The 72,089-nt window shown below is 35.0% G+C and overlaps 2 protein-coding genes and 9 non-coding genes across 11 annotated transcripts; 2 read left to right on the top strand and 9 right to left on the bottom strand.

Annotated features, from left to right (window-relative positions):
• Positions 1 to 29,997: 29,997 nt before the first annotated feature.
• On the bottom strand, positions 29,998 to 30,079 carry Trnal-aag. The gene has a single exon. It is a non-coding gene; the product is annotated as a tRNA-Leu (tRNA).
• A 79-nt stretch (positions 30,080 to 30,158) lies between these two features.
• Positions 30,159 to 30,230, bottom strand: Trnae-uuc. The gene has a single exon. It is a non-coding gene; the product is annotated as a tRNA-Glu (tRNA).
• A 97-nt stretch (positions 30,231 to 30,327) lies between these two features.
• On the bottom strand, positions 30,328 to 30,409 carry Trnal-aag. The gene has a single exon. It is a non-coding gene; the product is annotated as a tRNA-Leu (tRNA).
• A 260-nt stretch (positions 30,410 to 30,669) lies between these two features.
• Trnal-aag lies at positions 30,670 to 30,751 on the bottom strand. The gene has a single exon. It is a non-coding gene; the product is annotated as a tRNA-Leu (tRNA).
• A 79-nt stretch (positions 30,752 to 30,830) lies between these two features.
• On the bottom strand, positions 30,831 to 30,902 carry Trnae-uuc. The gene has a single exon. It is a non-coding gene; the product is annotated as a tRNA-Glu (tRNA).
• A 97-nt stretch (positions 30,903 to 30,999) lies between these two features.
• Positions 31,000 to 31,081, bottom strand: Trnal-aag. Its single transcript has one exon. It is a non-coding gene; the product is annotated as a tRNA-Leu (tRNA).
• A 79-nt stretch (positions 31,082 to 31,160) lies between these two features.
• Positions 31,161 to 31,232, bottom strand: Trnae-uuc. The gene has a single exon. It is a non-coding gene; the product is annotated as a tRNA-Glu (tRNA).
• A 97-nt stretch (positions 31,233 to 31,329) lies between these two features.
• Trnal-aag lies at positions 31,330 to 31,411 on the bottom strand. The gene has a single exon. It is a non-coding gene; the product is annotated as a tRNA-Leu (tRNA).
• A 2,948-nt stretch (positions 31,412 to 34,359) lies between these two features.
• Trnal-aag lies at positions 34,360 to 34,441 on the top strand. Its single transcript has one exon. It is a non-coding gene; the product is annotated as a tRNA-Leu (tRNA).
• Positions 34,442 to 45,714: 11,273 nt separating this feature from the next.
• Positions 45,715 to 55,499, top strand: LOC116166527 (sialin-like). The gene is made up of 10 exons (XM_031481500.1): positions 45,715 to 45,808; positions 45,856 to 46,088; positions 46,136 to 46,360; positions 46,408 to 46,492; positions 46,543 to 46,709; positions 46,757 to 46,909; positions 46,959 to 47,091; positions 47,146 to 47,301; positions 55,029 to 55,114; positions 55,160 to 55,499. Exons 1-10 carry the CDS (start codon positions 45,739 to 45,741, stop codon positions 55,334 to 55,336), a joined length of 1,485 nt encoding a protein of 494 aa, XP_031337360.1. The 5' UTR covers positions 45,715 to 45,738; the 3' UTR covers positions 55,337 to 55,499.
• A 17-nt stretch (positions 55,500 to 55,516) lies between these two features.
• Positions 55,517 to 57,723, bottom strand: LOC116166526. Its single transcript, XM_031481499.1, has 2 exons — positions 57,679 to 57,723; positions 55,517 to 57,545 (listed from the first exon to the last, which is right to left on the bottom strand). Exons 1-2 carry the CDS (start codon positions 57,688 to 57,690, stop codon positions 55,581 to 55,583), a joined length of 1,977 nt encoding a protein of 658 aa, XP_031337359.1. The 5' UTR covers positions 57,691 to 57,723; the 3' UTR covers positions 55,517 to 55,580.
• Between the last annotated feature and the right edge of the window lie 14,366 nt (positions 57,724 to 72,089).

Genomic DNA, 72,089 nt, shown 5'->3' with positions numbered 1-72,089 from the left:
GTTACAATCATCGAGGGTACCAACGTAACCCTAGGATAAAGTCGATTTCGTACAGGAATTTCTGGATACCTGCGCCGTGATAAAAAAAATCTGGCCCAAAAGTATTATAAGTGAAAGCATCTTATAGGAGACAATAAACCAATACGGTTACTCATTAAGAATTTCAAGTATAAATTTAAGTTTCCCATGTTTTATGTGTACTTAATTCAAGCTCAAATATAGAAGTTAATTGGGAAAAGTTTTCATTTTTCGTCATTGTGTTAAAATGTCCAACCTAGAAACTTATTCCCAGTTAGGTTAAATCATGTTAGTGCATATTTTCATCATCACTCAGATCGAGTGGTTCTTTCCTAGAAAAAGAGAAACCATTTATAACTAAATTTAAGGGACCGAAGAATCCTCCTATACCTAATACCTTGCGTATCTAGCCTGTATACAAGGTGTTTGTTTATTAGTTTCGTTGGAAAAAAGATCAGTTCTTAGAATTATTAAGGATAGGAAAATTTGTATTTCCTTTTTTGTTATTAATTTGTTTTGTTAATTCATTTAGATTTTAGATGACAGTTCACATTTGATTTATTGGATAACTCGTTTATTTTTATAAAAGATTGATGTAATTATCTAGAGATGAGGTTACCTTTTAATCGGAAAACAACTGTTTGCTTTCGTAGAAAATGTATTTTAAATATGATAATTCCGCGTAAAGTTTGCGTACGTAACTGGAGAGAGTGTTCTGTAGCAAGGTGTGGATCGGTTGGTCGAGTTGCCAGGCGTCTGACTTACCTTTTGAGTTCACATTTCAACGTATATTCATATTTCTATTTAAAATTTTTGTTTCTTTAATAATTTTGACGCACAAAACGTGAAAGCACTAGCACACATTTGCACAAATTAATGCGCGTGTGGAATTGCTTGCATTGTACGCACCTGCCAAATGTATTTTCAATTTGAAAAAATCCACAATTTGATCTACTTGATTGAGATACTTGAGTAGAGAAACCTTGGAGTAAAATGGACGATGTAATTTTAATTTGGAGGATAGCATCTGGCAGTCCAGACAAGAAAACTAGTTAACGCGATTTACGGATGGCTTGCTGTTAGCCGTGATATTGAATTCCTAAGCATACTGACACGATTGTTTGTTATAACTTTTAATCCATTAGTAGACCCTTTTAATTACGACGAACTGAGGGTGGTGCCAAGTTCCTATCCTCGAGTTTCGACATCAATAGTTAAAAATTATCGACGTCCGTAGCCGAAAGAGTTCTTGTATCTTTTTTGAAACGTGTTCAAACAACCACAGTAGCGTAAAGGTATATCCAGTGCACTTGGATTAATTAAAAGCGAGCGGTACGTACATGTTTAACTGAGCGTGTGCATTTGATTTATTCCTAGTTTAATTAACTATTAAATATGCACGTAGTAAAACATGCCTTGTCACGTTGTAACTGCATTACTAGCTACGAAACAATTACAGAACTTGCATACTGGCAGGTATTATGCACGCAAATTAAATTAATTTCTCTCAATTATGTAAACTGTTTCGTTTTATGGCGATTTGTAATAAATTTTGCGTTTTGACGAGTTGAAGTCGTAAACGTCCCAATAGTACGGAAGTAATTTTAATTATGACTTTGAGATTAATGTCGATGTACAAACCGCAAATATTGGTTTGAAGCGAAAGGGGCTGCTGTAGCAACTTGGATTGTAATATCCGTTCTCGTCGGCGGATATTGCCAAATACCACTATTACAGGGACTTCATGAAGGTTTTTTTTGTCTTGGAGGTACATTTATTGCAACAGATTTAAGGTAAATTTTCACAGTAATTATTTTCAGGCTTTTGTGAGCAAGACTCGTGTATGTGCATTTTAGTGGAATAGACTCGGGAATGAAATAGTCGCACGGGTATATCTCTATTTTATCTATTTGCAATTCCATTACCGAAAATTTATTGAAAGCATTTCAGTTTATTATGGTGATCTGTCTGTTAGAAGAAACACTATAAATCTACGTCAGATCAAAATTCAATTTCAGAAAATGTTGCATATCTATTATTGTAGTTACTGTAATTTCTCACCTGACCTCCTCTACGAGGCGCAGCGCCCACACGGAACCTACAACAAAAATTAATATTAAAACAAATTACAAAAGAATTTCTCGTAAAAATGGTTGCGTTGCGTAGCAAATGTCGAGGGATTTGCGGAAACGAGAGTACCATTTTCTACAATATAAATCAGTAAAATTTTATCAACAGCTCCAGACAGAGTGCTCGATCCGAATCTTTGAAGTACTCGTAACGGCTGTAAAAGCTTTTAAAATTACTGCAACTCCACAAGTTCCCAACTTCCCAATGCAATTCGACTACAAAAGAAAGTTTGCTTGCAGATGGGTAGGTATCTATAACGTAACTAAATGTATGACATTCTCACCAATTACTCTACGGTGTTTTCGTAATGCATTATAAAATTAACATGCACTATTTGTCTCTACAAAATTAAATTTGTTTTTTTTTTCTTTAGGTTGGCACTTGGAGCGGATTAAAATGAACAACGGTTTGAATTAAAAGTAAACAATATTTTTGTTTTTCAGAATTGATTGGGATAATGCTTATTTATTGTTACAGTGTGCAGATTGATTGGAGTATTTTTCCCCTTAGGTACTAGAAAGATCTCATTTAGATAATAAACAATCGACACATTTATTTTTACCACACGCAGAGTTGGACTGGGTCAAGCATACAGTGACCAGTGACCCGGTGACCCAGTTAGTTTACTGACCCAGTGACCCGGTGACCCGTGACCCAGTTGACCGGTGACCCAGCTTGACCCGGTGACCAGTGACCCAGCTTGACCCGTGACCCAGCTTGACCCGGTGACCCAGTTTGACCCGGTGACCCAGTTTGACCGGTACCCAGCTTGACCCAGTGACCCATCTTGACCCAGCTTTACTCAGTGACCCGTCTTGACCCGGTGGCCCAGTAATTAAATTATTGTTAGGTATCGTCCAAAACAATTTCAAGTAACTTTTAATTTTAAAAAAAAACTTCCTCAATAATATTCGGCAACAAGCACGTAGCCCAATTTCATTCAAGAGAATAATACCTAAAAAAATCAAATGCATTTTTATTTAGTTTGCAGTCAAGTAGTCAATGAAAAGTATTTAGAGAAAAGATTTATTTGGATTAAGCTAACTAGTAGAAAAAATTAAATGTGAATGAACACCGTAAGCAAACTGGTAAGCCCTGTAAGCAAAGAATAACATTATTCTAAACAATTCGGGACATGGAAAGTTTTTTTTACGGCAGTATTAAAGCAAACATCACAGAAATAGCAGTTGTCAAGCAATCGAGTATTATTTTCAACAAACCAGCATTTCATTTATTGCATAATCTGTACACTTGAACCGAGGGCACTGACTTAACTGCGTTATTCGATCAAACTAGGTGACTGGGTCGAATTGGGTCACTGGGTCAAAACTGGGTCAAACTGGGTCACTGGTCAAACTGGGTCACTGCGGTCTAACTGAAAAAAGTATGACGTGACCCAGCGACCCAGTGACCCAGTTTAATTTAGTGACCCAGGTGACCCAGTTGACCCAGTGACCCAGTCCAACTCCGCAACACGCACGTAGTGAAGGAAGAATTGCATTGGGGTAAAAACTGACCCCCCACTTGTTTTGCGGAAATACACGTTTTGAAGCATCAGGAATTCGAATCAAACAAAATCTCTATGATGTCGGTCTGTTTGTCGGTCCGTCTGTACTCTTATTTCCGGTTAAACGACGGAACCGATTGGAACCTAATTTGGTACAACATATTCTTAGACATAAAAGGAAGAGAATTTGGGCACAATGATGCGAAAGATAAATTTCTAATGGCCAATCTTTCCATCTCTCGATAAAAGAATTTATGCGGAGAATAAAGTTAAGTTATGGAGAATGGAAAAACTGGGCGCAAAGAAACAAAGAGTCAAGGTTTCAAGAACATTCCACCAAACAGATTTTACTCGTAGTAGGTACAAGTTTTTAGCTTTCAGTAACATCTCACATGTCGTCAATGAATTATTTGTTCTAAATGGTGTCTGGCTTTGGTATTGAATTAAACGCTGGAAATCGGTCGTATTAAGTTACTTCTGCAACGTTGCAAATTCAGCGCAGCTTGGTAAAAATTAGCTCAGTAGGAAGCCCTGAAAACCGGTGAACCAATGAAAATTAATTAAATATCGCGGCCATTACCATTAAGTAGGCGTAAAAAGATGACTTAAGAGTTTAGAGATGGGATTGTTTTGCACAGAATTAAGGCATTCTTGTTTTGAGAGTAGACCTCGTCAGTTAAGGTCCAATTAGATTACCGTTCGGATTAACCGAGCCCGTATTATTTTGAAAGTTACGTGGTGAAAAAGTCAAAGTGTCCTCTTTGGAGCGTTTAGTAAAAGCGAATTGGAGTTCTGAAATATTCGACGTAACTTGGCTGTATAAGTTGTGACCGATAGTCAGCAAAAAAGTGTTAGTTCTCAAGAAATTGAAGTTTGTGATAAAAGGGCGTAGTAGTAAGTATGCCTCCATTTTGGGAGCGCAAAAAACTCATAATAGGGTAAATTCCATTCAGTAAATGATACCGCCTTACAAGTTCGTAAGCGAATTCCTTGGAAAACTTTGCCGCATATTGGTGGAGTGCTATAGCAAAAAAGGGAAGTGAATTTAGTAAATGCAACGCACGAAATTGTAACAAAGAAAACTGTTAGTAAAATCAAATTATATTAAAGTTCATTATTAGTATCACACAAGCACAAGTAAGAAATTTCCTCAAATTTCACTTAAACCATTATACAACTAAGTGAACGTGGATGTGTATGCAAAATGCACTTTCGGAACAGAATTATAGTGACCAGCAAAAGAATCAAGCTCGAACCTGTAATACACAATCGATCGTCAAACTCCAAACCAAAGCGTCATCGCTTAGAGTGCTTTGAGGTTGCTTCAACCCGACAGGTTTAAGCGTGCAGCCCTTTGAAACCATCTGATTTCTATTCCAGATTGACGAGTCAAAAAGTTAACCGTATAAATTCCAGATCTTCCACGTCTAGAAAAAAATTGTAAATAAAAAGGTTAGATGTATTTATGCATTTTTGTCAAATTTACTCGATAACTTTAAGATCCGTTGTCAAAGGTAAATATTGATCTGTTGCACTACTACTAGTAAATTTTGAATAAAAGATCTTAAAGGAGTCGAAAACGTGTAAAATGTGTGTTATAATCCTACCCACTGAATTTGGTGTTTGTTCTATTTAAAGTTTCCATAAATTTCACTATGAATGAAACCAAGTTTAAGCGTTATTTATAAACTAATTTGTCACCGCAAAATGTAAGTTTAAAGTGTAAAGGTACTCCTGTAAATGAACCGCAATTGAGGTAAGAAAAGAGATTTCAAAGTCAATTTTAATCATCCCAAATTGAGACAGGTAAATTTATTGGTAAATTAAAATTAATGTACTTAAATAATCAATAGGAGCAAGCCACCTTGTAGTGTAAAAATACATGTTGTTAACGTAATTTCAGATGGAATATCGGCAATGTTAGTCGGAACATTCTGTATGTAGCGTAATTCTAATTATTTCATAAGACCTGAGAAATTTTTATTTCAAATAGACAGAGAATTGCGAAAATTTGTGGAATTGTCATTTTTAATGTTAGTTTCTTATTGTAAGTTTCGCCGGTAATTGTTTAATTAATTTAATTCTATTTGTTGTATATAGTTTGTACAGATCCTGCAATTCAAAAACGTGGAATGGTTTAAAAGTTTCTATTGTCGTGTTAGGAGAGTCTCGTTCTCTAGGTTGAAATAATGCCGAGGATGAGAGCCAGCCACCCTGTAGTTAGACGGGACATCCTGTACATTCTGTGTAGCACCTAAGGGACACTTTGTCAAATGGAAACAGAATTTCAGGATTTTATTTGATGGTCATTGTAATGTTTATTTTTTCTTTGTATTGTAAATCGTGAATTTGTATAAGTAATTTAAGGGTTGTTGTGGTATCTAATGAGCATGAAATTCAAAGAAAGCAAAAATAAGAAAACTTTTAATTTAAAAACGACGTTAGAAAGAAGTCTTATCTGGACACATGTGCGAATGAAAGCTGTTATCGGGCAAATTAATTGGACGGTTTTGATAAAACGACACATTAACGAGGCGGAAAAATAGAGTGGAGGTGTCAATCGCTTAAATAAGGAGCAATTTTACGACGAAACTGTCCGAGTGATTTTTGAATGCGTGCGTAACTCTCATGAAGAAATCTTTACGCATTTTGTCGTCTTTTTACGTCAGATTTATATGGAACGCCGTTTTACTTTTTATTACGAAAGTTTACAATGTAACATTATAAACAACAGTTAATTTTATTTCCCGATTTATTATGTTTGTTGTTTTTATGTGAAACATTAAATATGTTTGTTTAAAAAACTTCACTTAATTGAAATGATGTATGAATTATATAGCAATGTGTACAACGAAAGTTTAACAATACAAATCAACAAACGAATACATAAACGAACAGTAATATAACTAACTAGAACTAATTCAACAAACATAAACATTTATTCATATTAAATGTGGGATTAAAATTATGAACAAACATTTTAATTCAACAATCATATTAATTCAATTATTGAAGTGTTGTACAAATATTCCCAACAATCATTTTAATTCAACAATCATATTAATTCGTGCTGTTAAAATGGGAAAGCATTATTTAAAATGATTGTTGAATTAAAATGTTACATGAATTAAAATGTTTGTTGATAATTTTAATTCGTATCTGTGATTGTGCGGAAGTTTCAGGAACTATCCTTTAGTGTATTTGGGTACGTGTATACTAGCGCCTAATTAAAATTATCAACAAACATTTTAATTCATGTAACATTTTAATTCAACAATCATATTAATTCAACAATCATTTTAAAAGATTCTTTTACTACGTCTAACAATAAAAATTTATTTGTTTGTTGAATTAAAGTGATTGTTGAAAATATTCGGCTTCAATTTTCAAATCGTCGAATTTATATGACTGATGAATTAAAATGTTTGTTGATAATTTTAATTCCACATTTAAAATGAATGAATTTTTATGTTTGTTGGACAAAATCGTTTTATTAATCGAAGTATTTCTTGCAATTCAATTTAATTGTTTGTTGAAATACAGTTTCATATACACTCATTCAATATAACAATATAATTCATTTCACATTTTTATTAAGTAACATTTTTTAAACAATCATATTTAATACGTAAGACAATAACAACAAACGTAAAAAGTAGAGGCATACGATTGACTGTTATTTAAAATGGCACATTGTAAAATTTTGGAATAAAATTGTACAAATATTTTCAGAGAACATTTTAATTCAACAATCATATGAATTCATGCTGTTAAAATCGGCAAGAATTATTTAAAGTGATTGTTGAATTAAAATGTTACATTAATTATGAAAATGATTGTTGATAATTTTAATTCGTATCTCTGATCGTGCGGAATTTTCAGGAACTACAGTTTAGTCTATTTGACTACGTGTATACTAGCGCCTAATTAAAATTATCAACAAACATTTTAATTCATGTATCATCTTTATTAATCAACATTTTTTTAATCAATCTCTTAATACGTAAGATAAAAACAACAAACGAAAAATTTAGAGACATAAGATTGACTGTTATTTAAAATGATACATGATAAAATGTTGGTATAAATACTAAAACGGCGTTCCATAGATTTAAGTTCCAGGAAGTATTTCTTGAACAGAGTTGTGAGTACTCACTTGGTTTTATTAATTAAGATCTCTTGAACTCTTTTTTTGTTTTTTTATGTCCGCTCTGTGTGCGGGTTGTGTACAGAAAGGCTTTATGTTAGCGTTACAATTTTCATTACAGGGTTTTGTAATTGTAGTTGTCTGTTAAAAATAATTTTTTGATTTTTCAACCTCCTGTTACCTTTTATTTTTTATGAAAATTACAAAGCCTATAGCACTCATATTTTATGCAATATTAACGTTTTCTAGTTGTTTACTTGATTTTGTGGAGTAATACTCTGCATAAAGCGAAATCTTGAAAAGAAAATAACTTCCTTTTCTTGGTGAACCGTTACAAATATCAGATCAAAATTATAAATGACGGATGAAATTTCAGCTTTCCAGAATTGAAGCAAACGGAATTAGAAAACACCAGTTTGCTAGGTTTTTCCTTAGTTTGGGTATTAAATTGGAATTCTTTTAATACTTTATCAGCGGCCGCAACTACAAAACTGGGTTGAATATTTCCAAGACAGACAAAACTTAACAGGAGGTTGAAAAATTAGCATGTAAAATCCTATAGCCAGTCTCGGCCAGTCTTTAAAGAAAACTCACTGTATACTACAGAACAACTGGTGCAATTAATTGCTGTTTACAAGGCTATAGAAACTGTAGCAATATCTTAAAGTAATATTAGAAACCATTTCATATAATTTTCAATATTTATGTACTCGTGTGTGACAATCATCATTTAGAACTACATATCTAATGCGAAAGAGTTTCAACATGTAATTTACTAAATGTACACCTACCTAATCATATGTCATTGTTATACTCATAAATCAACTTTAAAATCTGAACACATTCCAACTGCAACATTCGACGTTATTTGGAATCCCATGTACACCGTAATTTCGAAAAGTACTCCATCAAATCTGATAGGGTCGACTGACAGGCTGACACCTTCATCCAATTACAAAAATCCATCATTTAGGACGTATGCCTCGTCATCACAATTCCAAACTTCTAAACTTCGTAAACAACCGTTTGTTTACGGAATGCAACAGTATAATAAAGGCGCATAATCCCCTTTTAATTATCTCCTTTGTACCGCACAAACCGAACTAGATGATAAAATACATTTTTCAAGCAGATTATTCTCGTTACTTTGGCTCGAAGGAATTTCGCAAAACGTTACGCAAGAGAAATAGTATTTTGCATTAATCCCAATATTCAGTGACGCAAATAAGTAAATGGCCCAATTTGAAAGCCTTAAATTGCTTACTTATTACAAAGTGCCTCCGTATTTTTTGTGCCAAAAAGACCATCTGCAGTTGAGAATAATAGGAAATTAATTACAGCGCGATTCTGTTCCGTTTTCTGTTCTAACGAGAAGGTATAATCTTAGTTTTTCTCTTTCTGAACACACACAGATCTTGATATATAAGAAAAACAAACGAGATATTGATTGAAAGAGAAAATATTGCTTATTTAGAGTTTTTGTTGGTATTGTGAAAAGAAAAATCCGAGGAGAAAGCCGAAATTACTAACAATATTTATTTTTCAGATACGACGGAATGTAATACGATTTAAAATATTGAAGAATAATATACTAATCATTTACTTTCCTTATTTGTTATTTTTTCGCCTGTCGAATACTTATGCTAAACCACCAGATTTGTTCGGACATTTTTATTCATCTACTCTCGTGTTTTTCCGAAACTAGCGTCCTAAACCGTAATTAACCAGAAAATTGCACACGGAGGGGGGGGGGGTTCTTTCTGGTAAGTAAGTATATGTAAGTAATATTTAGTTATACTAATTCATTGATTCGCCTCTAGCCTTTCAAATCAAATGAAACTATAAAGTAACATTTTCCTCTATTCGTAATAAACCTTAAACAAGTTAAAAAGTAATAATAAACGATTTACATAAAGCGCATTTCCTCTTGTATTAATTTCCCATTTGTAAGATGCAACTTCCGTTAAAATCGTAAAAATCCGGCCACAAATATGAAGATAGCGTTGCACATGTGCAATCCATTTTTGACGTGCTACTTCAATTACAATTTATGAGAAGAATTTCATTTCAATGCTTTTCTAAATAAGAAAGTTGGAACTGCGCATGCGCAAACCTAAATTTGGAAACTAATGTTAGATTTTCCTTTGTTCCAAGCGCCTAAGTATCAAATTTCACTTAAATGCTTCCATAGATAAAAAAGTTGGCACTGCGCATGCGCAAAACCAAATTTTGAAATTGGCGTTTGATTTTCCTTTATTCCAAGTGCCTATGTATCAAATTTTATTCAAATACTTTTATAAGTAAAAAAGTTTGCAATTCGGTTTATAAATGGTCGAGATGCGAAAAGGGCACTGTGAATTTTGAATCGATTCGATTCAACTTTTGGCATTACGTATTATATGGCTAAAGCTATGCGCATATTGAATTTCATGCAATTCAGTTCATAACTAACGGAGATGTAAAAGCGATCGAACATTTCTAAACAAAGTTATCGTTCACACGGACAGATAGATGGACAGACAGACAAAGGAACAGATGGAGAGACCAACCGGCAGGCGACAGATAGCAATGCAAAATTATAAACGATCTCTAGGATCGTTAATAAACGACAAAAGAGTAAAATTATGGAACATGTAAAAAACGGTTTTTTGTTTTTTTTGCAATAACTTTTTTTGTAAGCGGTGCAGAAAAAATTCCTTCCTTGGTACAAGACTCGACACCATAACGAACCAAATAGCGAAAAAAGTAGAACAATAGCTCTTAAGATAAAGAACTAGTAGCGTCGCAAAACGAGCGGACGGACGGACGGACTCACGGACGGACGGACGGACAAAGTGGCCACAATAGCGCATTTTTTTTTATTTTTCTGGAAATGCGCTAAAAAAGCTTTCCAGCGATGTGTTGCAAGACCTATGTTGCCATTTAAAAAGGCAAAATGGCGGCCGTGTCAAAAAACCTTAGATCATATATGAATATTTCTATAGAATGTTGATGTACCTAATTGAATATGTCTCGGAAAATTCAATTATTGAAAATCAACAAGAAACAACTGAAGAGACAAATGATGCCACAAATGCAGAAGAAAATGAGTCTAATACCGAGGCGCTCCCTAGCGATAGGGAGCTTAAGATGCCGGAAGTGTACGAAGAGAGATTATAAAAATTCTTTGTTTCCTTTTTGATTGGATTGAACCAAATTGTACAATGCATTTGCTCTCACAAGAGCTACTCTGGAGCTGCATAGTACTTGCTTAGAACGGCAATGCCATTTTTAGCGCATTTCCACAAAAATAAAAAAAAATGCGCTATTGTGGCCACTTTGTCCGTCCGTCCGTCTGTCCGTCCGCTCGCTTTGCGACGCTACTAGTTCTTTATCTTAAGAGCTATTGTTCTACTTTTTTCGCTATTTGGTTCGTTATGGTGTCGAGTCTTGTACCAAGGAAGGAATTTTTTCTGTACCGCTTACAAAAAAAGTTATTGTAAAAAAAACAAAAAACCGTTTTTTACATGTTCCATAATTTTACACTTTTGCCGTTTATTAATGATCCTAGAGATCGTTTATAATTTTGCATTGCTATCTGTCGCCTGCCGGTTGGTCTGTCCGTCTGTTCCTTTGTCTGTCTGTCCATCTATCTGTCCGTGTGAACTTTGTTTAGAAATGTTCGATCGCTTTTACATCTCCGTTAATTATGAACTGAATTGCATGAAATTCAATATGGGCATAGCTTTAGCCATATAATACGCAATGCCAAAAGTTGAATCGAATCGATTCAAAATTCACAGTGCCCTTTTTGCATCTCGACCATTTATAAACCGAATTGCAAACTTTTTTACTTATAAAAGTATTTGAATGAAATTTGATACATAGGCACTTGGAATAAAGGAAAATCAAACGCCAATTCCAAAATTTGGTTTTGCGCATGCGCAGTGCCAACTTTTTTATTTATGGAAGAATTTAAATGAAATGTGATACATAGGCACTTGGAATAAAGGAAAATCTAGCGCCAATTTCAAAATTTTATTTTGCGCATGCGCAGTGCCAACTTTTTTATCTATGGAACCATTTAAGTGAAATTTGATACTTAGGCGCTTGGAACAAAGGAAAATCTAACATTAGTTGTAAAATTTAAGTTTGCGCATGCGCAGTTCCAACTTTCTTATTTAGAAAAGCATTGAAATGAAATTCTTCTCATAAACTGAAATTGAAGTTAAGTTTAAACAAAGGTTTGCTTACACCTCCCTCGCACGCCACAGCTATGTATGAAAGATCTTTTACCTACAACATCAGCAAATGGTATAATTCCCTAGCTATGGACATCAAAAGCATGCCTTACAAAACATTTAGATTAGCTACCATGTCGAGGTTATTGCACGAACAATCTTCTTCTCAATGATATTTGACAATTTAATTTGAGGTTTTTTTTGCTAGATATATTATTTTTATTTTTATTTTTTTTTTGTATTTTCTGTTAATGAACGGAATCACATGGGTTAGATGGAAGAGCAGAAATGGTATGTACATATGTTTCATTCCATTACTGAATCTCGCCCTTTGTACACATTTCTATGTAATGTAACCTATAGGTACTTATTAAAGACATTTATTATTATTATTAAGTAGCACGTCAAAAATGGATTGCCCATGTGCAACGCTATCTTTCATATTTGTGGCCGGATTTTTACGATTTTAACAGAAGTTGCATCTTACAAATGGGAAATGAATGCAAGTGGAAATGCGCTTTATGTAAATCGTTTACGATTACTTTTTAACTTGTTTAGTATTACAATAGCGATTGAAATGGCATAACTTGAAATCAAACTAATAACTGAATTACTAGCGATACATGGCAATAAGGAAACATGTTAAAACTGAAAACTGAAAGTAGCTTTATGAAATCAGCTCCCTGGTCTACTCGTTTTGCATTACAGCATAAACGCAGCGATAAAAACGACTCGGCACATCAGTCGTACGAGGGTACGCGCTGTGTTGTACACAATTCCAAACAATTCTAAAACGAACAACAAATACACAAATTAAAATTCAAATAAAATCACCTTTGTACTTATTCGTAGGTAAAATCCCCCGATTTACACTTAATAAATTGAAATTTTGTCATATACAGGATGTCCCGTCATAATTTTTGGCCTTCATACCGAAATAACGTCTACATGACGCTATTTTCTAAGGGGAACTGGGTTCTTTTTTTGTGCGAAAGTGTTTTATTAATTTCAACCTTAAAATATATATTCCGAACAAACTCTTTACAAAGAGTTTATGGTACTCACGGCTTATTAATCACACTACGTTTATTCCGTTTTTTTCGTACGGCACTAATCTCCGCATTTTTCAGTTGAAGACCCAGGTGTTTGAATGACACTACTTTTATCTGCAATAACGCGCATAATACACATTTAAAAAACATTACATTTAGCACCTTCCGGATTTTGTTCAAGTAGGTGCTCTTCTATTTTAATGGCGCTTGCATTGACATTTTTCCAGCAGTTATAAGAAAATAGGCGAAGTCATTTGGCCACTCGTCTCTCGCATTACTCAAGGGATTTCATATTGCAAGTGGCGAGGATGATCCGTACGTATATATTCTTTTAATAAACTTTCCGAGAGGAGCGCATTGTTCAAGTTGCCTCATTAGTACATTTTTACAATTACACTTTTTAATTACTTCGCCTGTTTCAGTTCTGCAAAATTACCAAACGTCAGTTACTCCAATGAATGTAAATGATGCAGCTTTAAGTGTGCCTTACAACGATAAATTGCAGAACTGGGGCAATGTGAACGCCATTCTTTTACTACTGAAGCGCGGCGTTTATTTATTATTTCAAAGCTCGGCATTGTCTTCTTGTGTGTTCAGGACTGAAATTTTTGTTGACAATCTCTTGATTACCTATGGCCAAACTGAATTTTATGTTGGTTCGTTGCAACGGTCATCTTTATTGCAATCTGCAATTCAGATGGGGAATTATGAAATTCATAAATGTCTGACAAGTTACGTAATGCATATGCATTTGCAATTGCCGGAGCTTGTCCGAGGTCCTCAAAGTGAATATTACAATTAATGTAAATAACGTTACTATCAGCAGGTGACAGATACTGAAATACTACTCGTTTTCAAAGACCTTCTCATCTCATTCTTCTCAAATATGTTCCCTGAGAGTCATTTATGAACGGTAGGATTGCCTCGGCCCCCACCTTAGGCTAGTCGATTAGAATCCAAAATCTCAACAAATTTAGTACCAAACAAAAGTAACACAATTAGAAAACCTTGTAATAAAAATTCTAAGGCAACATAAAGCCTTTTTGTACACAACCCGTTTACAGAACAGACATAACGAAACGAATAAATGAATTCAAGGGATCTCAAGAGAGATAAGAAATGCGTACTCACAAATAAATATTCAAAATTAGGTTGGCCTGTCCAAAGACACGCAATTACAGAAGAATTACACTTTCATGAAAAACTTAAACCTTTAACAAATTCACATTTTTGTTTGACACTTGGAATTAAATCTTCCAACGACTCGTCAGACGAAATTGTGATTAAACATAAACTGGACGACGACATTTTATCAATTCTTAACAGACTTTACAAACGGCGACGACTACTTTCCAGAACTTAACTTTGACATAATCAAGTAACACAACTTAAAAACAAACTGCGCATAACAGCGTTTCTGTAAATGTACTTATATTAATATTATTATGCGCAGTTCGAATCATTACTACGATCTGGAATTCAATATTGGTAAGTTTCAGTTTACTCTGGTAGAATCTTTAAACTTCAAAAGCGGGCTGTTCGCATAATCATGGGTCTTGACCAGAGTTTTTCAAAACTTGAGGGTACTAACATTGCCTAGCTTGTTCTTCTTTTGTTGGGGCACGTACATTTTTTAAACAAAAATAAATTTCAAAGAGACTATGATATTCACTCCCATAATACAAGAACTAACACTAAAGTCCATCTATCATAGCCAATTCTATCAGTCCATTATTATTTATAATAATTTATTAATTACCCCGACTTATTCAAGAGGAAAATGGCATTACTGGGTTTAAGCGTAGTTTAAGAAATTTGATCGTGTACCAATTTTCCCTAGAGGAGTTCCACAGTGTGCGTAAAGGAGTTTAGCAACTGTGATTTTATAGGTTGCTATTTAAACATGTCCCTTACTTATATTATAGATTGTTATTTTTGGTTGTTTGTTTTCTTTACTATTTTGTCATATTGTGTTATTTTATAGTATCGTGATTTTACCTTATCTTGTCGCCTACAGTTCCCTGTATTTTATTTGGTGACAATAAAATAACAATAATATTTATGCGTGATTTTGCTAAAAAAAAAAGCTTAACACAAGTCAAAACACTCATAAATGCAATAAGTTAAAATGTGTCTTAAATAAACTCGTCCGTACTATAGTACCCTTTTTTTAATATTAATATTATAATATACAGGCTGCTCATTATGTATATTATGTATATTATGAATACAGTATATATCTCGATAAATATTGACTGTATAAAAAACTTTTCTATATGAAAGTTGTTTAGCATTTTATTTCCCATAATAAGGCAGCATTCATATCATATTAGCATGTTATATTCCATTCCATAATTTTTATTTCAAAAAATAAATGAATAACGAAAAACAATTGATTTTTTTTAAATAGCAACGCACACTTTGATTACGCTCAGTTGATAGAGATTTTTTTTCTCTTTTCAATGACGTACCACGTTAGCACCCGTGTAGAAAAACATTTTACTGCTAATTTCGTTTTGTCTTCAAGGTTTAATAAGAAACGTACACCTTAATTTGTTTTATTTTGATGTGGCAATGTAGGATATCTGGATTAATGTTATTGATCAAATTAGGTATAACAATTTTTTTCGAAATTTTGTTTTTGATAAGGTTACTAACATGTTATATCCTCGAAAAGAGAAAACAAATCTCTATCAAATGAGCCTAATGAAAAAATGCACTGTCATTTAAGAAAATTCAATTGTTTTTCGTTACTCATTTGTATTCTGAAATAACAACAACTGAATGCTGCCTTATTATGGGAAATAAAATGTTAAACAACTTTCATATAGAAACATTTATTTACCGAGATATATACGATATTCCATACATAATATATATAATAATATTATAAAATATATAATAATATTATTATTATACAACTTTCACGTGAGATGAGTTACGCACGCTTTCAAAAAAGCACCCCAGCAACCCCGTTCTTAACTTGCTCCACTTATTTAAGCAGTCCGCACCTCCACTCTATTAATCCGCCTCGTTCTTGACCGACGAAAAACGAGCCGAACCTAGAGCCGAACTACGTTGTGAAATTGATTTCCGTATGTGCAGCGTTTTTCATGCAGATGTCCTGTTATGAAACCTGACCAATTAATTTGTCCGATAACGGCTTTTACACACACATTTGTCCAGATAAAACTCCTTGCTTACGTGGATTTCAAATTAAATGTTTCCTTATTAATGCGTTCTTTGAATTTCATAACAACCCTTAATTTACTGATATAAATTCACAATTTACAATAACAAAAACTCTCGCAAAAACTAAACATTACACTGACAAGTCAATAAAATCTTGAAATTCTGTGTCCATTTGACAAAGTGTCCCTGGAAAAGCAAACATTCAAGTTCAATTGAACTTGCAATAGGCAACACTGAAATAAAATTAAAGTACTTACATTAAATTAAGTCATGATTTGTAAAGGAACGCATAATGACGAGTAAAAAGGTGCTTCAAGTGGTCGAATATTGTACCTAACTGTAATGGTTCAGTATGACCAAAAATTGAAGAATAATTATCAGTATTATACCGTAGCTTATATAGAATACATTAAATATACCAGTTTTAAGATTAACGCAATCGCAGATAATATTCAGAAAATCCGCGTTAAAAGGGTACATCCCATTTTTACGTTTGCACGACTTCCATCAGCAACCGGAAGTGGAAGGCATACATGTATGGTACCATTATAAAGGTCTTTTTCACGACCCACAAAATTGTAGTGAGGAAAAAATTGTCTTTGACTCCTTGAGAAAAATAGCAAAATGTCAATTTTCAGGGGTTCGAACCCTTATAAAAAGGACCCTCGCAGTGGTCACCCTTCGCAAATTATTTGTTAGTGTCTTGAGAAGCGTCATGGCTTGTATTAGACAGATCTAAAACCGCTAGAAAAAATAAATATAAAAATAAATCCCCGTAAAAAAATAACAATAACATAATAACGATTTCAAGCGTCAAATTTAAACTGTCCTCAGTTATTGTGGGTCACATGGTATTCTTGAAGGGGAGGGGAACGATATCGAATGGGTTGAACATAAATAATAGCGGTAGTCCAAGAATAACTGAAATCGATGGCAATTTAATTCAAAAAGTATAAAGGGTTTCCAAACGTTACAAACAGTAGCCGGAAATGGTATGATGGTATGATTCTTACCTAAAATCAAAATTTAAATTCATGAGTAATTTACAAAGAAAAAGGGATCAATCCGTAGTCAGAAAATAATTATCGAAATATGTTTCCGCATAAAGGAGTTAAAATTGTTTAATTGACTATCACAAAAAGACAAATTAATTACAATTCGGCGGTATCGAAAGCCTTTATGGACAAACGTTAATCTCACAGAGTACGACGAAATTAAAATATTACTTTTGAATATGGACCACGGCCGTCTGAATTCAGAAGGGCGTTCTCTACCAATAATCTGCAATCAGATAAAACACAGCAAGAAAACGTCGAGCGACTGAAATACTTTATATATTTATGGATAAATTAATACAGTACAGCTTCTTAGTGCCCTTATTAAAACTGTTGATATCATATTTGAGGGGTCGTTCACAAATTGTCTTTTATAAGAATCATATTTCTCGAGTTTTTCATACATATTCTGGGGTGCCTCATGGCTCAAACTTGGGACCATTATTATTTTTACTTTTTGTTAATGACATAACTCGAGAAATACGCTATTCTCAGGTTTTGCTGTTTATGAAACAGCTGATTTAGGTGTCACACTTGCGAGTGATTTGTCGTTTAAAAACCATATAAATAAAATAACAACGGTTGCATATAGAAACCTTGAATTTTTTATAAGGAACTCTTGTCAATTAAGTATTAGTAGGTGCGTTAAGTATTTTATACAAGGCCTTTGTTAGATCTAAATTAGAGTACGCATCTACGAGTATTATCTGGAAACCCTAAAACTCTAAAGAGTGTTCTCGTGAAAACACTTTTTCTTATTAATTTTGGGGCCTAGAATCCAAAACAATTCATACTTTTTCGATTAGACCTCTCAATCAAAAGTTATAGACTAGAAACCAGTTTCGAAAGAAAATTCAAAGGGCTGTAACTTTTGAACTAGTAGCCCAATCTTCGAACTGTTTGAAATTATGGATTCTACAGGGCACATTCTATAAGAAAACTTTTTTTCCCGGTCGATCTGAGACAATTTTTTCTTCGGGGCTCAAAAAAAGGCAGTGTAGAACCTTCCTTTTTTACCAAAAATCGACTACACCAAAATTTCTCGGGAAAACACTTTTTCTTATTAATTTTGGTGCGTAGAATCCAAAACAATTCGTACTTTTTGGATCAGACTTCTCAATCAAAAGTTATGGACTAGAAATCCTGATTACAAGCATTATGGCACGTATCCTTTCTTGATATCATATAAATCTATAAGAGAGTAATTCCAATTAAAAACGTTGGAGCATAGAAGGAATGTCCATTCTCTTATTTTTCTATTTAAAATTAAAATTTATAGGAGGCACAATCAACTTCTATGTTCCAAATGTTATACCGTCAAGAACTCGAAATTTTGTATTATTGTAAAAACATTGCTAGCAGCATTACATAATAGTGTGCATTTATGGAAAAACACTATAGATATTTTTTATATGTCCCTAAGGCAGTTTGCAAGATCGTGTGACAATATTCAAGAACTGTAAAAAAAAATTTTCACGGCATTTTTTTTTAATTTTTTCTTTTGTTTTCCTTTGTCTTTTTTTATTTTAAATACTCAACATATTTTTTTTATATTCCTTATAATTTCGAATAGTTTTTTTTAATTAATACATGAACATTGTTATTGGGGCAACCTGTTATGTTCATAGATAGATAAATAAATAAATAAATACTGAAATTGTAACTAACACTTAATGGAAAGTAATAATTCAATTTAAGCTATACAGGGTCATACTTGACGAGCGTCAGTTAGAAAGGTATGGAAAACCTTTGAAAATTAAGCTAAACTGATAAGTCCTTTAAGGGTTTTGGCACATGATGAATTGAACTAAAATATTTTCAAAATGGCGCCACTTCCGGAAATACCGGAAGTAGCCGTCAACTTTGTTATTTTAAATAGGGACCCCCTGTTTTTTCTACATTTTCGGATTCTACGGTGGTAGACTCTGAAGAACAGGAAATAACTGTACTGGTGTATTTTGCTGCAAATCCAACTGCATCGCTTAATGATATCCAAAGAGAAATTGACATATCAGACACGAGTGCACAAAGAATGGCGCCACTTCCGCAAATACCGGAAGTAGCCATCAACTTTGTTATTCTAAATAGGGACCTCCTATTTTTTTAATTTTTCGGATTCTACGTCGAATTTGGAGTACAACGGTACCGTTATTCCTGAAATGTTGTAGTAATTTGCGAATTGTAGCCTATGTGGGATGCGCCTTGTCAGGATATCTTTCGGAAAAAAGACGACAAGTCCTGGCAGCTATTCGATTACAATCACCATCTATTAATATTAAATTCACAAAATCTTCATTAGTGTATCCCAAACGAGCCATTATTGACCAGAAGTATAAGTTCAAACAGCGAAAAATTTGACGTTTAAACATTATCATAATAAAAACAAAAGAATAAGCGACAAGCGACTTAATTTTTTTATCAATTTTCCACAAGAAGCAACTAAAACATGGAATATCTCGGAAACCGTTTGAAGCAGCTTTTGACATTTTGCATCAAATTAAAGGTCTGGGAAAAAGGAAAACAAGGGTGAAGAACAAAATGGGGGTGCCATTTGAAAAAATGGAGGTACGGATATTTAAAAGTTTAAAAGTTGAGAGCTTTGAAAAAGTGACGTAGTCTCACTTTTTTAGACTGTTACGCATACCATAAGAAAATTCGATTTTTCCTTAATAAAGCATTGAAAACTGTTTTGCAATATCTCTCACCGTTTTCGAATAATAAATTTTTAAAATTACCCCTGCAAATTCAATTTTTGACACAAAAACTTGAATATCGGCGAAGCCCTTGGAGCAAAGGGTCAACTATGGGGTATCGTTGTACTCCAAATTCGACGTAGAATCCGAAAATGTAGAAAAAATAGGGGGTCTCTATTTAAAATAACAAAGCTGATGGCTACTTCCGGTATTTCCGGAAGTGGCGCCATTTTGAAAATATTTTAGTTCAATTCATCATGTGCCAAAACCCTTAAAGAACTTATCAGTTTATCTTCATTTTCAAAGGTTTTCCATATCGTTCTAACTGACGCTCGTCAAGAATGACCCTGTATAGCAAAAGCAAAATTTTGCTTTGTTGTTGTCGGTACACAAATCGGCAATATGCGAAAGCATAAACGTAGCGTTAACTTCAAAAACTAATTTACAAAGCAAAACTGACAAAGTAGGTGGATGAATAGCAAGGCACCTAATTAGGGAATTCTTAATGGTTAAGTACTTTCGTTGTATTTCTACGAACGTAACTTGAAAAGAATGTGAAACTGCCAGAAAAATGGGAAATGAGGAAAGCATCACAAACGATTTTTAATGATTGGGGGACGATCAATGTGACTGATGTGAGTCCACATAAATTACTACTGGTAGGATGTAGAGGCAATAACGGTTCTCTTCTTCATAGTATTATAATGAAAGGCCTGTTTTGATAGCAATTTAGTAGGTACTTAGGTATTACAAATTTATTGCAAAGTCGTAAAATCGAGGCGGCAATGTTCATAATTCGTAAATTGGATATGGACTGTATAGTTCGCATGGAGAATGAATATATGATGCTATTTAATAGAATTAAAATTACGTCACTAGCACTGGCATTAATTACACGTATACTACTCGATACTTTAAACGTTTGATGTTTTCAATCACTCAATAAGGGACATAAACAAAGGGTTAAAAGCAACACTACTTACTCACCTACTCGCTATATACATTACTAACTGGTATAATGTTGGATTAGGATCAGGAGGCCGGTCGTGGATGAATAAATAATACAATTTACTAATCAAACAAATAACCCCTCTGCTTGTTCCAAACTTTCATCCGAATCAACTTGTGCGTGGGGAATTTCAAAACAAAAATTAGAATTACTTTGATTTCCCGGGGCTATACGCGGAATTTTTCTTGTAATGATGCGAAATGAGAGGGAATGAACGAATTTATAGGGGTCTCAATTACAGTTACGAGCTAAAAGAGAAGAAGTGATCTCTTTAATAATGAAGATCATAAATAAGAATGCCAGCAATTGACGCAACGACAGTTGCTCCTTTTATAACACTCCTATTGACTTGCAAAATGGTACAGGCAGATTGCCATAATTGCGAATTATGAATGATTAGCCGACTTGCTTTGTTATTGATTATTAAATTAGGTGCCTTAGTATTACAGCCGTCGTAAACTTGTCTTTATTATTTTGCTAGCAGCAGAGGTTTGTTATAACGATGAAGCTGGAAGGCGATTAGAGAAAGGGACGAACATGAAGAGAATGAAATTAATTATTCAAACTCAGTTTCGTTCGGTAATGGCGAGGGAACTTGCCGAGTTAAAAGTTGACCCTTTTCTATATAAATAGAAAATATTTTAATATCTCATCGGATGGAGCACAAATGGGCTTAGGTCAGTATCAAGTGAATCCGGAATAAAATCGGAAGCGAAATCCACAGGCAAAATTTGGATTCAAGTGGAATTTATAAAAAAATATTTCGAATCAATAAGTAAAGTACCTTCGTACACCTGTGGAAAGATAGGCAGGTTTATTGCTTTATAGGGCATCTGAGCATTTTCTTTTATGGCATCTCACTTAGCTTTAATGGAATGCGAAACCGTAAAAGAATCTACGCAGTCACTTTGAAATATAAGAACAGACGCAATCGGCCCAAATAAATAAGGCATTTGCTCGCGGTAACTTTCGCCGTGTTGATATCTAAAAAGCCTATCTGATTGAATTTCCGTAATAAAAGTGCCGTCATCCCCAGTTAGTATTACACTTAAAATTTTAATTATGGATTGTTCCCTTGGAAGCAAGAAAAGGTTAAGTTCATCCGATTACGGGAGGCCTGCTACGAATAGCACTTCCATTAAATCAAATACGGATATTAATTGCGTTAAGGTCGCTTGTTACATCACTTACCCTAACTACGTTCTGTCCATTTTCATCAATTTACGTTGCATTCGGTCCGTGAAAATCTATCAAACATCACATCACTTTTAATAGCAGTTCGTATTTTTCTGCGTGAATATTTCATTGGGGATCATCAAATATTCTAAACATGTCGGCCAATGTTCTTGATATAGGTTACAAAATGCTCTTAAAGGAATGAATAGTCTCTTACAGTAATCGATAGCAAATTAGTTTCAAATGTCAATGAGTGCTTTCTATGTATTACCTCATTTAAAAGTTTGAGTGACGACCATAATTTATTACTAACTTCCAAAGGGCTATTTTACAGAAATGTTTAAAGATACCTATTAGCGAAAAGAACGGAAACGTAGTAGGTATAGCATGACCTTAAAAAATGGCGAAAAACGCATTCTGTTTTAATAATTATTTCTACTTTGTTGGAACAGTAGCTTGACTAAAATGCAAAACCAATTAAAAGCACTACCAATTTATTACCCATGTGAAGTTGGCCCCGCCCACATGAAATAATTTGACAAAAATGTGTCCACAACTACAAACTACAAACTAAAATATTTTGTGAACTTAGCCCCATTCATTGCCCGTTTTTATAAAAACGCACATACGATCGTTAGTGCTCTTTAGTGCTCGAAGCTTATCGTTAGTGCTGCTACAGAACATGAGAAAAATAAAAAAAAACGCAGACGGTGTTAATGCTATGTTAGTGCTGTTAAATGCCAGATACACAGTATCTCAAATTCTTTTGCTGCTCCTAAAAAAGTCAAGTGTGAAGTTGGCCCAGCCCATACATTTTTAATTAGATAAAACCAGATGCGATTATCAGTGGTACTACGTTAGTGCTCTCCAAAATGACGATTCCAGCATTTCATCTTTCCAAAAAAACGAAAATACCTAACATACTATGCGAAGTTGGCCCCATCCATTACTCGTTTTTAAAGAAACGCTCTTAGAATAATCTTTTAACGTGCTCGAAGGGTATGTGTATATTCCAAATATCCATAGAATGTTCCATGAATGTATACTTCGTCTGGCATACTCCAAGAATATTCAGCAATGAATATACTGAGAATACACTATTAATTTATTCCTTGATACTTTGGTATTGAATATTTTGTATATAATCACGTGTTAATTTCAAACCTTAATTACAATACACAAAATGTCTGTTTTAGGTAAGTGGTTAGCCGCAGCCATATATTGTTAACTAGGTGAAACAACATGTGATTATTAGTGCTACGTTAGTGCTGTTTTGTGCTCGAAAATTGAGATTCCAGCATTTCATGTTTTCGAGAAAAACGAAAAAAACTAAAATATTGTGTGAAGTTGACCCCATTTATAACTCGTTTTTAATAAGTAAGATTAAACACATTCACTTACCAGATAACAGTTTTCTAGTAAGTTTTGATATTACAAATCGTTTTCCAAGTATACCAGTCGCTGATAACTTTTATAAACTCTTTGATATTTGTTTAAATCAATACTTCTTCATATTTAATAATAAATTTTATAACCAAACATCTGGTCTTAATGTGGGTGGAGCATTATCACCATTATTAGCTGAAATTTTCCTAAATTATTTAGAAAAACATAAACTTATCAACAACGTAATACACATAAACCATTGCATATTTTGGTATAGATATGTAGATGATGTTCTTTGTCTTTTTAAAGGTTCAGACACTGAACTTCATACTTTCTTAACTTTTATAAACACTTTACAAAAAATGATCAACAAAAAGAAAAATAAGATACAGTGGATGAATTTAACAACTTTAACTCCTATTACATAAAATAATTACAAATATATCGGTACAATTCCTTATATAAATAACATTTCAGATTCAATTATTAACATTTTCAAAAAATCTAATTTCAAACTAGCTTGTAAACCCTATCAAAATTTAAATATGTCTCTCGGCCAGAGTTGGACTGGGTCATTGGGTCAACTGGGTCACCTGGGTCACTAAATTAAACTGGGTCACTGGGTCGCTGGGTCAGGTCATACTCTGTTCAGTTAGACCCAGTGACCCAGTTTGACCCAGTGATCCAGTTTGACCCAGTGACCCAGTTTGACCCAGCGACCCAATTTCACCCGGGGACCCAATTCGACCCAGTCACCTAGTTTGATCGAATAACGCAGTTAAGTCAGTGCCCTCGGTTCAAGTGTACAGATTATGCAATAAATGAAATGCTGGTTTGTTGAAAATAATACTCAATTGCTTGACAACTGCCATTTCTGTGATGTTTGCTTTAATACTGCCGTAAAAAACTTTCCATGTCCCGAATTGTATTAGAATAATGTTATTTCTTTGCTCAGGGCTTACCAGTTTGCTTACAGGTGTTCATTCACATTTAATTTTTTTCTACTAGTTAGCTTAATCCAAATAAATCTTTTCTCTAAATACTTTCATTGACTACTTGACTACAAACTATAAACAAATGCATTTGATTTTTTTAGGTATTAGTTCTCTTGAATGAAATTGGGCTACGTGCTTGTTGCCGAATATTATTGAGGAAGTTTTTTTTAAATTAAAAGTTACTTGAAATTGTTTTGGATGATACCTAACAATAATTTAATTACTGGGCCACCGGGTCAAGACGGGTCACTGAGTAAAGCTGGGTCAAGCTGGGTCACCGGGTCAAGCTTGGTCACCGGGTCAAACTGGGTCAAGCTGGGTCAAATTGGGTCAAACTGGGTCACCCGGTCAAGCTGGGTCACCGGGTCAAGCTGGGTCATCGGGTCAACTGGGTCACCGGGTCAGTAAACTAACTGGGTCACCGGGTCACTGGGTCACTCTATGCTTGACCCAGTCCAACTCTGCTCTCGGCAACCATAAAGACAAAATTCCTCCTTTTGAAAATTCCGGTGTATGCAAATTAACATGCAATACTTGTAAGGGTTTATATATAGGAATGACCAACAGAAATATAAATATTAGAGCTAACGAACACTTTAAAGAAATTAAAAACAATCAAATTTATAATACCAAATCCAACTTTGCTTCACACATATTAAATACTGGTCATGCATTTAAATTACCTCAAAATTTAGAGTTGTTACACAAACACAATAATTATCACAATTTAGTAAATTATGAAATTTTAGAAATCCACAAAAATATTAACAACCCAAAAATGTTCAATGAAATGATAAGTGAATGCCCGTATTTTCTAACAAAAATGTTAAATTTATATCGTTAATACCACTTTCAATCATATATTTAATCTAGTTAGTTTAATTCATTAATTTAAATAAAAACGTCGCTTTCATATAACTTCATATACCTATGTAATAAGTATCCTACCTTGTAACATAGTTTATAAAACTTTAATTTTAGTATATTTAAGTATATGTAAGCCAACCAAGAATAAAAATAAATTTGGGAAAGACAAAAATTTCTTAATTAACAGACATACAATAGTTAGTTCTGTTTGGTGGTCGAATATAATATGCCATTGATCCATTATATATTGGTAATATAACAAACATTTCGAGTTAAATTCAAATACATATTCTAAAACTTCGCAAACGTAAAGCAAAGCAAGATTTTGTTTACCTCGACGTCTATACTTGGATGCGTACCCAGATAACATTGAATATACCAGAAAGCTTCAAAAACCTGCAAAAAGGTATATTTGAACATGTATATACCTAGGAAACTACCTTGTAAGGTATATATATACCTAGAAAACTACCTTGTAAGATATATTAGGGACATACGAATGAGAATACCTCAGACATTCTAAGAGTAAACTTTCTGAATATGTTTTTGGGATATCCTGAGAATAAATTTACAGAATATTCTCAGTTTATTCTGAATATTCTTTTGTATATGTATAAATATTATTTCGGATATTCTGAAGATTAATTCAAATTTTCACATGTAAATAGAATAGGATCATAAATACTGCTCTACGTATGTGTATTCAGAATGAGGTAAATGATTATAGTAAGATAACCGCAAGGAGAATTCGTTTAAATGTGTCTGTTCATACCGCAGTCGAAATGGCAAAAGCTTGTATAAGAGGTGCGCAGAACTTTCAAACGCTTCGTCGTAGTAAGAGCATACTAGGAGAAGGGTTATAAATATAAGTGAGCACAAGTGTAGAAGTGAAGTGATTGCACGGGCATCACAGACGCGGAACCTGCGCTAGCTGTAGCCAAACCGTGCGTTGTCAAGCGAATCGTCTGCGCTGTGAGATGAGAACGACAATTACATCGAGCAAGCAAGCAAGTATCATCTCCATAGAGCCGTAGCAGTGTCCGAATGAGAGTCCCAGCAGTATTTTGACCACGAGAATTTCCATAACAAAAGACAGCTAGTTTGATTTGTGAGCGGTCTGCGCAAAGTCCACTTGGGAAGCCAATTCCATTCCCACAACGAATCAACAAAGAGCCACACCTAGATTTTGGTATTACTTCAACTGCATTAAACTCGGAGGGGGGGGGGGATACACAATTATCTGTCTCATAGCCCCGCTGTAGAATTGCCAACGGTCTTTGGGAATCGCGCGTATAATTGCTAACTTTTTATACCGTTCCATCAAATTTTCAAAATATCAAAGTACAAAGAGACAATAATCGTTGTTTGCTGTGGAAACTTCGTAATCGAACAAGAACCGTGTGAGTTAAAGGAAAATCAATATTTGCAAAACCCCCTACACATATTTTAACAAAAAATTAACTACATCCATTAGAAAGTGTCGCAGCCATTCAAGAACTAATATAATTACAAACTGTGTCGTAAAGCTCTAAAATATATTTGTACTTAATTAAAACAGAATAGCTATAACGATTATTGTTACTCCAAGTCGTTGTAGTTGTATCATAGTGTAAACATCCTATTCTTTACACTATGGTTCTATTTATGCAAAACCATTTTCATGTGTGTACATAACAAAATGGTAACGGTTAAATGCAATTACCCATAGAAGAAGATAATTTCCAGCGGCATGCTGCAATTCTCGTACTCTATTGTTGAGATAACTAGAATGTAGATTGTACCAATTCGTCCCTAAAACCCGATTACTGTAATCTGATAACAACTGGTGGTGGACGAAGCGGAGAAAATGAAATTGCAGTTTCCACAATTTTCTTTTCCCCGAAAGCAGTTTTGTCATTTTTTATTGAAACTTGTTTGCAAAGCCGGTTATTTTGGTCGTGGCATTACGCGTATTGAGGCTCAATTTATATCTTTGTAAGTAAAATAGACGACAGCCGACTGAAGAACTGACAATTTCTACGACTTCCTAAGCCTTGCACGTCAATATTAATAGGATTACCAATTGGAACTCCCACATTTTGCTCGTTTCCCTATTCCCGTGCTTCGCTTCGCGTATTTCGTATTCGAAACGGCTATGAGTTCGGCATAGAGAAAATCAAAGAGTAAGTGTTGCTTTCCTTAATTAATTGTGTAGGTTAATTCACACGTGAGTATTTTACCAATTAATAGAAGTAGATGTTATACAAAAGTAACCGCTTAGGGGAATGAAGGATGTAAAGTACTAATGGAATGTATACAAAAGCTTATTTGAAACCTGCGATCTGATTTTAAAAAACCGTATTACTTGTGCAGATTCAATTTTCAGATTTCGTAAATGTAAATCGAGGTAGATACCGAAATTCGGCGCGTGTATAGATATTTAATGAGGATAAAGTATTCAGGGTGGATTTTCAGTGGAGGTAGACACAAAGCGATGATCGGTATACAAATCTAAGTACTAGGAAAGATTGAAATTGTATTACGTCTATGATCAGTTTCAATTCAACGAATGCTGGTTTGGGATAGTATGTTCCCGTAATTGATGTGCCTCAATTGTAATTGCTAATTGGTATAAAGTAAAAACAAAACACTTGCATAAAATAAAACTGAACCTCTACGGCATTGGTAAAAATTTTTCTAATGAAATAACTAAGTCCGACAAAATCCATCGCTAGCTCAGTAATAAATTCCCACTCTCAAATAAATACTCATGTAAATTGGATTTTAATGAAAATAATATCGATCCAACACCACTTTTCTTTACATTTTTTTGTGATTTAAAATATTGAGGTAATTCATGCAACAAATATAAAATAAAATTTCAATTCCTGTCTCGTGGCCACGTTTAAAATCTAATTATTTATTTAGATTTTTTGATATCTGTAATTAATCCAAGGCCTGGTATATTTTACTATTCGAAAGGTTTACACACCTCTGGATGCTAAATATAATTTAATTTACACAAAAGAATGGTATCAATGAACTTAAAATTCCATTTCACAATGAGAAAAATGACTGATGAGAAAAAAACACCAAAATCTTTTGTTTGGGTCCGCTTGTCATTCATAAAACCTCTGTTCACAGAAAAAACTTCTGTGGGTCGACCCCTTCAGGAATGTCAAAATGACTTTGAGCATAAATTGCTATCTAACATCCCTGTTTTTATACAATGCAAAAAATTCAAATAACTTACATTTATCGATGAATCGAAGTTTTCTCCAAATTGGAATCGAAATCCCGCCCACTTCACAATAAATAAAAAGCCAAAAAAATAAATAAATTTCTAGTTAGCCATGAAATGATTTTCAAAAACAAAACCAAAAGCTCAATAAATGGATATATAGGTTTCTGTGCCTTTGTAAAGAAAAGCCTAGAACCATTTAAAAATGACAGGATCTACTAAGAGTACAAAACATTTTGGAAGAATCTAAGTAAGATCTTAACTTCTGGAAGACAATAACTAGTATGAAATCGTTTAAATAGGTGCGTCTAAAAACACTGAAAGTTCTGTGGAGGGTATTTTATAAACCTACCGATGGTCCCTAGGGAATTATGTTTAAGTAAATAAAATTAGTTATTTTAAAGACTATAGTATTTGCACGGACACTTATTTTACGAAATGTGATATGGAATTGTTTAATATAATCTCTTCTGAACTAGGTCACAGAACACCTGTTCACAAAGCTTCTGTGTTTCGCAAGATTACTGCAATCTTATCTCGTGGATTTGTTTTACAATACGTACCGACAAAGTGAATATGGTAGCTTTTGACAAGTTCTTATTGGTGGTAGAGTCAACACTGGCTAATAAAACACTGATCTGCCACACAAAATGCGCTGAAGTCCCTGCGATCTCACACGAGAACTTTTTTCTACAATGATGTACTCGAAGAAAAAAATTACCTAACGCGATTATTGAAAAACGGTCAACAAAACTGTATATTAAAACATATTGATATACCCTCGGATATACCTATCCCATAAGTGCTGGGATCAATACTTTCCAATACTGGTTCGAATATGGGTTCGTAACTTGACATTTGCACTTAATTCTGGATGGCCGACCTGCGTAGCTCAGAAGAGCTCACGTTAGAAGCTCTAACTTTGGCTACAAGGGTCCTGGGTTCGAATCCCAGGTAAGGCATGGCTGTTTGTGATTGTATAGTGGGTTGAGTGGGAAGAGTAGCAAATTGCTAACACTCCGCCCACTATAAAATAAAGGCAATAAAATAAAAATAAAATGATTGGAAGGTGCTTGAAAAGATGTGCAAACTGTACCAAGTACCTAACCATAAGTACTTTTGGGTGTGTGCTTATTGATAGTAAAAATTTCCGATACCGGGAATCGAACCCGAGCCTCCTGGGTGAAAGCCAGGTATCCTAGCCACTAGACCATACCGGAGTATGTCTTCCAATTGTTTGAACTTGTCGAACTCATCCTAACCCATTGATCTTGGTATTCTTATACAGTGCAGGGAGTATATACCGATTTAATACACCCAAAAGAAAAATTGGCAGCGGTGGGATTCGAACCCACGCCTCCGAGGAGACTGGTGCCTTAAACCAGCGCCTTAGACCGCTCGGCCACGCTACCGTGTGGCAGTTTGGCTATTTGCATAAAATGTCATGTTTCTAAGTATCCTACCCACGTGACATTTATTAACAGTAAAAATTTCCGATACCGGGAATCGAACCCGAGCCTCCTGGGTGAAAGCCAGGTATCCTAGCCACTAGACCATATCGGAGTATATCTTCCAATTATCTCTCCTTCCCAAGCTTATCCCAACTTATCAATCATGGATGTTTTTATTGGAATTTTGATAATAAACTCAGAACAAAAAGTGGCAGCGGTGGGATTCGAACCCACGCCTCCGAGGAGACTGGGGCCTTAAACCAGCGCCTTAGACCGCTCGACCACCCTACCGTGTGGAAGCTTGGCTATTTGCGACAAATGTCATGTTTATACCTATCCTATCACGTGACATTTATTAATAGTAAAAATTTCCGATACCGGGAATCGAACCCGAGCCTCCTGGGTGAAAGCCAGGTATCCTAGCCACTAGACCATACCGGAGTATGTCTTCCAATTGTTTCAACTTGTCGAACTCATCCTAACCCATTGATCTTGGTATTCTTATACAGTACAGGGAGTATATACCGATTTAATACACCCAAAAGAAAAATTGGCAGCGGTGGGATTCGAACCCACGCCTCCGAGGAGACTGGTGCCTTAAACCAGCGCCTTAGACCGCTCGGCCACGCTACCGTGTGGCAGTTTGGCTATTTGCATAAAATGTCATGTTTCTAAGTATCCTACCCACGTGACATTTATTAACAGTAAAAATTTCCGATACCGGGAATCGAACCCGAGCCTCCTGGGTGAAAGCCAGGTATCCTAGCCACTAGACCATATCGGAGTATATCTTCCAATTATCTCTCCTTCCCAAGCTTATCCCAACTTATCAATCATGGATGTTTTTATTGGAATTTTGATAATAAACTCAGAACAAAAAGTGGCAGCGGTGGGATTCGAACCCACGCCTCCGAGGAGACTGGTGCCTTAAACCAGCGCCTTAGACCGCTCGGCCACGCTACCGTGTGGTAGCTTGACTTTTTTCAACAAATGTCATGTGTCTAAGTATCCTACCCACGTGACATTTATTAACAGTAAAAATTTCCGATACCGGGAATCGAACCCGAGCCTCCTGGGTGAAAGCCAGGTATCCTAGCCACTAGACCATATCGGAGTATATCTTCCAATTATCTCTCCTTCCCAAGCTTATCCCAACTTATCAATCATGGATGTTTTTATTGGAATTTTGATAATAAACTCAGAACAAAAAGTGGCAGCGGTGGGATTCGAACCCACGCCTCCGAGGAGACTGGTGCCTTAAACCAGCGCCTTAGACCGCTCGGCCACGCTACCCTCTGTGAAATTAGATTATTGGAGCAAACCGCAGATGGGTAACCACAACTTCAAAAAAAAAGTATTTTCCTCTGTGGGAAAGAAGAATAAATTAGTACTTGCATGGATAATTGGTGTATGAAAGTAGTACCATATTTTCTCTTTAGAGATTTGTTTGTGTTGTTTACTAAAGTTATCTAGTGTGACGTGACGTCAATGTCGAATTCCTATACGAAATTAATTTAAAAAACATGTATACCCCGAGTGTTTCAATAAACAAAATTGGAAACGTAAATTCCCTCTGCTGTAAATCTTACGTCTCCTCGTCACGTATATAAAATACGCCTTCTGGTGTTTATTTATACCTATTGTTTTGTGCCACTTACACTTTCTTACCGTTTGAATTATTTGTGTAATTACTAAGCTACACAAACGTGGATTTGGTATTGATAAATGCATTAAGAAAAGAGTAGTTACTCCGTTTCGGATATGAATACTTTAATAGATTTATCAAGTGCTGTTTTGGAAGTATATTCAACATGAAATCTTGTTGAAGGGTTCAACCTCGGGTTCAACATTTTAATTAAATTTAATTATTTTAATATGATTTGATGAATAGAATCAAAACGCCTGTAATCAGAAGTCTATAAGATAAAATACACGGGGAAGGGATGCAAGGGATAAGACAAGATAGATATTATAATTGGATCAATACAATAATTGTTTTATGTTTGATCTTGTATTCACTAATTAAAGATTTAAAATAGCATTTCTCAATGAAATATATATAATGAAGTGTAACGAAATCTCCTTCATTATACAATGTGCATCAGCCCCAATAATTTTATGGATCGTTAAGTGGTTTCACTACACCACTAGTTTAACAAATGTAAGCCAATAATAGGGCATCTTCCCTAGCGTGTACTGTACAGCAAAATTATTTCTTTCTTTGAATATCACCGTTTAATAACTACAAACTATCTTAAGTTAAAAGTAGCGCAAATTAGTCCGCGCTTACAAAGCGATCCCACTGCTTTCGTGTCTAAAATTGATAAGTTATAAAAGCCCCTCGAATTCCTCAAATGGAAAAGACGAGGCTTGCGTGTATTTCTCCTGACTGAAAATCGGAAGCTTTCGAAAGAGATGACACTAAGATGGGTAGACAAACAGGTAAACTGACATTTAGACGAATTTATCTTTACATTTTGGTTAGCCACCGAATGTGTCGAACATTTTCTTCGTGATCTTAATTCATTGTAGCATTTTATCTCGGGCGGTAAAAGCTTCTTAAAAAGATTTATAAGCAATATACCCGTAGCTTTTTCGCTTTTGTGCCGATTAGCGTTTATAATGATCTTATATCCTTATTTCAGTCTGTATTCGTGCCGTATTTTCTTGCCGGATATCAAACTTAAATTCGCATCCCCTCTTAAAGTAGCTTCTGGATAGTATTTATCCTTGCTCTTGTTTCTCGCGTTCGATAACGGAATTTGTTGTGTTTTTTGTATTTATTTGAGTAATACAGTTTTACTACTAACCACAAACTCCCGTTGCATTAGCTAGTTAACTTTGTAGCAAGTTCCCATATTAATGTCTGATTTCAGGCGATATTTACAAAGTTATTCGTGCAGAATAATGTGAACAGTATCTTGTATATTTAGGGGAGCTTCACCCTTCAGCTTCTCAGTGGGGGCAAAAGTTGAGGGTATATTTTAAGCGTTCTGCTCTGCAAAATCAATGTTAAAAGCAATATGCATTTCATAATCCTATTGCTTAGAGTTCTGAGAAATTTATGGCATCTCAGAAATTAAATGAAAAACTTCTACTCCAATCGCTTCAAGACCACAACAGAATCATGTTCTAGAACAAAACACGTCATATTTTCCGGAAAGATAGCATCACAACCGCCTTCGTTCTTTATCGTTGATGGCGCCTCGATGTCCATCGACATTTCTTGAATATTCGCTACACTGCCCCCCCCCCTGCTCTAGAAAATAGCCTGAAAAGTAAGTATCTTGACTATTTATTAGCAATGGCAATTTTGGAATTTTTTTAAAAAAGGTCATGATAAATCCTCTTGGCTTTGGTGCCTGTCTGCATAGTAAGAGTAAATATTGATGTAGATTTTAGTCTTATGGGAAATGGGCAAAACATTCGAAAAGCATAAATTCAGAAAAATTTACAAAAATTCTTCATGTTATGGGAAATTCCAAAACGAAATAAAAATTCAAGCAAATTTCAAAAAATTCAAATAAATGTACACAAAAATTCAAAGCTGTTTCCTCCTCGATGGCAGTTCTTCACGGTTTTTATTTAATTAAATCCCAGGTAATTTAAGCTTAAGGGAAAGATGAAAAGAATTTGAGAAAAACATGTTCACCTGTCATCTTGCCTGTCATAATGAAAATTGTCCAAATGGAGGAAAACTTAAGAGTACAATCGAAATTTTCTGACAAAGTGTTGCCCATTTCTGGAGTCTAAGTTCCAGCACCCTATTGGTGGAGCTCAGGAGAAGCTGTGGACGCCGAGCTTTATACCCAAACATGCTCACCAAAGTTGCTTAATTTTATTAACACCAAACAATGATAATTATACGTCCAAATATACCACAGTCCACGAGTTTTGGTCGTGACTGTGTCGAAATGGATGGGAAGCCCCGAGGGAAGCCCAGAATGAACTACAATATTGTGGATGAGCATTTTTAGAATTCGGGAGTTGACTTGAATATCGTACAATAAAATCTCATACGTTATTTATAAACGTACTGTAGAGACTGTGCGAAATCATATTTTTAGATTGATTTATTTACAGGGCTATTTATAAATGCATGAAATGTACCTAATAATGATATTACCGCCAAACTTTGACCTTTATTTTTATGCATGAGATAAATAACTATAATAAAAAGGCGATAAGTACCAGGAAAAAAAATTGAGGAAAATTTTGGCGGGAAGGTACACTAAGCACACGGTAGCGTGGCCGAGCGGTCTAAGGCGCTGGTTTAAGGCACCAGTCTCCTCGGAGGCGTGGGTTCGAATCCCACCGCTGCCAATTTTTCTTTTGGGTGTATTAAATCGGTATATACTCCCTGTACTGTATAAGAATACCAAGATCAATGGGTTAGGATGAGTTCGACAAGTTGAAACAATTGGAAGACATACTCCGGTATGGTCTAGTGGCTAGGATACCTGGCTTTCACCCAGGAGGCTCGGGTTCGATTCCCGGTATCGGAAATTTTTACTATTAATAAATGTCACGTGATAGGATAGGTATAAACATGACATTTGTCGCAAATAGCCAAGCTTCCACACGGTAGGGTGGTCGAGCGGTCTAAGGCCTAAGGGTTCGAATCCCACCGCTGCCACTTTTTCTTTTAAGTGTTAAGGAGACCTTAGTTGTCAACTATTATTCTAGCATAATCCTTTTTCGCGATCGATTTACAAATATTGAAAAAAACTACTACTACTATACCGTTTCATAAATAAGAAAGTGGCGTAACACACCTAACTTTTCGCCTGCATATGGTTTTTGTGTCTAAGGCTGATACTGAAATTTCATAAGATTGCTCCGCAAATAAGATAATGTGACGTAAATTTAATTACGTGATTTATTTATTTACAATTAATTAATAATGGATTTGTAACAGTCCTTAAATAGATTGATTTGTAACAGTTAATTCCTAAGAAGGTAGGTTTATAACAAACGGGCGCAAGACCACTACTAATCGATGCGACGTAGATGTTGGAACTTCCATTGAACACATTTCAATTTGCTTGTATAGCAAGCAAATGGTTTCTAAAAAAATCATTTTCGTATTAAACACCTCACATTTCCCGGGAAGAATCTTCTGCTTTTGTCTAAACCAAGCTTAGTAATTTTGCCATTTATGATTTTCTCTTTTTTGCAGGATATGAAGAAAAGCAATAAGAATACAAAGGAAACAACAAAACCGAAGCCCATTGCAGACGATCAATATAATTCTGACGAAGAACAGAACTTTTCAAACTGGTTACGTAAAACGGACGGAAATGAATTCCTAAAACTTTTCGTTGTATTAAACTCACTTATAGTTTTTCTTACATTAAGTTGGCCTAGCATTGAAGAAGCCCTAAGTCAAATTTACCACATTTATCTAGAAAACTTTTAAGGGTGATTTCCAAAATGTTTCCTTTTCTACTCAGAGGCTGTCTATTTTTAACCGTCATGTTTTGGTACACAATTACGGTATGGAATATGGTCGACAACGGTTTTGCCAAGCAGTTTAAGAAGTACCTAGGAAACGACGCTGAGAAAGTGAAGAAATCAGAAAGAGTAGATCCGGATACTGCCAAGACCGAAGTGTGTGGTCAAGGTTCTCGACAACTAACAGAAAACACTTTTTTACTGGTGGATAAAGACACATGTACAATTTTAGAGTATAATAACAATAATATCTAACCTTGTTACCTAACTTTATTAGTATAGGTAGCATGAATAAATGTGGTAGTTATACTTTATAGAACGTTCATTTATTTCAGATGGGTACCTAAAGAAGAGGTAAATGCGAGGGTAAATGTAAGAAGCGAAACGAAATGAAAATGTGTACCCTTGTAAATACCGTATTATATACAGGGTGGCAAAAAATGCCAAGGTAAAATTTACGAGTGCACGGTATATTTCATCCAACCACAAAGTAATGAGGGCAAAGATGTTTTTTTTTCAAAAACTGATACCTTCCATACAAAAGTTAGAACTGATTTTTTCATGTTCACTTGTTTTCATGGCACATCTGATTTGCTCTAAGTGAAATTCTTCTGTAACCTACATTTATTCACAATTTTAAAAACAAACTCTGCTTTACAGGTTGATATGAAATATTGCTTCCATTAAATAAATTATAACAGTTATGCTTTTGATGATATTTCTCAAAAACTGTGTTGGTCATGAAAATTATTTGTCACTGATTTCTACTTGAAAATATACAACACTTTCTCTTCTGCATTTTTTTGTATCTCCCATACTGTTGGGTTTTAATGAAAAAGCCCATGTTGGTTTTTCGTTGATATTTAGTATAATAACAAAAGCTTCTTTCAATTAGGCTCTGAAATAAGACGCATTTTCCCATTTAACCGAGATCCTAATTCAAATAATCCACCCTGTATATAATAAAAAAAAGTTTCAAAACCCAATCATCGTGTCGCGTAACACAACCGTAAATGATGAGTAACGGGTAAATACAGGTCATAGCAGCTATCAATTAGCGAAAACCCAAAGTCTCTAGGTGGCCCAGGGGCCGAGATCTCGATGGAACAGACCGAGAACGAACAGACCGAGAAACAGACAGACCGACAGACGACGGAAAATCGAGCACATAAGCGTTACCTCAACCTGGTTGTGTTACGCTAAAAAACTGTCCATAGAAGGGAACCGTCCATTTCCGGTCGTCTATAAGGTAAGGAAAATAAATTTATAGATTCAGTTATTATCAAAGATTTTTCAAAAATGTCAAATGCGTTTTTTAAGTTACAAAAAGGGGCAACTTTGCCCCCATTTAACGTACACTGTATCCGAGACTGTATCTCTTAGCGTTACAGAGATCCCACTGCTACGTACCTACATCGGTCGATACTGCAAGGTGTCAAAATTATTTACCTATGCATAGAAACTATAAGTGGTGGAAGGGACCACTCGGACCAAAATTTGCATGTTCTTGTTCAACAGCCACAAGCATATACCTAATAAGGGGACTAGGTCCGCTTATTTTCGTATGCCCTTTCTGATTTTGAAAAATTCCTCCCTCAGTTGGCGCATCCATGAGCGAAAAAATTCTGAATTCGAGTCAATTTGGTATCGTGGTATCTTTGACAAGAACATCAAACTTAATTTTGGAAAAAAAATGCTTTTGTGTCATTCAGCTTGCGCATGCGCCGCCACATTTTGTGGTCCCACCAAGAATTGCACCTGAAACTGTGTTTTAATTTTGTCGTCGAGATTAGGTGTTTTTCGCCCCATTTTGGAGAAGTTATTATGGAAATATTTTTACAGAGCAAAGAAAAGACATACCTTTCCAAAAACCTAGGTTTTCCCATGCTTCAATCTGAGAACAAAATTTTAAAAAAAAACGCAAATTTTGGGGGCCTCGGTCCCACACGAAACAATTTAGACATTCAGTTAATTTGAAAAAAAAATGCTTGTTGTCTCCTATACCACATACCCAGTTGAGATATCACCGAAAAAGTGAAAATTTTGTTTTCATTTTCCTTAGCTTAAACGATTGGAAATGGACGGTTCCTTCTATTGGCACTTTTTTCGGAGAATCTGCGACTGTGATCTGAATTTCCATAACAGTCTAAATGTGGAAGCTACACGCTACTAGTTTCCTAGTTTTTATGGGTTCCACCTCGGGTTCCACATTGGATTTTTACAGAATGAGACAGAGGACAAAAAAGAAATTTGAATGGATCGCAACCATAGCCATGTTGATTCAGCAAGATCTAGTTACCCGTCGATGTTTTTTTGTTTAGAAATGAATGTAAAACATTTAATTTTGAAATTTTTCTTGTAAATTCACGAGTAAATTCATGTAAAAGTATAGGTATAGTGCGGCAAGCGAGGCGGCAAGTCATTATGTATTTTTCTTTTTTTTGTAATCTGTCTCACTCCGTAAAAATCCAATGTGCCCTTAAGAATTATGGATAGCAGTATATCCTGTAGCTCGTCCTGTAGTTTCTACATGTAGCGTATTCATTTTGGGATTTCCATAAGGAAATTCAGATTCTCCAAAAAAAAGTGCCGAGCATTTTCCCATTTTCTTGGCCATAGCTATTTGTAGAGCTACAAGAAATTATGAATAGGATCATTTTAATCAGCATAACACCCTGCATAACTCTCGGCATAACTTTACCCATTTAACCGACTTTGTATCTCTTACGGTTTACGAGATCCCTATAGTGGAAGTGAAAAAACTCATCCTGTACTTATGTAAGTATAATGCTACGGATAAATGTCCAAAATATTTCGTGGATATCCATGAATTTACTACTACCACAGATTTAAATATTTAAATCTGTGCAACTACTAATTCGAGTACTAATTGCTCGACTAATTGGATGTTTGGTGTATGAAATTCTGAGATGTCACCTCGGATGTCACCTTCGATATGAAATGTTCATCCATTTTTTCTGCCTCTTCTTGCTAATTCCTTTTTTTTACCATTTCTCCGAGCATTTCTCTTATCTTTATTTGCTGTTGGTTATATTCTTTATATTTTGCCCAATTGGATTTTTGAGGTAAGTAGTGTTTCCATTATTCTCGAGATTTTTCCGAGGGGTTGATCACGAGGGAAATTCTTGTCTCTCATATAGGAAATATCGAGAAAACAGGAAATATGTAAGAAATGGACGACATTAGAGGGAATTCTTACGAAATTTTGGGAAAGTAGGAATAAAAATTGCAAAGGAATGACGAATCTCTAAGGGAAATATTAAGAAATTTTGAAGAAATAAGACAAACACGAGGACAAACATTCCGAGGAATTCTAAGGAAATCTCGAGAGAATTTTAATGAAATAAAAGTGTCTATAGGGAAGTAACGTTACTCATTTCACATTAATTCGGGGAAATATTGTGTAAATTTAAGGCAATGTTAGAAATGCTGGGGAAATTAAGGGAAATGGTGGCAATTTTTAGACAATATGAAGGAAAATATTAGGCCCCTAAAATAAGTCGTGACCAACTCCTCGGATTTTTCTTTTTGATTATGTTCCTTAAACTCCATTGCATTTGGGATCTGGGTACCTTTGAACGTAAAACAACTAAACGAAACTTATTTTGTACTCGTTTTTGTACCTACATTAAAAAAGTCGTTAGATTTCCAATTATTCCTACACGCAAAACACACGCATAAAAAGAATACCTACTCTCGTACCGACTTCACCACGATCATTTGTAACGATCCATTTTGGATCTTTCGTTTATTAGAAAAAAATGATTATTTTGGACATTTTGGTTGTTACACCCTGTAGGTACATTTTGTCTAATGGAATTCAATTCCTTTCTATATGTACATTATACAGGATTCAAAATCGAGTTCAAAATCTACCTCCCTTTATTCTTCCTAATATTAAGTGGGGCAAACGAGGGGTCATCCACTATTCTGGCATTTGATGTACACTTTGTTAGAATTAATAAGCATTAACCGCGGGCATTAGTATTGATAAGCAGTAACTGGCATTATTTAGGTAGTAACAGAGAAATAGGCGGTATATTCCTGATTACTGAACGTGTCCAATCAGGTCTACCCTCATTGGTCTTATTTTATCAAAATTTCCTAATATTTCTCGAGAATTTCCTCATTCCTTTGAAATTTCTCGAGAAATTTCCTATTTCTCTAAAATTTCCTAATAAGTATTTCCCCAGAATTTTCTCTAATTTCGTCCATTTCCTACATATTTCCCAGCTATTTCCCCGAAATTTCCTATATGAAGACAACAATTTCCCTCGTAATCAAAATCCTTGTCCTATTTTGGTGGAGACTGCAGTTTATCTCGGCTATATTTTTAAATATAGAGACTTGTGGTTTTCGCGACCCTTTGCCACTTTTTTTGTGAAACTTTTAATGCCACAAACAGAATGAATCTAGCTACGTTTGTTTCTGAGATACAGGGAGCAAATGAAAAGTTTGACTTTTTGGGGCGTTATGATACCGCCTCGGATACCGCTTACTGCCTGTGTAAGATAGAAAAGGGGAAAAGCTGAATATTTTATATATTTTTACGTAGAATTCAGTGGTGTAGTCAAAAACTGTTTCTGAGATTTGATCCAAAGATGGTATTGTTTAAATGGACCATTCTATATATCTTAATGTTAATTTTTTCCATTCTTTTTCCTGATTATATTGATGTATCACAACCTATACTTTTTTTATTTGATTCTATGATATTATACCATATTTTTCAACATTTTGAAATGCAATACGTACTCCGTAATCCGTCAAAAATAAGGTTTTTACTTTTGGTTCATGGTTAAAATTTAAAACGAAATATAGGTTGTGATACATCAATGTAATCAGGAAAAATTGCAAAAAAGGGACGTTAAAATATACAGGGTGTTGCATCAAATCAAACTAATAAACCATTTAAACCTCGATTAAAACATTTCTCAGAATTTAAAGCTTATTTTCTGGAAATTAAAGCAAACTTCGTCTATCGTAATCAATTTATTTCTTGTTGCTTGTGCAGTTTCGTCCATCCCCTAATTACATACTTTCTATTCATTCAAAGTATCATTAGTGGAAACAACACTAATCTTCTCATTACCTTTGTATTGTATACATTTGAATCTGAAATAATAATTGATGGAATTACCTAATGACCCTATCACAAATCTAATTGCCAGTAAGCCCTATACAAATCTTAATGTTTTCTAATCGGCTCTAGAGTAATTCCTAAAAGAATTCTAATACCTTATGTTTTAAAATTACCATAAGAGGTTGTGGGCAGATTCTTTTGCATCGAAAGCAGTGTGTTTTGTTCTCGGTTTTGCCATTTCCTGAACAAAATTAGTAAATAAATAGCACTTTTGCGTTATTATACTTACCTACTACCTATTTGAAAATGTTCATCTACGATGCAAAATTTATTTAATGCTATTAAGGTGGAACCGTTTTGCTAATTTATCGACAAGATTGGTACACAAAAAACATTGCTGCATTTTCGATTTAAGATTTAAGATCGATACCACGTAGTATCTTAATTATTTAACAATGTTTTAAATTACACCTATTCTTAGCTTAAAATTCGCGTTTTGTTTTAAACAGGGTAATCTGGCACTCGTCCTGGCATTTGTAGACATCGCGATAGATGTGCAGTGTGCACTGTGCACAAAATAAAAGAAAGCACACTTTGAGCCGTAGAAGAGCCGTGGGAATTTAATTTAAAGTAGACTGAGAAATCTAAAAGAAAATATAATTGTGTAAGTTTATGTTAATTAATTAATTAATGAAATTAATTTACAAAGAATGAGACTACCGGAGCGAAAAAGGTGATTGTATTGCTGGCTGTTAAAATAAGAAAAGTGAACCATTTAGACATTGCCAAGCAGAAAAAGGCAAATTGGTAACTTTGACCACCTGTTGGTCACCCTCTGAAATGTTTTTGTTTTCCACATTATTTCTCTTGTCTCATCGCTTACTATACAATTTAATTCAATAAACATTTGGTTATATAAAGTTTATACAAACGTTCCATTCAGCATAAAAAAGTAAATAAGATAAAATTTTAAGGCTTACTTTGAGGTTAGAAGCAGTCAGAATAAAACAAACACTTAATCCTCTTCGATTTGTTTTTGTTATAACTTAACACTAATGTTCCACTAATAGTTACACTGAACACGTAAATACCGTACGAAAACGAAAATAAACAAAACTCAAATTTAAGTTTCGCGAAAAATTATAACACATTTAAATGTATTAACTAACTGTAATTTTAATTCTCATTGGTTGTCTAACGTAAACTTTAGTAAACAATTTAGGGACAAGTTTCTTATCTTTATGACATCTGCCATAAAGAGAATGTACCACCGTGAATATGCGGCGTAGCTTACGTTTTGAAGGAGTGGATTTTGTGGTATGATAACAAAGATGGCGCTGACTGGTTTTCAAGTTACTGTTTGCTGATAGTTACTACAGATAATCGCTATTTGAATGAGATTCCAGTTTCTAATGGCATTCTAATGTACGTTTATAATTTATACACAAATGGGATTTTATCTGTGCCAATATGTACTACTCGTTTTACTTCTATTATGTCTATTTTCTACCAATTTCGCATATATCCACATACATGTATAATTTAAAATGGAAAAATAATGAAAGATAATCCATTTTTAATAACCGTGTTTGCATTCGTACTACACGTTTTTCTTTTTTGTTTATTTAGTTTCATTGTTTGTTATTTTTTATTGCGAGCAATAATTAGAACCACGTTTCGAAGAATTTCTCATTTTTACAATGTTTCATTTTCATTTAAAAAATGAGCCAGTAATTTCGTTTTACTTGACTCTACCTATTTCAATTTTGTTTTATAGTATTATGATGCATTATATAAGCTCTCTTATACTTAGTTCTTTTGGCTTAAAATTTGTGATTTAACATTTTATTATTGGAAATGACGTACCTATGCATTTGTTCATTGTATTAAATTAATACAATATAATGTCCTTGATGTTATATTCTAAAACGGGATTTTATTTTATATTTAAAACGTTATATCTTTGAAGGTGTTAAGGTATACTCCGAAATTAAATATTAAACACATTTTATATATCCATACTTAATAAAGTGTACACCAACTTGGACAAGGATAGCATCGTGGTAGATCTATGTGTTGATTTAAAAAAAGCTTTCGACTTAGTCGATCACCAGATTTTATTAAATAAAGTTTTAACTACTAACGGTACTGTCTTGTGGCAATACTCATAATGTACCTAGCTTTAAATAATCTAAATACTTGTCTTACTAAGCTAATATTTAATTACCAACAAGCTAATCTTGAGTAGTGATAAAACTCGTATAATGCAAATCTACCCTAATAAAGTGCCATATATTGCAAGTACTCTGATTAGAGTACAACAAAGGTCCATTAGGCAAGAAAAATTGTACAAACTACTAGGCTGTAATTTACTAAATAAAAATGGAGACATTCATCTTAAATACTAGCACTTTGATGTGGTGTGCAATAAAATACCGTCCAATTGCTTTCCTCTTAAATGTCTATCGTAGGTATATTTCAAACGTAAATGTAGCTAAAATTGAATTAACCAATTTTCCCCTTTAAATACCCATCATTAGGTAAGGTACCACTCGCTTAAAGGAACAGATTTTTCGAATAATTCAAAAAATCTGTCCTTCAAAGAATTCCTCTAATTATTTGCCATATTTTTGTACTCGTAGTTGTAGCGAAAGTTGTAAGGTCGCTACCTAGGAAAACTTTGGTTTTCGTATCTCTATTGGTGTTGTTTGCATTTTTTGTTAGGTTTGTACTAAAAAGAATAAGAGGGAATTGGAAGAAATTAATAGAAAAAATGAATTTTGGTGTACAAATATTCATGGGTGAAATACCCCTCGATTCTACAGCAATCTATAATCTCTATGAATCTTTAAGGGTACCCAAGAGTCTTGAAGACACGTTTAAATGGCTTAACGGTGTTTCAAGAACCATTATCAGATCTCAAAAGCTTTAAAGAGTCATTAGGGAAGTGCTTTTTGAGTATTTTTTAAGGCGTTAGAGTTTGTAAGAAACCTTTAGTGCACATAAAAGTCTTTACTTATTCTCAAGAGCAATTAAGAATTTTAAAGTCTTTTAGATCTTTGAATTTTTAAGCATTTAATGGCGTTTAGTCTTCACAATTTTCCAGTGGATTTTAGAGCTTCTAAATCATGAGGACTCTTAAGACAAGTTAGGTGTTCCTTTAAGAGTTTTTAAGTTTTAAGGCTTAAAAGTCTTTAAGAACGTTTAAACACGTTTGAATTTTTGAAACCCAAGGCTTCCAAAGTGTCGTAAGTATTAAGGTTCAAGGGTTCCAGAGACGTTATTATAGATCCTGTAATTAATTTCTTTAAGAGTCTTCTAAAGTGCTTAGAGCCGAGATTAATTAATAAATGTATAAAGTCTTTAAATGCTTTCACGAGTTTTTAAAGAACATTACGGATTTTTAAGAACCTCAAACAGTCCTGAAATGTCTCGAAACGTCCCTAAGCGCATTTCAGAAGCTTTCAGATTCCTTAAAATTTTATCTTCTCAATCGCAACCCAGCCCTTAAGAGTTTTGCTAGAGCTTTTAAAAGTCTCTTTAAGGATCAATAACTACTTTCGAAAACATTAAAAAAACCTTTAGGGGCTTATTCTTTACTTATTTATTAAAGAATTCAAAGGTCAATTTTTGAAACAATGTTTGTCAAAGGGAATTAATAATGTGCCATTCAATATTTGGTTGAGATTTTAGGAGAAGTAGGTACAAATGCCACGACAATCCGAAGAACTGAAAGAAATGACCTAGGAAATATATCAGAAATATGACACCATCAATTAAACTTTAAAAAATTAAGTGATCATACGAAAGTAAGGTTCATATGGAAATAAACAAAATGTAGGATTATCACGCCAATAGCGATCAATAAAAACAAAATGAAATTTTTTAAATTTAATACAAACAAAGTATCAAGTACCCTTTGCAAATTAGGTTTTTTTTAATGAAAGGAAAGGAACACATCAATTAAAAAATTAAACGGCGAAAAAAAATTAAATAAAGAAGGGATAGCACTACCGGAACAAAATATGAATGCCGTCGTTGAAATAATTATAAGTATTTTACATTTGACTATTGACAAAAAAAACAGGTACCTACTTCTCAACTAAATTATGTATCAATATGAACAATATGTATGGAAGATTTTAAATGAAATAAATGATGAATGAATGGTGAAATTGTAGCTGACCTTGTGTTTGATTTCTTTTTCTTGATGTCGTCTGTAGATTCAATTAAATTTTGACAGGTAGATAATGATTTTGCTATCGACGAATACTCCTGAAGAAAATTACTGAAGCTGTTTTTTCTATTTGATGCAAACGACTTCTGAATTTTTGAAATACGGAAGCTGGTTCTTTTTTTTTCAGAAACTAATTCTCCCTTTTTCTGTTTCAGGGGCCCAAATCCGGTACGAAAAAAAGGTTCTATACGAATACGAATGCGGTTTTTGAATTGTTGATAGCAAAAATTGACCAAATTTCAAGTATAGGTATAGTTTAATCCCAAACGACATCTTACGATAAACGTCATAACGTTACAGGATGAGTGCCCCATTTCCCAAGGTTGAGGTATTTCATTTTTTAATGTTTCAATTGTTTTCGGCACTTCTTTTGCTCATTATTTCTTGGTAGTTAAAGTAAACTTAGTAAAGTAGTTTTCGTTTTTTTGCTCAAATGGTAATAAATTAACCACCAAAAAATTGTCGAATTACCACTTCTTCTAAATTATATTCTTAAGTATGAAACCGCGTTCCGGTTATTTTAAACATTGCATTAGTTTTATTCTTAAACATCCTAACCCTGATTATAAAACGGTGTGGAGTAATCAAAATGCTCAGCATCCCTAATCATTTTGCCGAGGTTATTTTAATCCCATCCTAACAACGTAATCGATTTATTAAAACGCCAAAAAATATGGGTTAAGAGATCGAATGAACGTAGGATGACCTTTCACAACTAACAAGAGAGGCAAGTATAAAATTATACCCAATTATACTATCAACATAAAGAGCTTTTAAATAATTTAGTTTAGTTGCTCCTCTGGTCCGAGTTACATCCATTTAAAGATGCCACCTGGATTATCCACCTTAAAAAGGGGGAGTATTCAGGTGCAAAAGGCAGCTAAAGTTGTTAACGGTAATTGTCAACTGCGACACGTGCAAGTAGTAGCTTAATTTGTGCAGATCAAATTGGGTCCCGCCAGGTGCTCGCGGTCTTTGTAATCACCGGTTTCGTGCTTTGCGGTGTCGTTGAGCAAAGCGCATCGGTGGCACTGAGGGCGAACAGTTCTTCGAGCATTACAGCGGAAGAGTTCGCCGAGTATGTGGAAAATACGAGTTATATCACTCGGTACTGTCAGCCGGCGAACAAAAATAGGAGTTATGGTCACGTGGTGCGATCCATTCCTCACATCGAGGTAAAGCTGATGCCAAATTTATGAAGGTAATTTTGTACGCTTTATAGATACCCATGACAAGGACGGATGAAACTGAGTCAGTTTTAAGGGAGGCCTTTATGTGGGGGACGTTGATATCGCCACTAGCTGCTAGCAGAATTGCAGCACGTGTTGGAGCTGAAAGGCTTTTCGGTGCCGGTGTCCTTGGCACGGCGTGTGCTGCAGTTATGGTACCTGCCGCCTGGCTGACTCCATACCACGTGGGGATTCGGATTATACAGGGAATATTCATGGTAATTGAGAAATAAGCTAACTTGTAACGTAGCGAGTTGAAATTTAGGGTGCAACGTGGCCTGCTGCCCATATGCTGGCAGTCACATGGTTTAAACCAAAGCATCTGAGCGGTTTCGTTTCAATGTACACAGGTAGGTAGCGCCAAAGTTGTTTCAACGCCTAACATAATACCGTTCATCAGCTGTAAACCTTGGATATGCGATTGTGGGATTACTTGGTACTCCATTAGTACGGTTTTGTGGAAGGGACTCTCTGAGTTACATCATTTGCTTGTGCTCCTGCTTGTGGTACTTTCTATGGTGGCGGTTTGTGGAAGAATCCCTCAACCCAAATCGTCCGATTCGAGACGTACGTATACAAAATCTTTTTCATTTGTAACACATGATACGGTTAAGGAACACAAGCTCCTACCATGGAGAAAGTTACTGCTATCTGGACCTGCCTGGGCTTGTGGTGTAGCAGTCGTTGGAAGTCAATGGGCGGACGCCACATTAATGTTGGGTGTCACTAAGTATTTAAAACTAGTCTATGGATTCAGCATCGAATACGTAAGTTTGGATACCTTCAATGATCTCAACTCAACTTTCAGATGTATAGGATGACGTTTTGGCGTCTTTACCACATATTGGTCACTTCTTTGCAGCTATAACATTTGGAATTGTGGTAGACCACGTGCGTCAATCCGGTTTACTTTCAACTACCTCCGCGAGGAAGCTCTTCGTGTACATTTGTAAGTAATGCCAGAGTTTTGCTCTCTTAGATAGTAATGCGTTTGGTAATTCAGCACATTTTCTTCCTGCCGCCCTAATGTTTGTATTGGGGTATACTGGTTGTGATCCCGCTGCACCCGCTGCTATGTACACTGCGGCGTTAGCACTGACAGGAGCAACTCCAGCTGGAGCATTTGCTAGTGCGGCGGATATTGCTCCAAATTTCGCAGGTAAGTGTGCGCAATGCCAATTTTATAGACATTTAGTTGAAATTTTAATGACATAGATGGCTCTAGTAAAGAAAAACATAGCGCACATAGCTTTTTGGGGAGTACTAACCAATACATGGAAAATGCGCTAAAGTTACTCGACTTTCTTTTAGTATTTGGAGAGCAAATTTGTCCCTTTAGCTTCTCTCGAAACCTATTAAATCTGTTTTTTCATAAGTGTTTCATATTTTTAGAAGAATGTACAGTATTTTTAAGTTTTTAAAGGTTTTAAAGTTTTTGAGTTCCTAAAGCCTTTTTGTCTCTCCCAAGGTGTTCTATTATTACAATAGTCTAGTCACTAGGGGACAAATACGGCCTTTGCCCTACAAAAGGTGGTGTAGCAGTAATTTTTTAACATATTATTGAGGTCTCAGCCACTCATGAATTAATATCTTTCACTCAATGGTCAAAATAGCCCTTTATCGTCTTGTATAATAAATAACTATTAATCACCAAATGTCTGAAAAATTGATTTATGAAACCACTTAAAAATGGGAGGAGGAATGTTATTTTGAAACTAAATTTTACTGATTCTTGAAAAACCCTATAAGATTAGGGTATTGTCGATTGAAATTGACAAAAAAAAAGAGAAATATGACTAACCTCGTTATTTACAATTTTTCTTCAACGCGGAAGATCTGGAATTCTTACGGCTAACTTTGTTGATCCATTAATATTGAGTAGTTATCGGGTCTTTTCAACTGTAAGGCACGTCGACTTGAATAACTTCTAACTTTGATTGACACGTCTAATCGAAAAAGTACGAATCGTTTTGGATTCTACGCATCCAAATTAATAAGAAAAAGTTTTTTCCCGAGAAATTTTGGTGCAGTCGATTTTTGGTAAAAGAGGAAGGTTATACACTGCCTTTTTTTTGCCCAGAAAAAAAATTGTCTCAGATGGACCGGAAAAAAATATTTTCTTATAGAATGTGGCCTGTAGAGTCCATAATTTCAAACAGTTCCAAGATCGGACTACTAGATCAAAAGTTACAGCTCTTTGAATTTTTTGTCGAAATTGGTTTTTTGCCCATAACTTTTGTTTTAGACGTCTAATCGAAAAAGTACGAATCGTTTTGAATTCTACGCACCCAAATTAATAACAAAAAGTTTTTTCCCGAGAAATTTTGGTGCAGTCGATTTTTGGTAAAAGAGGAAGGTTATACACTGCCTTTTTTTTGCCCAGAAAAAAAATTGTCTCAGATGGACCGGAAAAAAATATTTTCTTATAGAATGTGGCCTGTAGAATCCATAATTTCAAACAGTTCCAAGATCGGACTACTAGATCAAAAGTTACAGCCCTTTGAATTTTTTGTCGAAATTGGTTTTTTGCCCATAACTTTTGATTGAGACGTCTAATCGAAAAAGTACGAATCGTTTTGGATTCTACGCACCCAAATTAATAAGAAAAAGTTTTTTCCCGAGAAATTTTGGTGCAGTCGATTTTTGGTAAAAAAGGAAGGTTATACACTGCCTTTTTTTTGCCCAGAAAAAAAAATTGTCTCAGATCGACCGGAAAAAAATATTTTCTTATAGAATGTGGCCTGTAGAATCCATAATTTCAAACAGTTCCAAGATCGGACTACTAGATCAAAAGTTACAGCCCTTTGAATTTTTTGTCGAAATTGGTTTTTTGCCCATAACTTTTGATTGAGACGTCTAATCGAAAAAGTACGAATCGTTTTGGATTCTACGCACCCAAATTAATAAGAAAAAGTTTTTTCCCGAGAAATTTTGGTGCAGTCGATTTTTGGTAAAAGAGGAAGGTTATACACTGCCTTTTTTTTGCCCAGAAAAAAAATTGTCTCAGATGGACCGGAAAAAAATATTTTCTTATAGAATGTGGCCTGTAGAATCCATAATTTCAAACAGTTCCAAGATCGGACTACTAGATCAAAAGTTACAGCCGTTTGAATTTTTTGTCGAAATTGGTTTTTTGCCCATAACTTTTGATTGAGACGTCTAATCGAAAAAGTACGAATCGTTTTGGATTCTACGCACCCAAATTAATAACAAAAAGTTTTTTCCCGAAAAAATTTTGGTGCATTCGATTTTTGGTAAAAAAGGAAGGATAGATACACTGCCTTTTTTTGCCCCGAAAAAAAAATTGTTTCAGATCTACTGGAAAAAATATTTTCTTATAGAATGTGGCCTGTAGAATCCATAACTTCAAACAGTTCCAAGATAGGACTACTAGATCAAAAGTTACAGCCCTTTGAATTTTTTGTCGAAATTGGTTTTTTGCCCATAACTTTTGATCTAAGCAATGGCTTTTTGTATTGGATTTTTTGATAACTGATTAGGAAACAGGCTGGCTCCGGAGACTAATTCTTCTGTACACTTTCTGGCTATGTGTTTTTTAACGAGGAAAACCTAATGAGATTTGAAAAACAACAATAAAAGAAACGGGCGCTTTCCATACACAGTTCAAAATATCTAAACAACTTCTAGAGAATCCTAAACGAAATCCATACCCGCTAACCTATTAAAAACTCATATAAACCTATTCAATATACCTCTAACCTAAAAATGGCAAAATAAAAAAAATGCCAAAATCCTAAAATTCTAAACTCCTAAAAATTCAATCTCAAAAATCCTGAAAACCTATCATCCAAATCTAAAAAATCCTAATCTAATCCAGAAATAGATAAAAACCGCATTATTTCACGTTTCTTGTCTTCATTTGTCTATCTTCCTTAATAGTTTTTAATAAACTTGGTAAAATGTATCAAATAATTGTTTACAACATAACTTTACCTCACTAGACTTTTCCTTCCTTTTCTTCCAGCTCATAAAGTTCCAGCTTTTCTCATCAACTAGGTCTTCAAATATTTCTCCTTTCTTGAAATTTGTAAAAATTTTCCTTATTTCTTTATCTTCAGAATCGATTTTCATCCTTCTTATCGGCGTCATTTGATTGATCTCTCTATTTATCTTTTGTTTCAAAAATCCCATAGTATAGATCTTGCTTACTTCATTTCTTCTATTTTCCTCACTCATTTCTTCATTTGGTTTCAGTAATTTTTCACTAATCTCTTCATTCATCTTCGGTAATTTTCCTATTTCTTCGACTTCAGCTTTGTCTTCGTCAACAAATTGGAATACCGATCTTCATTTCTTGCTCTAACTTTTTGTTCACGTCTTGCAAAACCATCACTTCTTGCTCTTTTTAGCGCATTTCTACAAAAATTTAAAAAAAATACGCTATTATGTCCGTCCGTCTGTCCGTCCGTCAGTCCGTCTGTTTGTCCGTCCGTCCGAACGCTACTAGTTCTTTATCTTAAGAGATATTGTTCTGCTTTTTCCACTATTTGGTTCGTTATGGTGTAGAGGCTTGCACCAAGGAAGGATTTTTTGCGTTTATTGCTAAAAAAGTTATTGTAAAAAAACCAACAAACCGTTTTCTACATGTTGCATAATTTTACACTTTTGGCGTTTATCGATCCTAGAGATCATTTATAAATTTGTATTGCTGTCTGTCGTCTGTCTATTGGTCTGTCCGTCTGTTCCTTTGTCTATCTGTCCATCTATCTTTCCGTGTGAACGATAACTTTGTTCTACTTTTTCCGCTATTTGATTCATTATGGTGTCGAGGCTTGCACCAAGAAAATAATTTTTTCCTGTGCCGCTTAAGAAAAAAGTTACGGCAAAAAATCTATTTTTTTCATGTAGGTACCATAATTTTACACTTTTGCCGTTTATTGACGATTCTCGAGATCGTTTATTATGTTATATCGCCGTCTGCCCGTCTGCCTGTTTCTGTCTGTCTGTCCGTCCGTTTGTCTGTCCGGGTGCAGTTCCGCATGGTAACTTTTGTATTTTTGCAATCCAATTTTCTTATTTGCTAAAATATTTAAGTGAAATCCTCCAATAAAGGTATAACCATTGTATATACATCTTACAATGGTAAAACTAATGCCGAATCAAAAAATTTCATTTGCGACTAAAAATATGCAAAACAATTATTGCGCATGCCCAGACCCACATTCGTTATTTGTAAACTAATTCTTCTCAAATTTTGGGGTAGGATTCTTCTTATAAACTGAAACTGAAGTGGCACTTCAAAAATGGATTGCACATATGCAACGCAATCTTTCTTATTTGTGGCCGGATTTTGATGATTTTAACAGAAGTTGCATCTTACAAATGGGAAATGAATGCAAGTGAAAATGCGCTTTTTGTATATCGTTTACGGTTACTTTTTTAACTTGTTTGAAACATTCTCGCTCTAAACTGGCTATTTGCTTTCTTGGGCTCTCAAAAGACCTGGAACTCTGAGTAACCCTTCCTCTAACATTTTCTCTCGTTGCTTAGAAATGTTCTTCTGATTCTCCTACCCTCTCCAACTTCTCTAAACTGATTGGTGTTTTCTTTTTCTCCATATTCTGTAATTTTATTTTCAACAAATCTTGAATTAAGTTATTTAAATTTTCTCCCTCTTTATGGTTTACTTGAATTTTGATTTGATTTATTATTATTTTTTGTGTATTTTCTTCCAATTTCTGTTTAATAATATTGAATGTAATAAATTAAATTAATTTACTTCTTACTTCTTTGGAACTTTTGACGTACTTGCGCTTCTGGTCCTCTCTTTCTTTCGTAGTTTTCCGAAATTTCTATTCATATTTGGATTCGACCCTCTCCAACCAATTTGATTTCGGTTCTATTCGTATCTCTCCGATTATGTAGCTCAGTGGTAGAGCCTTGGAGTACATACCCGGATTCATCTGGACTGAGGTAAGAATTTTTCATCTGTGACAGAGATGGGAATTTCCATAGATCAGTGTTTCAAGTATAATGGGCAATCGAGGGGGAAATCGCAGATGGAATGTTGTACACCATACATCCATTTGGTGTGGAAATCCATGGATATCCACCGAAAATCTTTGGATATCCTCGGAAATCCTCTGGATATCAGCGGATCTCCATGGACATCCTCGGATTTCCATGGACATCCTCGGATTTCCATGGACATCCTCGGATCTTCATGGCCATCTTTGGATTTCAATGGACATCCTTGAATCTCTAATCTCTAAATCTAAGACATCTGACATGTTTTTGGAAATCCGCCGACGGATCGTACTAAAATACAAGCTCTACAAAAAAGTCCAACACAGTTTCTGCGCATTTTTGGAAATTTATGTGTGAAAAGGTAGCTGCTGGCTGCCTGGCAGCAAATGCGGGCCCATAGAAGAACGCTTGTAGAAAGACGAGGAGTGTACATGCACCTACCGGGGCCGTGTAATTAACAACTTTAGTGATGGGGCTACATGTGGACGGTCGCCGACATCTGGGTGCCATCCCCTACCTGGAGATTTTTGAGTTTTGTCCTATCCTCTTCAAAAGATTACAAATTCAAAAAACTGCACTTTCTGAATGTAAATACAGCAGAATAATTTACAAATTACGGCTGTTATTATTTTATAATGCATCGTGTTTCATTTGTTTAATTTTCCAATGCCTACCTAAAAGTGTAGGGTCCTTTTCCAAACAATCTTTCGCGACATCGATAAATACCGGAAATACGTCAAATAAGATACAATTTAAGCATTTTTATTAATTTATTAATTAATCTCATTTTCCCAATACTTGAGGTTAGGAACGAGATTGTTGTTGTTGAAAAACGGTTTTCACTGGCCTCTTTGGGTGTTATTTGGCTACTTTTTCATAAAGAAAAAGTCATATCATTCCATTTGATTTCTTTAAGATTTTGGATCATAGTGTCAAAACTAGCCCCCTGATGGAGAAGGATTCAACTAAATTAAAATGCAATTTTAAAATTTCAGATAGCAGTTACGTTGGTCATTTTAAGAACTTCAAAATATTTTGCCGCGATTCTTCATGACCGATTTACCCAATAATTTTTTTTACCCCTAAGTTATACGACGAACGGTTCCCGAGATATGGCCGAGGAACAGTCTTATTGGGTTACCCGGTACACAGAAAAATACGATCTTTAGAATAATTTAATACACATGTTGAGTTATGTAATTGAAAAAAAAAGTTCGATGACGTTGGGGCGCTCCAAAATTCTGTTTCAAAAATCCGTTATTTTTCGGTTCCTTATATACATATCCAAAGTTTGATTAAAATTATCTCGGAAAATTGCACGTACGTACCTACTTTTTTTATGAGTTTTATGCACATAGTGGTGAGTTTATATAAGTTTGTGATTGTTTGTAGTTTGTGAATATTGTTTGTCATTTATCATTTATACTTTTAACCTTTTATAATTTTAAATGTGTTATTGACAAATGTAAGTGTACCAAACACGCTAGCACAATAAATATTATTATTATACATAGGTACCTACGTACGAAAAAAATGTTAAATGTTGCATAAAATGATCTAAAACGTCGACTTTGATGAAATTTTGAAAACGGTTATCGTGATAGATACCTAGCTGAAGCTAAGAAGTTGAAAATTGTTGTATTGTAATTATCTCATCTGTTTTCTCCACTACGAAAGAAAAACAGTTCAAGTCACAACACTAACAAAAGCAAATGAGTCACTCTCCTTCCATGCGCGTAGGTATATCATTAACTTGTACATAAGTTCATACATGTCACTTATACTTGAATATGGACGAGGATATCCTCCAAAGTCTGAAGATATCCACGAATATCTGCGGATATCCATCGGATCTCCTCGGACATCCTGCGGACATCTACCACTATGTACACTGGATATCCACTGCGATTTCCCCCTCGTGGGCAATTTTGTGTGCCTTCTAAAATTACGTTCAAATTTAAATTTAGTCTGGTGAAAGTTATTGTAAAGAAACTGACATCCGTCGAATTAAAAAAGTTAAAGCTCCCTGATAATAAAACTTTTGAAATAGTCAAACAATCAACAGAAAATGACCCATTTTTCAGTCATTTAGAATCTTTAGATTTTTCTCATGGAAACATGTTTCAAAATGAGCGAGAAAAATTGGTATGCATTGTGATCCTAGATTTTTACGCGACAAATCGGTGATATGGCCGTGATCTTCATTTAAATTCAATGGTAATCCAATTACAAATCCAACAAAAAACTACCGTGTAATTTACCAGTACTAAAAACAAGAACAAAAGAATAAACAAAAAATGTAGATATTGCTGTTCTTGTGTAATTTTATGAGACTTATAACTAGGAATAAATATTTTGTTCTTCATATTCACATTACCATAATGATTTTTAAAAAAAAAGGAAACATGTATATTTGCACAGGGACTTCCATACAATTACAATTGCAGTAAAATTGTTGATAGCCCAATGCAAAATTTTATTATCTGCTTTTATTCCCCTTAATATGTCTATACACGGTGTCCTAATGGCAATTTGCTCACCCCTCCTTTCACAACTTGGAAAAATAAATGTTGCCCAAATTTAAGTAATTTAAATAGGTACCCAATGTGGATTGGCACAAGAATTTTTCAGGAATCTTGCAAACCCCATTGCGGAGGGGGAGATTCATCATGAACAAACTAAATAAGTAAATGTTTCCACAAAACTACACAGACCTACATTTGACACTCAATTTCATTTTATTTATTTCTCAGCAATGGTTACACAATTTAAAATTCTTCGGAAAAGTTCCATGATACCTGACTGTGCAATAGAAACAATTAAGCTTTTAGAATTAGCATAAAATAGTTTATTATGAATAAAGAAAGTGGCACTTTCGCTTATTACTATGTGTTACAGGTACGGTTTTTGGTTTGTGCCAGACAATAGGAGCCGCAGGACTTCTGGCAGCGAATTACGCCGTCTCTGAAGGTTTACACGGATCGGTGAGACCCCAAAATTTGACCTCCGTTATCGAAACCCCTATTCAGTTTGCAGGCTGGTGGCGTTTAGTTTTCGGAGTATCGTCGGCAGTATTATTAATAACGGCGACATTTTTCATGACGATGGGAAGTGGATCAGTACAAGATTGGAACGCTCCCGGTGATTACGAATCGGAAGCAGAACCAATAGAGGAACCTTCAAGACTAGATTCGGTACAAGAATAAAGCAACGCCATGTGAACTTTTCCATTGTGTTTTCAATAGTTAAGCAATTCAGATTACGTCCATTGTAAAAGTTCGTATTTCATAAAAAGATGACAAGATTTCTCACATATTGTACTCAGTTCTTTGGTAACTACAATTACGAAATTGGGTAAGCGGAATGCACTATTAATTACACATTGCACATTATAACAATTAATTAAAAAAATAAACCTATCTAGAATAAATACAAGATCAAAAATCGAAGCTATCGCTTATAGTAACTTTTGGCGTTGCCTCTAAACCTCTTACTTCGTTCCGCCGGTTTTACCTCGTCGTCAACCTCGCCCAGTATCTCTACATTTCTGACACCCGGTTGTTTTACCTCATGCTCCGACGACTCGGCCGTTTCGCCGTCACTTATCGCGTCCTCCGGTTGCAGAGGAAGGCTCGGATTGATGGCTAACTGAAGCATTCGAAGAAGTAACATTTCGCGGATTTCAGGTGGTAAATACTCATCGTCCGCACCTTCTTCTTTTACTTGGGGCGCGTGTAACAATCTTGGTACTCTGCGTGTGGCTGCGCCTTGTTGCATTGGGGAAAATGACGCGAGCAATTGGTAACCGTTCTCGTTTCTGCGAGCGTGTTCTGGGTGAGCGTAGTGCTGGTAAGGGTCGTGTTTCTGCACGAATAAGGGTCGGCCGCCTCTGTAATGTTGCGGCTGGTAAACTTCTCTCTCCCTTTGCGCGTTTATGAGGGCGTTTGCGCTTTCCAGCCGTTTTTGTCGAAGTATTAATAGCTCTAATAACTTTTGGAATTCTCTCGTGCTTACTGGTGGTTTAATGTTGTCAACGTCTTCATCAACGTTGTTCGCTTCGTAGTTCAACCGGTGCGGTGAAGGGATGTGATGGTGAAGTGGTAAAGGTGCGGGGGTAAAGATTTGTGAAGGCAAGGGACGGTGGTAGTCTCTTTGATCAAATTGAACGGGGGCTTGCCTTGACAAGTAGAAGGGAGTTGGGCTCTGAACAAAGTTGGGGTTGGAAGTAGGGTGAACTGCCTTAAAGGCTTGACCATTCGGTAGAATGTATTGGGGATGTTGTTCTTGGGCGCGAACTTGGTCGGCTGGTACCAGCACAACACCCTCGTAGTAGGGGTGGCGGACAGCGATTAGTGGGGGTTGAATATTTTGAACATAAGTTGGTGTCACTTTTTGGTTGTTTGATTGTGTGACCGCCACTTCAGTGGTCGAACTTCCATCCGCGTATTCAGTTGTTGGTCTGTTGTCCAAGTCATTAAGGACGTGATTTGAGTGTGGTTTCTCGACTACTGCCCGTACACTTGGTAGCAATCTGGGGCGGTGGGTGGTGGTGAATAGGGGTCGCGGTGCTCCTGTCGTTATAGAAGCGCTGTAAACGTCCTCGGCGTCTTCTCCGAATCCTTGTTGTAATGATAATGCATGATGTCGCGAATCGAAATTATTCTCGGGGTGCAATTGCCGCCTGAGAACATTACTGCGCAACTCCGACGCAACCGCGACAGGTTTAGGAGTTGTTGCTTCGGAATAGGGTAATTGATTTTTAAGAGCCAATCTTCTAATGATTGGAAGGTCTGTGGATGGTGATGAGTAAATTTCGGGTCGTATGAGTTGTCCTTCTAACCGTTGAATTGATGTTAAAGGTGCGGTGGTCGCCCTCAAAAGAGGACGTGGGTGCAGAGCGCTTCTTAACGGTGCCGATGTTGCATATACTATGCTAGCACCATCAGTTGTAGTTGCTTTGTTTTTTGCAGTTGTAGACGAGGTGCTTGACGATTGAGTTGTAAACCTACGCTTCGAGGTTGAACTTGTAGGTGTCGCGGGTGTAGTCGGGTTGTATAACAAAACAGATGGCTTCTTCGTAGTCTTGTTACCTTTGGGAATTCGCTGAACAACCGAAGGAATATCCGTATTTGACTCCGTTAGGTTACTACTACTGTACGACACCCTTTTCACTTCACCTTTCTCATCAATGTACCCGTAAGTTCCCTTTACATTACCCAGCACATCTCGACTTTCAATCTTAAACGACCCATCATCGGATTCGTATCCGATTGTGTAAGATCCGTCGTTATTAATTTTTTTTATTGATTTCACAATTTCCAACCCATCTTTCGCTTCCGCCCCCGATAAGTCTTCCTTACTGCTATTTTCACATAAAGTGTGGTGACAAAGCAGCAATATAAACCAAGTCAATTTCTGTAAAAAAGAAAATCTCAACTTTTCTCTTCCGGTAGTAAAATACAAAAAGCGAAATTCTTATGTCAACCGTTCAAAATTATTCTTATGTGACGATTATAATTAGCGTGCATTGTTCGTAAATCAAACTTACTTGTTTGTTCATGTTTCTAGTACTCCATCAAGGTGCACATATGTAACACTTACTAAAACTTGCGCAGTGTAGGGGTTGCCTTTATAGCCGTTCTTGGGAAAATTTTGATATGCATAAGGAGTAGGGTTGGGTGTGCGTCCTTGAGGACCCCGTTTGCGTGTACGGTACAGAAATATGTTAAATTCAGTGAAAGCATAGTGTGAGATATGAATTACTTTACCCATTATGTACAAAATTCACACGGTTTTATTAGACAATGTTCTAAGCCTCCTTATGATTAGTTCATAACAGTTTGATGCACTTAAAGTGTGCGTAAATTGGTACTAAAAATGTTTAGCTTAAGCATTGAATACATTTTTATTCAATGGCACCACTACATATGAAAATTGCAATTTTCATTCAGGCACTTTCGAATTTTCTTCACTACAACCAATGGTCTTGTAGTATCGGTTTTTAAAATAAATCCTAGTTTCTGGAATGAAAATGATTCTGTTCAAAGACTACGTGAAACATTATTACTCAAACTAATTGTACCCGTTCCCACTACGATCCGCCCCAACGAGAACTAAATTTACGACCTCCATGAAAAGAGCAGAAAAATACAGCCAAGGGTACCAAATGGCCACAGGCGTGCGAAATTGCACTAGAAGTATTTCATGTGTTAACATGAAAATTTAACTTTAAGATATAATGACTGTAATAATAAAATAATTATAAAGTCGCACAGAAAATGTTGACCAAGAATTACATCGAGTAGTGAAACAAAGGTCTGCACCGGAAGAGCAAATTCATAACTTAGCTATGAAATTACGTACTTCAACTGAAAGCGACAGTTTGGGATTTTGAAAATTCCTAGCAATTTATTCTTGCCTTACTTTAACCCAAAACGACATTTTTGATCCTTACCAACTTACAATGATATTTACGTGGTACAATCAACTCTTTAGAGCATTTATTAATTCATAGTAAAGCCTTACGTGGTGTGCTTAGGTTTATTGTTCACACCGTATGTGGTAAAATAATTTTTAATGGGGACCAAAATACAATTGAAGATTTGTCTAATTTCAAACAAGATACTTGTCTTAAAAGTTTTAAGAAAATGACCCTGGAGGGCAGGGGGTGAAGTAGTTTTTGTAAAAAGAGTTGTCCCCCTTGACAAATCTTTTGACGTGTCTCTGCGTTTTTCCTTTAATCAGTGGTTTTAGATAAATACCTGGTGGGAAGTTTTCAAATGAACACCCTGTATACGTAGAGGCATCCAATCCCAAAGGACTGAACAAGAATGAGGAGGAAAAATTAAACAAATATAACAAATGAGTTTCTGGGTATGGCTATAGCTTGGCATTGCGTATTATACCGGCTTTGTAGCTCAGTGGTAGAGCGTTGGGCTACAATACCGGTGGTCGGGTGTTCGAACCTGAGTTAAGGTGAATTTTTCATCTGTCGCGGAGATGGGAATATCCTTAGATCAGTTTCGAGCATTCTGCCGGCTACTCCGACTTAGGTTTTCCTGCAGTTTTCCTAATTCGTAAATACCGAAGTAATATAGAACAACTTAAGACCTTCTGCAGGGGCACGTCTAAAAAGTAATATTACACACCTGCAAAATTTCATCGTAATCAGTTTATTCGTTTTCGAGATATCGTGATAATGGTCAGACGGGCAGATGCTAGGGCAGACCGGTAGACACCGTAAAATTATGAACACGCTAGGAGCTCATTAATAATAAAGTAGATATTGCGTTTGCGCATGCGTAAAACCAAATTGTGAAACTAGTGTTATATTTTCTTTATGTCAAGCACCAATTTAATTTAAATACTATTAATAAAAACAACTGGGTGTTGCCGTAATCTTATAATTATATTCTGCTATACTCTGTTTTTTAACTAGGAAGACGGATTTAACTAGAACTAGTAACAAAAATAATAGTCATTTTATACAGTCATGTATTGTGTGTTGCGTGATGTGTTTTTCTTTCACATTTGGATAGATTTCATTATTTATGCTTTTGGGTTATTATTTGATAGGAACTACTTTATATTATGCATACATCACACTTTTAAAAGCGAATTATAATAAATAGGTAATACATTGATAATAGGTAATAATCCGACATACATTTTTTGGCCTTTGAAACATTATTTTGAATTGTAGTTTTAAATGTTTTATCAGTTGTAATACTACACAATCCACATTACAATTTACAACAAATATTAAGTTATTGAACAAATTCAGAACAATGGAATTATATTCATATTATTAAACAGGGCAGTTCACTGTTTTGTGTATAAGCGATTTAGACACTGTCTTCCGAAAGTTCACTATAAAACTGTCACTGTCCTCCGATCCGAGTGAAATAATTAATGGTTCTATAAGTGTATCCATTAGGCCATCCAATCTACACATCTTACTTTCTTCCTTAATAACGTGTTGCACACAATTCCGCCAATCGTCAGAGCACACATTTGCAACAGCGTTATGACCACCGCGACGTTTCGAAGGGGTATCAATCCCAGTACTTCGATCTTCTTTAATTATCCGGTATACTGTAGATCGTGCAATTCCTAATATGTGTCAAACTTTAATAACCAAATATATACCTACATCATTATTTACGTTACCTGTGGTAGATGCAATCTTCAACACAAGCATATCAAAATTTATAATCCGAGTAGGTATCAGATAACATTTGTTTACAAGTGTTTATAATAAACTGCTTCTCGGAGACTGATAAATTGACCCAAGTTTAAGCGACTACGTTTTTTCAAAGGAGACAAGCTAGCTTTACTGGTACTTGGAATTGAATCCATCACTAATGCCAGTACACTTAGGACGCGAAATATCAACTTTAGTTCTTAAAAGAACTGTTTTATTTTGTTAAAATTTATGCAAAAGGACTCAGAACACACGAAAACTCAAAAATAAGTACAACAGGGACAACAAAGGACGAGAATCGCGATTAAATTTGACAGTTAAATTATGTCAATAGCAATTTTACCTGGGTGTAAAACGGGCGCAGCGCGAGCCAATAGAAACTAAGATTTTTTGCGGGAACTTTTAAATCCGTCTTCCTAGTTAAAAAACAGAGTATAGTAGGTTATCGATTTCGGAGTCCGAGTCAAGTAATGTCATTTTACTGACGAGTTTTGTATTAAATTTTACCCGAAATCGTGTTTTAATATAACATTTCAATTTTCATATAGAACTGTTGATTAATGTCAATCTATCAGTGATGACAGTTAGTCCAGTCAAATTATCATAATACCTTGCATCAGGTGTGTCATTTCTATACTTTTTTTTAAATTGTTAGGCTGAGTATGGATGTCAAAAACCCAAGTTTTCGACATCCAAAGACCTGTGCGAGCAACGCAGCACTCGAAAATACGCCATTTTTGCTATTATCTCTAGGTTTTGGGTAGTTTTAGTTCTGAAGGACAGATTTTAAAGCAATTACTGTCGTATACTTTTTTAAACTAGACAAAATTTGTGATAATTCAAGCCCTTAACCGGCTCTGTAAGCCAAGTAGTTTTGGAGATACAGCGTTTCAAAAATTCGTAAATTCTTCAGTTTTAATCAAATTTGCCTTTCTGTGAATGCTTTCCTTTTGCCTGACCTTGCTCGACAAGGAACACCGATAGTAGCAGAAAGCTTACTCACAACACTATGGTTTGCATAAGACATCATATAAGCATGGATATTTTTCCACTAAAAGACAAAAATCAATATTTAATTCGCTTTCATTATCCGCAATTTTTAGCACTTCCTCAACAACAAGTTTATTACGACTCACGTCTTACGACAATTCATCGTGCAAATTTGGTAAGTTTAGTTTCTGCGAAAAAAAACGCAAATTTTGATAAAATTTGTAAAACTTATAAATTTGCCAATATTTGAAGCGCCGTATCTCAGAAACTATTAGACTTGCGGAGTAGAGCTTAAATTGTCTAGTTTTGTCTAGTTCAAGAAAGTATACGACAATAATTGCATTAAAATCGGTCCTTCAGGAGTAAAACTTACAAAAACAAAAAAGTGGTAAGAAAAATGACATATTTTCAAGTGCTGTGTCGCTCACACAGCTCTTTCAATGTCGAAAACTTGGATTTTTCACATCCATATACATCCTAACAATTTAAAAGAAAAAATAGGGATGACATATCTGATGCACGGAATGCCCATTTTTTTGTCTAATTTGACTGTACTAAGTATTCATTATAGACATTTAGCAATGTCACAGATGCGGCAGGCTGTTCTGGCTGTGTCATGGAAACCAAAATTTCCTGACAGAAAGTACGCATGAAAATGAAGGTTTCAGGACGATTGTGGGTAAAATTAATTATTTCCGATTCTCCTTAACAAGAAATTGTGCAAATGACCGCTATTTTTTAATCGCTTGCCGGAACTCTAAATTATTATATATAGAAGACAACATTTTATAAAAAAAATTGAGTGCATTTGCTAATATGTACGGTAATTTTACACATTTTTAATTTTGTAGTGTGTATGTTATACCGGCACAAATGAAACATTATAATGATTATTACTCATGTACCTAATCTGAAAGAGAAATAACTAAATGAATAAAATGGAATGAAACGATCCTAATAGGTACTGAAGGTTCTAAAAACATCTCCCAGAGATTCCACAAAGACTTTGGGAGAAATATCCAAGTTTTTGAAAAGATTACAGGAAGACTTTAATGCCCAGTTGCATCATCAGAATTAACCATTGCTTAAAGTTAAGTCGAACTTAAAATCTATGGCAACGATTTAAGACAATCATTAGCTATGGTATTTAAGTTATGCTTAACTTTAAGCGATACTTAATTTTGACGGTGCAATTGGCCACAGAACATTTGAGAAGCCTCAAACATGACTATCAAAAAAAAGGAGGAAGGTTATGTGACGATTATAAGAGTTTTAATAGTTCTAAAGACCTTAGTTAGAAATTTAACATAATTCCTTTGTTTCATTTTTTCAGTTTCAATATTTCCAACGAAATTGCAATTGTTATACAGGGTGATTTATATCAAAGTTGCATTTTTAAATAGAACCCCCTGTATATTATTACATATTTCGATTCCTTGGTCAATTTTAGAGTGACTTTATGTATTACACATGATATCTAAAATGAGTCGTTTAGCCCACCTGGTTTTAAACATTCTGTTATGTATGTGTATGTATTTATTTATTATTTATTGACGTACCGATAATTGTTATTCAACAATTCGACGATTAAATGATTGATTGATTGATAGCCGCAAATCGTCGTTTTTTTCTTAAAAGGCCGTGACTTTCCAGTGGTACTAAACAGAGAATGTACTAACATACGCAGAACAGCTAAAGTTAAACTTCTTTTGTGTTAAAAGAAATTACTCCGCCAAATTTCAAAATTTCAATCAAAGGTAACTTAATTTTTTAAATGGAACTACCAATTTTTTTATTGCATGAAATGTAGGATTTTATTACCTTTCTAACAATATAAGCATGTCGATATGTATCTCTTACCTAGATTTTTTGTAATTCAACAATTTTTAATAATTCAGTGTTTTTCGATTTTCATAGCCTCTCCGTAATTAGTAGGCCGTTAAAAATTATAAACAATTGAAATTATAAAAAATTTACTCCACATAAAACAAAACAAAAACTAAAAAAAATCATAATAAAACTTTAAATAGAAATAAAAGAAAAATAATTATTTCAATAAATCAATCTGTATAACAATTGCAATTTTGTTGAAACATTTAATGTCCTTCAACATTCCCCCACAATGAATTTTTTGCGCGTTAATAAACCCACAATCTTCCACCCACACACTAATGGCCTACCCTGTATGTTGCTGTGACTCCACTTTGGGCGCCAAATAAATAATGCTGTAGTATACAATAGCATGCGGTGATCTACAGCATCCACAAAACACCTGTCACCAGCTCAAAGTTTAAAAAAAACTATGCAATTTCTCCATATACCCATAAGCTATAAAGAATCCCAATATTAACTCAAATTAATACTTTGGGAGCCTCGATCAACTTTCGAAATTCCAAATAATTTATTGTTTTTTATCAATACCTGAAATAAATCTGAGATACGAAGAGAAAATTTTGACAAAGACTATGCGAGTCGCACAATGGATTCGAATAAAGACACAATTAAGTGATTGACCAAAATTTACTCCGACCATCATTAAAAGAAGATTAAAACAAAGTTCTTGGAAAAAAGAAAGGCCTGTTTGGGCATATTACACCGCACGCAAGCGGTCGATAGTAGAAATAAGAAATCTTAAAATTACTTACAGTTTTTCATTTTAAATAATAAGATAATAATAAAAATAGAGATAGATAAGAAATATAATAATCTGGTCGTGAACAGGTTTGCGATAAACAGATGCACTTCTCAACACAAACGCTAACAGCTTGAGAACTTTACTTTTCCTGATTACTTTACTTCAGCTTGACTAACTTTTTCAGCGATAAGAAAGCGTGCGCTAATAAAATCTAGAAATCTAAATAAATAATATGAAATTGCAAACAATTCTAAAAGGAAAAATAAAGCTATAGAAATAAAAACCTCAAATATAATAAACCAATTCTGTGCTTATATGTAAACAACCCCCCTCACTCCAACAATCGACTTTAATAATTTGAAATTCTTGTATACAGAGCGTCACGTTATTATTTTAGGTGGTTAAACTAAAATAACGTTTACAAGACGTTGTTTACATAACAATGTGCCTAAAGCTACAGGGGGAAGAACAGATAACGTTATAGCTCATCTGATCCAGAACCTATTGAGTATGGTGTAGGAACTAATTATTTCTAATCAATAAAACCATTATTATTATTATTATTATTATTATTATTAAAAAGCTGTAGATATATGGTAAGAGGGTTTTAACAAAGTTTTTGTGCTCATTGGTTTGAGGAGAAACAAGATTTAGGAGAACGTACGGATTTTTGCAAAGAATTTAAATCTCTAAGGCAAAATCCCCCCACCCACCTTTCCATTAATTGTGAGATCATATGTTTTCCAGAAGATTAGAAGAACGCAGAAGATACCATCCTTCAATAAAAGTTTCAAGTATTCTAACAGAATTCTGGAAAAATTCTAAGCAACCTGTATGATTTTAAATGGAGGTTCTTAGTGGATTCTAAAGATATTCTAAGATTATAAATTGTGAATTTGGGAATATTCCGAAACCTTGAAGAGTAGTAATTGTTTTAATGTATAATTCTTTCATGAATTCCGCCCGTCTATCTTAGGGCTTGAGATCTCAGCACAGAGACATAAGAAGTTAAGGTTTTCATATTCAATAAGGTAAGATGAACGTAGGGCAGTAGGGGGTACCTGTAAACCCTCATCAACCGTTTATGAGAATCACTTGCATGTGGGAATGTCTATAGAACTACAAGGGGAATATCCCTCTTATGAGAGCATGAGGTCTCGTTCAGAATAGACGCGTTTGTTCTTCCTCCCAATTATAACTAAAAGTGTCTTCTAAAGAAACAAAGGTTTTTACCATACAATCCTCTTTTTACGTTTTAATTATTTTTTGTATTTTTCGTTGAAAAATTGCTTAAATTTCAAAAGAAAACACCTTAACATGCTATAAATGATTGCAGTGGTTACTACTTAGCGTAACCACTGTCATTTTGACAGACCCGCAATAGCGATTGTAGTGTTTTCGTTGTCACTTAGGCCCTTTCTACCGCTGTACCAGGTGAATCAAGCGGGGAAGTGAGGGGCGATACTTATCTTAACATATAGGTACTAACACTTCGCCAAAAATCAGCTATTTACTAATTTGGTCTAATTTAAGGCATTTTTTTGTTTAAAGTGCCTGAGCTATAGACTTTAGTTTCCACCCCTATAAATAATATGGATCAAATTGTGACGGACATTGCCCTTATTTGAGTCTTTCATACGATTTTTCTAAATACTTAATCCTTTTCCCGGTTTTTCCAGTTAAACATCTGTAGAAAATTAAGTCATCCAAACAAAATTAGTGAAGTGCAAACGTCGCGAAAGACGTATTTCGTTAAACATTTGACTAATGGTCATTATAGGTTTTTGTTTGGATCCACAGCAATGGTCAATTCATCTGTACAGAGTATAGACGGAAGCAGAGTGGTAGAAGGTAACTTTGCGGTGACAAAAATGGGTATAACTTTAAAAGGATAAAAATAGAGAAAATTCACTGCAACTTCTTTTATGTCTATGAAGTGCGACAAATTAGGTAAGTTCATAGGTATTGTTAAAACTGTGGCTAAGCAAGACCAAGCAACCGTTTAAGTCATTGCAATTAAATTTACGCTCGGATTGCTCAAAAGAACGTAACAACGTTTCCTCAATCCATTGTCTTAAAAATATACAACTGACTAACTAAAATTATGAATGCACTCATAACATTATATAATTGATACACAATGATACGTAAGTATAGAAAAACTCACATGGTATTGTTTTATAAGTTTGTTTTGTGGCTTTCAATTACTACCTAACTACATTTTCGTAATACTAAAATTTCATACATTATAACCACGGTATACGTAGATTAGAGATAATAAAACTATAGAAATGCCATTCTGTAGCGCATTACTTTGGAATTTTTCACACGTTATAATAGTTACCGGAATTACGATGTCATTGCAAACCGTTCTGTGAGTTTAGTGGGGTTTAGTGTATTAAGATAATGTTAAATATTTAAACACGTGTGGGAAAATACACTAAAATGGGGACGAAGAGAAAACTAAAAAAAACCTTTGTAAATTATAGCCCCTACATCAGCGTATTACCAAGCGCATTCATCGGACAACTTTCATTAAGCTAAAGAAATTTTCATGTCCGAAGTAAATTTCCATATACAGTGTCAGGACCGAATCAAACTGAATACTTCAGGTCTTACAGAAAATATTTAAAAGTTACGTGAAGAATATTTCCACGAAGGAGATTTTGTAGTGTTCATTAAAACCAGAAGACTCAAGAATAGAAACATGACATGTATGGAATTATTTTGATTTTTGGGTTCAAACGATGAAAGCTAACAGTGTAGCCAACTTATATTTTTGCATTCATTAGCAGTAAGTATGAATGTAACTTTCACGTTACCGATTTTGATAACATCTGACCACGGGTGCAAAATAACTCGCAAATTTGAGGAGGGAGAGGGTAATAAAGACGATATTCCATTTTCAAAAATCTTAAACAAGCAAATTGTCTTCGCGCCGAAAGGTTTTTGCACTAAAATATTCTCGCGCCGAAATGGAGGCACCAAAACATCGTCTCCCTACCATTTAGGTACGTAGGCGATCTAAGCTATTTTGGTTGAAGGCATCGATTTTATGCCAGTTTAAGTTGTGTATGATTCATTGCATAAATACATCGCCATTGCCATTGAGACCAAAACTGTCTTGGTTTTCCGTTTCTAATTATTATAAAGCCTCGAAGATATTCATACACAAATAGCAAAAAAATAACACAAACTGTATCGCCAAAGTAATAGGAAAAATACTCACCCTATGCTGTTGGCCACCTGTCTCCTAAAACAAACCAAAAATTAGACATCATACTTTAAAAGAATTAATGTTTTTAAAATAATTGGTAACGATTTATTTTCTCCATTACGAAGCATTATTTTTGTTTACGGTTTATTACTTATTGAAAAATCCCCGTAACATTTAAAGCAATTTAATAGATAGCTCCATCTATTGTTGGAATTTAATAAATTATTCTCCTATCTTAATATGTTATGCCTGCCTCCCTTCATTATTCTGAATAAAGTGTTCCAATTGACCCTATCAAATGCTTTTTCTAAATCTACGAAAGCCACTTAAGTTGTTTTTCCTACTTTTAACCCCTCATTATTTTTCCTAAACCGCTCTATTNGTCGTTGAAATTCATATAAGTGACGAATGTTGAAAAAGAATGGGCTCATCCCGCCTTCATTTTTTATTTCTGATCCACACAGTACATTAAAAATAAAAAGACCCGTGTGTCCTCAATTTTTATTTGCGAGTAAAATAAACCCAAAATAAATTATTGAAAAGCTGTGTTTTTAGTCCGAATTAGAAACGCTTCAGACTAAATACGTCACAAACCTACAACCAATCACGTAGAAGTGAGCTGGCAACCTTACGCGAGGGTCTGACGTTTGTCACATTTGACGTTTTGAGAGGGATGTTTAACTGCATCACAGCCGTCTATAATTACAAGCCGTGCTGAGAATTATGGCAACACTGCATGGTAGGCCGATTTCCTAATTCAAATTGACAGATTTCAGGTGTATTTTATGTGTATTTTGGGTGTAATATTCCTTTTTACCTGTTTTAACAGAGCCAGATTGCGCCAATTTGTGTTACTCCGTACGGAATGAACAGAAATTATTATTCAGGTAAGTTGCTAAACGAAATATATCGATTTCTTGTCATAACCTCTAAAGCAGGCTACTCCTTAGTGGACGCTTTACAAGCACTTGTATTTGTTCAAAGTACCTGTAGAAGCTCAAATATGACCTACACACTACGTGGTACGTAAGTACCGTAAGTGTTTATCGTGAAAGAATACAATAATTATTTTATTAGTTGGTATTTCAGATATTCTAGCACGGACATGTCAAGTCGATTTTCTGAAGGAACCTTCCGACTTATTCCCAGGAGTTTACGGTACGGGAATTTGAAGTCTACGGGGCTCCCCTCTTTAAAAGCTTCGTACCTAGACCCACTGGAGTACCGACTGGCTTAAAATCTGCCATTCCGAATCACACCTGGTCGTTGATAAAACCTCGCTGATGCACAGCGATTTACTGTCCTTTTGCCTAAATTAAGTGCCCAAGCGTGTGCTTCACCTTGACCTCTTTCGACATAAGTTCACCAATTTCGGAGATCTCGATGGAAAACACATTATGATGCAGTTACCAATTTACAGCGTTCCGAATTTTAACGTCAAATAAAAATGTTATTATCCACTTTTGTAATTAAATAAAATATATGTACAATTGTAAGCTGCTTAAGTATCTTTCTTCTGTATTGAAACCACCAAGGCGAAACACAGGAGAGAGGAAAAATGCAATTTTTCAAGAGCAACAAGACGCCATTAAAATTATATCGGCCCACCGATTGACTTTCGGACAACGTTGCCAAACTTCTCAGCATGGCTTGTAATTATAGACGGCTATGACTGCATCTAGCACGAAAGTGACAAGTGCCTGTGACAGATGACGCAAGTTATAAATGCCATTCTCCTGCAATATTGCCAAGTCGTTATGTCTTCTGAATGGTTCTAGGAGCTGATTGGTCGGGCTTATTACGTCACAGAGCCCGCCACAATCATATCGTTTTGAATAAACCTTTAAAACCGCACATGTTCATTATTTTTTTGCTAATCAGCCTCTATTTTTAAATAAACCTTTACTGTCCAAAAAAATGTTTTATGGTTTCAGGTACACGCTTATTAAATTAGAACTGCGGAATTCAACTACACTGTAAACCCCCATTAGAAGGAAGGTGAATTTTAAATTCTTAAGGGTCCATCTATAGTCTATTTCGTTTCATACTTTCGGAGTTGTGGCGACAAAATTTCGTGTCATTGGAAAATAAAATCATTAAATTTCATTAAAGCTAAGGAATTAGGGATGACATGCATTCCTTACCCTTTTTGTTTTCCTCTGTATGTTCCAATATAACAGAGTAGATGGCAAAGTGTAGATCGCAGTCTCTAAAATAAACTGCATATTAAACCAGCAGCTGAAGAAGAATAGGTACCGAGGATGTTACCACAGATTTAAATTAAATCTGTGATGTTACTAATGATATTTTCTAGAAAATTGCTAACTAGCTCTCCCAAAAGGTTCCTAGATTCTTTAAAACGGTTTCTTTCGCCAATAAAACCAATAAAATTCTTTAGAAGGTATCGACAGAAATTTCAGAATTCCTAACAGGTCTTACACTAAAATTTCTCAGAACAGCGATGCTGCCCACATAATGACGATACTTTAGCAAACAGTTGAATGGAAAATGGGGGCCTGGGAGTGGGGCCGTTATTGCGTGGCGATTGTTCAAACATGTGAGAAAATTTCATGATTTTGGACAACTTGCCACACAAAATTCTTTGGATTTTCTGGTAGTCGGTGACAAAACAAATGGTAAAAACTAAATGCCATACTTTTCCGGTGCGCCTTATAGTCCGCCATACATTTGTGTCGACTGTCTTTTTTTTGGTGATTTGCTACAAGCTCATTTTTTATGAGCATCAGTCCTCAGTCACTCATTGGGGTCTGTAGGAAATTTTAAGTACTTTCATTTTGAATAGGAAGGTTATTTTTGAAAAGTTGATAGTTTTCAAGTTGTAAGCACAAAACTGCCAAAAAAATATTTTTTTCAACTTCTTTTGTATTTTTTTCAATGTTGCGTCATGAAATTTTGTTGGCAAACCTCAGATTCGGATTCAGCACCCCAAAAAACATATAGAATCAAAGAAATCAAAACTACTGCGACGAACTTCCCCCTTAGCTCGTGCACGAACGGTATTCTAAATAATGAAAGTACAATTAATTCAAGTTGATTTAATTGTCGAACAATAATAATGGTAGGTACAATTCAAGTATCACACCGGGGACGGTCGGTCGGTCACTCGGGCGCCACCAAGACTTAATCTGCACCCCCTAAGTCTTGGGAAAGGGGCTGTCTTGTCGGACGGGGTGGAAAGCCTCCGGGTATCCTCTAGTGGAGAACGGAATCTACCAGGGATCGGTAAGAGTTCACCACAAAATGGCGGCGGTCACTTCCGGCTTATCTAAAACAAAATATGGCCGACGGCCCTGACGGTAAATTTCCTAAAGGGAATAAAGCAATAAAGCACAAACCAATTAGCGGTGTCTAGGGGAAAGAAAAGCGGAAAAGCAAGGAGAACAGAATATAATAAAGTTTAGTGGAACGGTGGCAAAAGGTTACGGTTGTGCAAAAAAAGGAAACTCAAAACGGTAGTGAAAAGGAAAGTACAACGGCTTGACTTACGGTCGCTAAAGAGGGAGAACGGTAAAACAAAAGGGTTTCGGTAGATTCGGAATGATACGGTTTCGCAAATTAAAGAAATCAAAAGGCGTACTTACAACTCGAAAGTATGAAGCAGAAAGATCCCTCCCAAATTGAGCATTTTCCGTTTAAAGGAAACCCATTTTGGTGGAAGTGGAACATGGAATTCCCAAAGCCTCGCTGCATTCGCACCGAGCGGTGTAGAAAATAATTTGGTTTTTAATTAATTGCGGCTCCTGTGGTTATCTTAAAAATCTGGGACAACTTGCAAACAACTAGAAAAATTAGAGCGCCTCCGTGGACACCTCTCTCGACGGTTTCTGACAAGGTTTACTACTGCCCATTAACATGGCATTAATTAACAGCGCTTACCTAATTAAGCGTAATCAAACCTAAGTACTGATCAATCCAATCTGTAACTAGCTCCCTTGGACTTTTTCTTCTCAAACGGCGCTATCGCTTTAAGACTCTTATCGCAACATGCAGGCATACGGACGGGACTGCAAAACTTGTAAACAACTCGATTTGAACTCGTTCTATCCTTGATTTTACTCATTATGGGAATCTAAAACATCTTATAAATAATTAACGGCGCTGAAACCAAAGAATATTAATTGTCCCTCATCTTCGCCAGGACAACATCCTTCGGTGGTAACAAAAATATCGCGGTCTTCTTGCGTAAACGAAGCCCAAACCAATCGTTACTACAGGGTGGTCTTTGTAAACGGTACTCTAAATGGAGAAATTCCGGGTGCTTCGTTACACTACTTCAAAACTTTCCCGCTAGATGCCCGTTTGAGCACAAAAGGCCTGTATTAATAGGAATTTATAGGAATTATTCTAAAACCGAATTTAAGTTAAAACGTCAAGCTGGATGTACTCTTGCAAATCGATTTTTTTTTAATCAGAAAGAGAATGGACGAGGAAGATTTGAACCAGAACCAAAACTGGGAACCTTCATAACTAGGTACCTTACTCATAAAGGGTTCATGTGCTTAACGGCAGATTTCAAAAATGTGTAACACATTTACCCAATAAAACAGTATGTAGGGTTGCAGGTTAGAGTCTGGGACTCTGGGTTAAAGCAGTTTTTTCAGTTGATTTTAGTATTGAATATGAGGCTGAAATCTCGCCGACTGAACATAAGAGCAAAATTAAATGTAAAAGAACTAAAAAATTCGCAGGCCATTAATTGAATATTAGTACTAATTGTATCAGTTGGAGCTAGAAGGGCCAATGTAGACATTGGCCTGCTGTATATGTCACAAAATAATAACATCATCAGTTGTCACTAAAACGGCCAAAGTAAACTTTGGCCCATTTAGCAGAAGCTGATTGAATGAATTCATAATGACATTGGCTACTAATACATTCTATTTACCGGCTATT

The sequence above is a fragment of the Photinus pyralis genome, unplaced genomic scaffold (assembly GCF_008802855.1).
Source record: "Photinus pyralis isolate 1611_PpyrPB1 unplaced genomic scaffold, Ppyr1.3 Ppyr1.4_LG3b, whole genome shotgun sequence".
NCBI lineage: Eukaryota > Metazoa > Arthropoda > Insecta > Coleoptera > Lampyridae > Photinus > Photinus pyralis.
The sequence above is the reverse complement of the archived record's forward strand: the minus strand, read 5'-3'. Positions and strand labels throughout refer to the sequence as shown.

Bases quoted from the DNA above. Each gene is read 5' to 3' on its own strand.
- LOC116166527 (XM_031481500.1), top strand. From the start codon at position 45,739: ATGCCACCTGGATTATCCACCTTAAAAAGGGGGAGTATTCAGGTGCAA. The intron at 45,809-45,855 runs GTAATTGTCAAC...TAATTTGTGCAG, and splicing joins GGCAGCTAAAGTTGTTAACG to ATCAAATTGGGTCCCGCCAG. The intron at 46,089-46,135 runs GTAAAGCTGATG...TACGCTTTATAG, and splicing joins GATCCATTCCTCACATCGAG to ATACCCATGACAAGGACGGA.